This window comes from Ruditapes philippinarum, unplaced genomic scaffold, assembly GCF_026571515.1.
Source record: "Ruditapes philippinarum isolate M1 unplaced genomic scaffold, ASM2657151v2 ctg980_1_1_1_1, whole genome shotgun sequence".
Classification (NCBI taxonomy): Eukaryota; Metazoa; Mollusca; class Bivalvia; order Venerida; family Veneridae; genus Ruditapes; species Ruditapes philippinarum.
Window position 1 is genome coordinate 80,961 of NW_026859330.1, and position 72,089 is coordinate 153,049.

At 31.8% G+C, this 72,089-nt stretch overlaps 3 protein-coding genes across 3 annotated transcripts; all 3 read right to left on the reverse strand.

Annotated features, from left to right (window-relative positions):
- Window positions 1–4,839: 4,839 nt before the first annotated feature.
- Window positions 4,840–13,235, reverse strand: LOC132756108 (glutamate receptor ionotropic, kainate glr-3-like). The gene is made up of 13 exons (XM_060747098.1): window positions 13,093–13,235; window positions 12,396–12,586; window positions 11,328–11,510; window positions 10,348–10,473; window positions 9,816–10,010; window positions 9,003–9,103; window positions 8,643–8,733; window positions 8,118–8,341; window positions 7,255–7,367; window positions 6,536–6,756; window positions 5,966–6,098; window positions 5,344–5,476; window positions 4,840–5,080 (listed from the first exon to the last, which is right to left on the reverse strand). Exons 5-13 carry the CDS (start codon window positions 9,951–9,953, stop codon window positions 4,840–4,842), a joined length of 1,395 nt encoding a protein of 464 aa, XP_060603081.1. The 5' UTR covers window positions 9,954–10,010; window positions 10,348–10,473; window positions 11,328–11,510; window positions 12,396–12,586; window positions 13,093–13,235.
- An 11,902-nt stretch (window positions 13,236–25,137) lies between these two features.
- LOC132756106 (FK506-binding protein 5-like) lies at window positions 25,138–45,877 on the reverse strand. Its single transcript, XM_060747096.1, has 14 exons — window positions 45,621–45,877; window positions 37,565–37,700; window positions 36,960–37,335; window positions 36,323–36,440; window positions 35,699–35,883; window positions 35,249–35,465; window positions 34,578–34,715; window positions 33,732–33,926; window positions 32,921–33,077; window positions 32,489–32,627; window positions 32,077–32,285; window positions 30,838–30,935; window positions 28,179–28,378; window positions 25,138–25,279 (listed from the first exon to the last, which is right to left on the reverse strand). Exons 1-14 carry the CDS (start codon window positions 45,735–45,737, stop codon window positions 25,138–25,140), a joined length of 2,427 nt encoding a protein of 808 aa, XP_060603079.1. The 5' UTR covers window positions 45,738–45,877.
- An 8,137-nt stretch (window positions 45,878–54,014) lies between these two features.
- Window positions 54,015–70,694, reverse strand: LOC132756104 (death domain-containing protein 1-like). The gene is made up of 17 exons (XM_060747094.1): window positions 70,484–70,694; window positions 65,682–65,817; window positions 65,065–65,440; window positions 64,404–64,521; window positions 63,790–63,974; window positions 63,344–63,560; window positions 62,709–62,846; window positions 60,992–61,186; window positions 60,360–60,516; window positions 59,950–60,088; window positions 59,535–59,743; window positions 58,253–58,350; window positions 57,077–57,265; window positions 56,600–56,654; window positions 56,201–56,409; window positions 55,876–55,960; window positions 54,015–55,408 (listed from the first exon to the last, which is right to left on the reverse strand). The coding sequence occupies exons 1-17, from the start codon at window positions 70,598–70,600 to the stop codon at window positions 54,927–54,929; spliced, it is 3,105 nt and encodes a 1,034-aa protein (XP_060603077.1). The 5' UTR covers window positions 70,601–70,694; the 3' UTR covers window positions 54,015–54,926.
- Window positions 70,695–72,089: the final 1,395 nt, after the last annotated feature.

Below are 72,089 nucleotides of genomic sequence, written 5' to 3' on the forward strand. Positions count from 1 at the left end.
ATATCACAGAAGCCTGAAGTACAAGACTTTGTGGAATTCAACCTAAAATATACAAAATCAAATAATAATATACATGTATATCTATGGTTCAAAACAAATTGATTTTCACATGTAGATCTTGATCAAGATTTTACACCACTGAATATAGATAAATGAAAAAATCAACCTAGATCTACATTTTACAATATAACAATAAAATGGCACTTGATACTAATTAAAATGAATAAGACACTAATCCAAAATATGTAAACACTGAATAATTTTAACTGTTGAATGAATTTACACTGTTTGTTTACAAAAGTTCTAAGTCCACAAATATATTGTTGTCGTCTAAATGGTCCGAAGAAGTGAATGATCCAACGTTGATATGTAAATAAGAATAGGTACCTTTAATTAATTAAATGTAAGAGCTCTTGAAAATATAGAAAAATAACTAGCTAGTTGAACTTTTGTTTATATTCATGAAATTCCTCGGGAGTACCCGGTCACCGGAAGTAAATAAGAAATATATAAGCCGTTCTGATTGGCTGGAGTCGGGAATTCCCTACGTCACCGTTCTGTGTTCGAAGTTTCGTCACCAATATATTCGTACCATGAAAAACCAATTCAAACATAAAAATCCACACTGGCCACCAATGTCGTATGGTCCTTTTCAAATGTAGGAATGGTCTGTTTATGCCTGTAAGGACATAAACATACGCCTTGATAAATAAATAAATAAGATAAACAATTTCTGGCGCAAACCAAGAGAAATATTTATACCAAAGTGCATATAAATACAGATCCGAAATACATAAACGATCAATGGAAATATGCATGATAATGAAACATAATGAATAACAACAAATACCTGTAAGGACATAAACATACGCCTTGATAAATAAATAAATAAGATAAACAATTTCTGGCGCAAACCAAGAGAAATATTTATACCAAAGTGCGCATGCGTGAGGTGGATTTTCCGGGAAGTTTGTAAAAACTGAGGCCCGGCATGCAAATTATGTCAGAATGAAATATGAGAAATTAGTTGTTATAATGAGATGATGAAATGGAATGATATAGGAATAATATGGGATAATGGATTGTATATCGGACTGTAAACAGACAAATACAAGAGATATATATACAAATACAAGGACAAAATGATACATAAAAACGATATTCAAAAACACGAATATCGACCACATGACACGTGTCTTTCAGTTACTTTGTTCATTATAATAATTATTTTTAATTGATTTTCTTTAATTTTGCACAGCTTGTCCAAACGAAAAGAAGCAGGGATAGAAAAAATAGATGTTCACAATGTTCACGGACGTGCGACATAAAATGGAAATACAAGAACATGTTACCAATGAATGACAACGAATGATTGCTAACAACAACATTTTATTTCTTTATAGATTAATACAGCTTAAATTTTGTATATTAAGTGATTACATATATCGTGTTTGCGTACATTAAACATTTAATTTATATTTCTTATGTTCTGCTCATACATACACAGTTAAGTATACTGAAAAACTCATTACTGCAAAGCAAGTTATGCGGTAAGAAAGGGCAAATATTGAATTTATAACTATAACCACGTTTGGACAGACACTAGCATAACAATTCAAGCTAATCTGTGGCTGCTAAAGCAATTTCCATTAGCCAGCAGAACATTTTGGAAAGGACATTAATTGAGTAATAAGTATGCTCTAATCATATTTCAAACTAAAGTTTAAATCGATATATTGGTCATTATATCTATGATATAATCAATCAAATTATATTTTGTAGTGCTACTAACTACTATTTATATCAAACCAAAGCAGTTTATTGCTTCCCTCTATGTTTGATGCGATCCCGGATTCTGTGCTTTCACATGTGTAATTGTCCTATACCATCACGTGATACTAGAAATAACCCGGATGAAAAAATTTCGTGGTATAATAAAAGGGTTTCCCGTTGGCGGAAAAGCAACCTGTCTGTTGTCAGAGCACACATATTAAAGTATGACCATTTTAAAGTGTCATTTCGATTTCTGTCAACCATATTACGTTTTTGAAGCGAGATTTTGAAACTTTAGTAAGACGGTAGTTTTTCTATTACCTTCTGGCGGCATGCTGCTTTAACCTACTTGAAATGAAAGTGACAATAACTAGCTTTGCAAACGAACCAAGGTCAATAATGTTAGTAGCTAAGTAATTGTATTTGATGTTTCAATCTCTTTAAATATACTTTTCTAAATTAAAAATAGGGAAATCCTTTGCACAAATTGGACAAGATGAGGATTAAGAACATGTACAATCTGCAAAAGTTAAACATCTTACAGTTATTTTATCATCTTATCCAGTTGCATTTTGTTTTCTTATGTGTAAGAACAATTTTGATCCCATTCGTATCTGTTATATCCTTGTCAACAATTCTCCTATTCTTCTGTTTTACCGCACCTTATTTCCTCTACGCCATGACGATTCAATTCCTATTCTGTCTAATGATACACTACCTCCGACTTGATATCTTCTACTTAATATTGTAAAAATGGTATCTGTATTTACAATCGAAAAAAAAGAAAAACAAAAAGTTTTTTTCGACTACATAAATGTTGATATCCTGACGATGGCTGTAAATAACACAAAAATAATTTCCAGTATATTTCTGGGTATATTTCTTAATCATCTTTTGCAAATCTTTCCGTTTTTAGTTCCACACCTGATCTTTGCAAAAAATTCAAATTTTATGTTTTAAGGTTTATGGACCTCAGTGGAGTTCCTTAAACTTACAAAAGCTTCTTTAAATACTATTTGTGAAAACTGCGTCACATTCAAAAGTTTTAAAGTAAATAGTAACTGAATAAAATGGGAGATAATTATGTGTGTCGCGTTTTTTTTTCGGAAAAAAGATAAGGTGAATATTATCACTGATAAGCAAAAGTAATGTATTTCCATACATGCCATATAGTTATAAAAATTGAAATAAAACTTGTTTCGATGGAAATACATGTAATATTTTCACATAGATGCATATAGATCTACATTGGTTATTATCAAACAAACCGTACAATTTAATATTTCTCAAACACAACCATCAATTCATTCTATACCGGTTAATAAGACAATTTATATACTTATCATTATATTTCATATCTTACGTAGCGGGTTATATTATTAAAAATGTACCATGATTGTGATAGGTTATAAACAATTATAATTTACGAAACGTTTTTAAGGTATGCAATGTTATCAGCTTTCAGAAGAAATGAACAATTTTCAGATTATATAAGCTTGTCATTGTGGGACCCCGTTAGTATCATTAAATATTTTAATTGCATGTTTTGATAACGAAAAAAAAATATAATGTATTCAGGTAAGAATAGTGGAACCATGAAATAATTTGACAAGAATTAGATTTAATAATAAAAGCTGCCAAAACACAACAATTATGCCGTGCAAAATCTCTGATTTAGTGCAGTCTGCACGATTTTATCTATACTTTACGGTGGCACAAATGTGACGTATGTGTGTTTTTATTTATCTCGTTGCCACGAGTAACTAAGTCGTGGCCACGAGATAGCTAAGTCGTGGCCACGTGATACTATGTCGTGGCAACGAGTTACTATGTCGTGGCTACGAGTTACTAAGTCGTGGCCACGAGATAGCTAGTTGTGGCCACGAGATAAATAATCAATCAGATTACACCATTTATGCGAATTTCCCTAATTAACTAGACATGTGCTATAGTACAAGGATGCTCTACTTCATCTGCCTGTAAAAGTGCCATTTATACAACTTATTGACTGGTCAATAATTTTACATTTAGCGTCACTGTGACCCTGATTTTTGACCCAATGACCTCGAAATTATTAGATGTCATCTACTGATCAGGTGCAATGATCTTTCTGGGTTACATTAACCATGGCTTATCCTTTCTAAATTATTCATCAGACAAGGATTTTACCTTATAGGCTATTTACTGTCCATGGGCAATGTCCCTTACAAATAAAATAAACCAGGACTTATTCCTTCTCATGTTATCGTATAAACAAGGTTAACAGGCCGTAGTACGTACAAACTGACCAATTCGATCACAAACTTGCCCAACAAAGAGCTATAGTCAAAATTAATGTCTGATGGGCCTTGGAAGGTGACTTTCTAATATGATCTTAAAGACAAGTTCAAAGTGAATATCTTCAGTATTTTCAAAGATTAATGTTGCATGTAAAAGTAAGTTGTTAAGTTTAAAAAGTTCATAATATATTTAGTGTATTCTGATTGGTTAATTATCTCGTGGCCACGACTTAGCTATCTCGTGGCCACGACTTAGTAACTCGTGGCCACGACATAGTATCTCGTGGCCACGACTTAGTAACTCGTGGCCACGACTTAGCTACCTCGTAGGCACGACTTAGTAACTCATGGTCACGACATAGTATCTCGTGGCCACGACTTAGCTATCTCGTGGCCACGACTTAGTAACTCGTGGCCATGACACACATGTCACCTATGTGCCACCGTAATATTTTGCAAAAATGTGAATTCAAAATCATACTACTGTACATTTGTATTAACTTATTAGACTTAGTGTATAATTGAGTATGTTTAGTGAATAAGATAAATAAGAAAATACTTGGCTAAATTGAAGATTTAAGTGTAAAAAATCTTCTTACCAAACAAAGAAATTCAAAAGCAGTTTTGGGACAATAAAAATATAATATGATATTGATTTTCGAATGCAACAAATTAAAATCGATCAGATACTTGTATGTTCACATGGTAGGTACATGTAATCATTGTAATATGGTATGACAAACATTAACAATGTCACTGCACCGTTGTTGTTTTTTTTTCAATCAATTCAGCGAGATTTTCTTCTTTGTCTCCGACCACGACAATATTTTCCAATGATGACTTCAACAACAAAAATACAGAAACTAATCACCGCTCCACCGGCAGCTACATAAAATGCACTCTGTACATCTATTATTGAGATTGGCTTGGCTTCAGCTACTATTGAATCGGCACAAATAGCCTTTGACTTGGGCCACCATCGTCTTTTCCATACTTCAATTAATCCGGATTCCTGAATAACCAACATCCTGCAAAGATTAAAATCATTATGCATCACAAACATTTTTGACATATTTTTCTTTGGAAACAATTATCATTTTGGTATTATTCAAAACGCAGCACGTTGCTTTATATCCTTTACAATTTTTGTTTGGTTTGCCCACAATATGATACAATGAAAAAAGGTTTGATTATTTTCTCTTTATAAAGGTTTTTAGATATTAAATAAATCACAAAATTAAGAAGTATTGATCAATATATACATATAAATACAAATATAAAACACACTTACTGTTTTGTGAATATTTGCTCGTGTGGTGAATTATTGGTGAATCCAAACGCATATCTAAGAGGCAAAAACTTGTCTTTAATCATCATAAGATCGCAATCTTTAGCCATCTCAAGCTCCATTACAACAGCGTCACCTTAATCATAAAATATAATGCCTACTTTGTAAGTTCACTCTTGTACCAAATATAAAAAAGAGAAAAAAATAATCCCTTAAAAAGCTCAAAACGACAAAATTGAAAATGTGCCCTTTACAACCGGCCGAAGCAAAATTCAACATTTTGACATGAAGTAGTAAACCTTCAATGTGACACTTCCGTGCCATTTCATAAAAAGCGGCGTATGAGCATTGACCAGTTTTTTATAAAAAATAACTCCTTACATGTATTATAATAATAATAATAATAATTATTATTATTATTATTATTATTATTATTATTATTGTTATAATTATTATTTACACTCATTATCTATGTTTCAAACTTGTACTACATGTCATTCACGTGTTAAATGCAAATAACAGTGGGACCCTTCCTTACAATTTAAATGTACTATTACATTATTTCATCTTCTAACGATGAAAAAATAATGCATGTTTTAATAGTGATAAATGTTACCCTACTAACCTATCCAACCATACCACCCTTTTTTAACCTTTTCAAGTTGAACATCAAAATCAGTTGCTAATACTGCCGGGTCTTTCTTACTGAATTCAGCTATTGCATCCCCTACTCTTCTAAATTCTGGTCTTTTGGAGGTCTAATCATAAAATGATATTATGAAATAATATAAAATCTAACAAATTAATACCGACAACAAAAAACTATGATAGTTGCAGTTAATGTAAGTATACTAATTTTCACTCTTGACTCACACGACGTAACTGTAGAGATAAAAGATTAAAATCATAATATTACTTTTTTACTGTACAACATCTGCACTATATTTTTAATGTGTCTTTTGTTTTGAAATTATAGGTAATTTTTTATCGTGTGTTTTAGGAAGAATGTTTAGTTTGAATCACATTTAAATTAGTGTTCACATTCTTGAACTAACAGAACCTTTGACAATACAAGAAACGAATTCATGGTCATAATATGACTCGAACCCAACATTTCTTAATTTATAGGGAGTCGCCTTTGCTTCTCTGTCATCGAACCTTTGATAAAATTAACCGCCTTACTCCAAGCTTTTACCTCAAAAACAAATTCTCGGTTTGTACCTCCTTGTAAGCCCCACTGATATGTTCCCTTAAGGTCGGCCATTTCATCAAGAGTTTCAAACGGTGGTTTATCTTTTGTCACTGTAAGGAAAGCGATAAGGTTCCCACAATATGTTCCCACAATAACTATTGAAAATAACCACCAGGAACAAATCAGTGTCCGTCCCGCCACTGTTTGAGGTAAGATGACACTGCCTGTGGTAGAATGAAATATAAAAAATATATAATACTGTCAAACATTTCTTATTTTAGATGGTATTATACTGTAATAACATTTCGATGTCAGCGCTTATTAAAACAGTCACTGTGGCAGAATGTATATTAACAATTTAAACATGATTTTAATAATAGAAAAGAGGTTTTTATAAAGTATATAATTATTATAACAAGTTTTTAAAGCCAAATTGTTATTTACACATCACAAAAAAATCATTTATATATCTCCAAAATGTATAGTCAAATTACTGTAGTGTAAATCTTTTACGTTCAGTGCGAACTATTAAAAGCATTGTTTATAGGTCTGTAAAATAACAACATTTTACTTGAAAAAGTATGATTTTCTCTATTTGCTTAATATATCTTTTAAGTTAGTGTACGACATTTCATATGTTTAAAACAATAGAAATACAATGCATAATTGCATATCATTTATTATTTATAATAATTCATAGTTCGTTTTATATTTCTACATACCTTGTGCGAACAGGGTTCCGTACATGTACCATAGTGAATGAGTAAACGATTGGAAAACATTTAGCCAAGAATAGTCAACACCATCATCAGTCCGGGCGTAAAAAGGATTATATCTAAATACACAAAAATATCCCAAAACATATATGTACCAATTAAAAAGGACTATAAAAGAAAACTATTTAATTGATACAAACAGTCGAATAACAACTAAACGTGTACAAGAAGATGATTAAGAAAAATAGTACCAACTATAATATATTCTTAGTAAAGGCCAAGTATGCGTAAGAAATGCTTTAAGTTTTAACAAATTTATTTTAGTTCGATTGTGTTGGAAGTTATGAACGTATTGAAACACTCTCGAATCCGTTTCTGGAACCAGCCAGTACTAAGCATTGAATGTATAATTTCTTGCTCAAGGAAACAACGGCTTGCTGCTGACGGAGTTTGAACTTACGCGGTCAACAATATTTTAATGGTCACCAACCGGCCACGCCGCCACTCAAACAGAACTATCTTCTCTTATTATTTAGTATTTCGTTATTTTTTCAAAAAGTAAATCATTGGCCAATTACTGGAACCTTATATTCCATGTGTTGCTTTTTGCAATTATTACTGTTAAAATAGTATTTTGTTTTCATTTTGATACTTATCAGACAAATCATATCAAATTCAGTGCTAATAATTTCTTCAGGTGATATACATGTACATAACATGCGCGTTAACCATTATCTGGACGAAATAAAGTCAATGAAGAAGAAGGAAAAGTGTATTTGTTTCTGAAGCATAAAACATTGCAATAGCATAATTATTCGTGTGTTTTCATATGATGAAAGCATTGATTTAAAAAAAAAATTATCGCATACCTTTCCAAAAGAGATAAAATGAACGACATTATCGGCAGACAAATCCCTATGGTCATAAGCACTTTCCAATGCAATGGATCAACGAGCGTCCTCCATTTTCTAGCGTTTGGGTCCGGTTTCTTAACCATAACAGACGTATAGCCATAGTAAAATGGAAACATAAAATCCATAACAAGTTCCCGCTCTTTTTGAATCGTTGTATCTGCTGCAACTATGTCAACTTCCTATAGTACAAAAAAGGAATGAGGTTATAAGATGTGTAGGAAGTGTGTGATTATAAAGATTATGAATATTGTGTATACCAACATTTATATAGTATATTAATATCTTAAAGTTTTGTGTTTTATAACTAAACCTTTTTTTTAAATAGCCCCGTGTTTTCTATTTTTTAAGAGTCTGTATAAGACAACAACATCTAAAACAGTGAGCATTTGCAAATGGAACAATAAAAAACTGATAAAACATATCTAAGCACATATCTTATTCCCGTAGTGAACAAAGGGGACGGAAAATGAATAGTCTCACTTCTCTTTGCAGTTGTCCTATCATTCCGTTAAACGTATTGTTTGGACCTGGACGTCCCCACGTTTGATCTGGAGGTTCCGTTAACGTGTACCTAAAAATAAAAAAACATGACACTCCCATTCTAGCTTATAATCAGTATCATGTGATATTTTTGAAGAACCAAAATAACAATGGCTTAAATCAATTTAGGTTGTATATCTAATGGTCCATACAGTCAATGCATTCTACAAAAATGAAAAACGAATGTGTAATAAAATATCTTATAAGGATTAAACAGACAAATTATCAAAATGTGACACTATGTTTTATTTGATTATGGGCAGTTTTGCATCATTTCTTAACTATTTTATAAATACATACGTAAAATTGAGTCTCCATGCTAAGTCTTTCAGAAGATCCATACAAATACCTCCATAATGTGCTGTTCCATTTACCTCCGTTTTAACAACAAAGGGGGCAAACTAAAATAGTTTTGAAACAAATCATGCAAACGATCAAAATTTGTCAAGATTGCAAGTCCATATCTTAAGAAGACATACAGTAACATTTAATTTATGTATTATACTATTTGAATAAAAAATGTTGTGCGATTAATAAATATCATCATTTTATATTGCGATGTTTTAACATTATTCATATCTTGCAGACATGATTTGCAAATAAATTGTTGGGGTTTTTTGTGTTTTTTTTTTTCTTGTTTAACTGAATCTTTTTTGTTTGTTTTTGTTTAACTGAATCTGTGAATTAAAACCGGTTTGCTTGGAGACATTTAATAGTTAATGTATGACCGTGTATATATGCCTGATCGTTTATAATGTCACTTTTCATGGGATAATTGTGACATTTATATTATTTAATTAGTATCTATATAATCTTTATGCAGCTGGTATCAAGTGAGTTGTGATGTATAATAAATTTGTTATTTACCTAGATTAAGTCTTACAAGTTTTATGGCCGTAAAATTCTTGCAATATATCAATTATTCTGAGTTATATAACCTGACAACTTGCTGGACAATATTACCTTTATAATAACTAAAATTAGAAACAACTTTTAAATTTAAGCTACCCGAGCTACCAGCTTTAAACTTTGTAATTATAAATCAAAATATAATATAACATTATAATATTACATATTAAGATATAAGTAAATATTAAAAATTTCAACATTTACATGTAATGTAGATATCAAAAACTCCCTTCCATTGTAACCAAACTTTGTATTTGGGAACATATCAGCATGTATGATAACTTCACCACGTTTCGAGACGTAGCCAACTCCGCTGAAAGCACGACCTTGCTTCGTCCACATCAATGTTTCTATTATAAGACCTTCACATTTATCCACTGACCTCCAATTGTTCGCCTTCTGTCGTTAAAATAAAAGTTAAAAGTACATGTAATGGATATTTAAATATAAATCTTTGGAACTGTAATAAATCGGTAAATGTCTGCTAACGTCGTGTTAAATCATCGCTCGTTCTTCATTACGATATGTTTTGTGTTGCCCATTTGTCATACGTACTTGCAGTGTGAAAGATGCTTTCAAGTGTGACTCATTATTTTACACACTAACTATGGTCCGTAATGCTTTAATGCATAAAACCTTAGGCTATTAATACATGTATTATGTGAATCTTAATAGATATTATAATTTATCTCTTTTACAATGTTCTTAAAAACGACACTAGTACAAGTTAGATTACCTGAGTCAAATCGTTAATTATTGCTCGTTTTGCTTCTGACACGTTTACAAAACTGTTGTTGAAGCTCCCAGCATCTTCTGCAATTACCTCATTGAAAAACGTTTTACGAAGAGCCTTTTGAAATTCCTGTAGATAAAAGTAGTAGTTATCGTTGATTATTACATAAGTATGCAACTTTCATTTGCTATAATGATAAAGCAACATGTATAAATGATAAAGCAACAAGTCTAGATGGTATGATGTTATCAATAGAAGAAATTGTTCCAGGCCTAATTTATTAAATTAAGTGACCGTAAACTTAATGAAAAAAAGAAAAAGTTTGATCTATATGTAATTTGAAATTTTATTTACTGTCGATATCAAAATAACCGTGTAGTTTACTAATTCAATTTTGCTGATTCGTTCAGGCATCGGACAAGCAAACTAAGGAGTGTAAGTCGCGTGGATGTTAACCCCTTCAGAGGTAGGCCGTTGTTTCCTTGAGCTAAAATACACTGGTTGCTCAATACTGGCTTGTTCCAGGAACTGATTATACGTATATGTATACGTATACGTATAAAAGCTTACAGCTTCTTACACACAAGACTTTTAAAAGTATAAACTGAAATTTGAGTTTCATATTCATTTTATTTTCGTAACAATGTTTATGTTTCTCATCGTGATTGATGTTGTTCTTAGCAAAGGGTTAATGAACTGTTCTTATAAAAAGATCGGCAAGTTGAGTAACTTTGTATCTAATTTCTCAATTTTTTCAGTACGAATATTGGGAACGTTGATAGAATCGAAGCGAGACGCTTAATAGCTTTATGTAATAAGTCAAAACTTTTGTTTTCGGTTTCGGCGAGGGAAATGTTTGCAAACTTGAAAATGTATCACCGTTGATATTTTAGTCTTTTTTCACCTGTTCTTCAGTCAGTTACATGAATAATAGTAACATGACAGGTATTGTATGTAAATAGGCTGCAAAAAAATGTCCCTACCGCAGCAGAATCTTCATCTTGAAGTCTTGGAAAGGATATAACTGCTACATTATCAAGATCATTTGCACATTCCGTGACGGTTGTGCCAACATTTCTGTCGTTGTCGAGACTTGCAATAAGCCATCTTGAGAACTGTTTTATCAGCGTTTTCGGCAGCTTGTTTTTACTGTCAAATGTATTCGCCTGTACAACATCACAACAATAATTATTATTTAATATTTACCACTGACAATTATGTTTTTGTTAGATGTAATCGCGATACATGCTACCGTCATATAAGCAAACTAATCAAACAAGAAGTAAAACCATATACTACAAGCATATGAAAAGAAACAGGCTAGAAACTAAATTATCATTTAAATAAAAAAAACAACCATTAACGTCATCCAGGATTCAGAATCGCTAATTCGGTGCACAGACACTTGGGGTGTGGAGCTTAAAACGCCTTTAAAATCCAAATAAATGTATATTTGTCAATCCCTGCACATGTACTGATCATATATATCAAAAAAACTTAATATAAGCCGTTTTGAAAAAAATTCATATTTCAACGTCTATAATAATACACAAGATAAAAATTGTTCGCCGGAAAAAATCCGCACACCTACCGTCAACATCACCATGTATTTTATTCCATTTCCAATATTTTCACATAATCGTTTGGTCCATCGACACAGAAGATATAATTCTTCACAATGATGGTCAATTTTAAACTTCAACGGTAATATAAACAACGCAACAGCCGAAATAAACATCAAAATTATCGCCGTTTTACTCCATTTACAAAATATTTCGATAAATTCAAACGTGGCCCCAGCTTTGCCGTGTGCAAAATGCGCTGCGCTTTGAAGGTGAAAACCAGTCGGCAATGACGTAACTTGTTGGTTCCCATACTGGGATTGACAAATATACATTTTATTTGGATTTTAAAGGCGTTTTAAGCTCCACACCCCAAGTGTCTGTGATTCGGTGTCTATATTCGCAGTAAATAACTTATATTAGTCTATATATATGTAACTACAATCTTTGTGTTTTATTTAATCATTCAAGTTTACTCTGTTTACTTACCGTATGTAAAAGTCGCCGCAGACAGTCGAATTTACAAAGAACCACGAAGTTGATATTACCTGTAGTCGGTACAATGCGAAGATATGCATCTAATAAAAGTTTATGAAGATCTATCACTTTGTCAATATTGTATAAAATTGCCTTGACATTTTCTTTTGAAACACTGTAAATTAGCCGAGAGCTTTCGTGTTCTGTAGATGAGAAGAGAACATTAATTAAACATGACTAGCAGGTGGTAGGGAGCGTGCACTAAACACTGCGGTCAATGATCAGATACAATCAAGCCGAACCTGCAATATCTAAATATTAACGCGTTGGACTAATTTCAATATCATTTTTTCTCTAACTCGTTATGGCAAATTTTAATTCTGTACTTGACGATACAATGTTAAACACTTTTTCATGTATTTGGGCTGCACAATTATCTATCTATATTCAATGAATGTCAAACCCCTCGCCGGGAGATAGACTTTATGTACAATTATATAGCATTTTCATTCATTTGAATCTTTTATGATATCAAACTACTATAACGCAATTAAATGATAGTGTACAGTTAAATCAATATTTTTACATTCTAATGGGAAATGCTTGCTCAATAGAAATTGATAATTTGCTATTAATTCCTCTTTCGAGAAAATCATTAGGTTTAATACAACCAATTAAAGACGCAAATTGATATGATAGTAAGTAGTACCAGTGTCGTTTTCATAAAATATAAACACTTCTGTCCACTTCAACAACCCGGCAATGATTGTAGATAAAATATTTGATACGTGTAACTCTACCTGTAATATCAACAAATTTCAGGTTAATTTTAATCGTGTATAACACATAAATATTTCCTTTTATGTCGTGTTATATTATTTAAGAGAACGTTTGGCAAGCTTTGAGTTTTTTGGAAAAAATTTAAGGAAATCCACATTCAATGACACCATATGGACGATTTTTTAATGTAGCATTTAAAACTGGAACATCGAAAAGCGGCAAAAATGCCGTTTTACTGATCGCGTTTTTTTAACAGGTCATATTTTGTAATGAACATGTGTGAGGTGACTATACTATGCTAATCCCCGAGTACAATATATATATCACTTAAACATTATTGAAGTATATAAAATTCTTGTTGGATATGTCTAATTTGAATAAAATATTGATTGACATATGCATTGCATATAACATGTCAAGGCAAGTTGGCCTTACTTTAAAACAAAGCTGCCAACTTTTTAATGACACAATATATTCATATTGTGACCGCCTATAGTTTGTAGAATCTTAAATGTAACACATATTCTTTGTGTGAAGTCAAAACATGATTGTTTTATATAAAAAGAGACTGTGTAACATTTATCAATATTTTCTAATATCAAATTTCAGCATAATATATCTTTAACGGAAAATACAATAAAAAGATAAAACGAAATGATGACACAAGTTATAATTTCCCCAATTCGACTAATTAACTAAATGTGGTACATTACTAATTTGATTTCATTCACTGTAGTACCTAATCAATATCAAATGTGTCTAAGTATCTGAGTATTTATTTTAGATTGTATTATATTTAATGTGCTAAAAGGTTGTCAACTTTGATGTACATAAATGTTTGCGGATGATTTACATGAATAAACAAAACCTGTTTGTCTGTTAACACGGTTTATATTGAGTTTTGATATTAACAAGGTACTTTAGTATCAGACGTATCGGTGACTAAGCTAAGTCTGAGGCATGAATTTTTTTCTTTTCAGGTTAATTCAACTTATAACTCTAGATGCCTGTCATTTTTTAAGATCATTTACCTGCTTTCGGAATCGGGTTACTGCATTCATAGACGTATGGATTTCAAATACTTCCGTGTTGTTCAGACAATATGGCTCTTTTATATATGTAGACTTGACTACACCACAAAATTCCTTACTGGTGAAATCTGAATTGGTGGTATGTTTGTATCCTAGAGATCCCTTACAAATAAAATGAAAAAGAAAAGATACTAAATCCACAATTTTGTTTGTTCTTATAATCTTTACTTACAACTAGTGTTGCGTGTACATAATTAGTCCGACGATAATAAATTTCAAGGTTTGACAATGAAATGTTTCTTTAGACAATTTGATTCAAGTCTCTAAATTCCCGGAAGGTTCATAAACGATACATGATTATCAACCCAAAACAAAGAAGCAATTTTTGCATTTTTTCATTAAAAACACTTGATAGATAGAACATGTCTTTATTTTTTGTATTAGAAAATGTTATTTTTATAACTTTGGAACAATGCGTAATAAGATTTTGTATCGGAATGTTTCTTAAATCCTTATTTCACGGTGTTCAAGCACAATTATGTTCGGCTTTAGAGTAGACAAAATAGTGTCCGTACTACTACCGTAATTGCATTTGCTCGGACAAACCAAACCTTTAAAATTTTCAGTTTTGTAGACTACGCTTTCTTTAAGGACTCTCGTTTCTTTTTTCAACATAGCATTTTAATGAGAGGAAGTGATCTTTCTACGACTAATAAATTATGACAATAAATATTTGCGAACTTTTTTATCGTCAAGAAATCTGATAATAATTCACTTTGATCAAATATATCTGATTAATTGCAGACAATTCATTATTTTCATAGGTTATGACAATATACACGCACTCGTTATCAATAATTATGATTAATTGCATTACATTAAAATGATGTATTGTTTACAAATCAAATGAATATAATGTTGCGTTAAATGTTTAACGCGATTGTATCTATATAGTTACTGATTTTTATCTCATTAGCAAATTGACACAGTGCATGATCAATAGTGCCCTGTGGCGAGTCAACTTATCAATATGTTATTGGAGACAAACAAATAAAAATTTTTTTAAGCTAACGACTTTGTTTTAAAAAATTTCTCGTTTAGAAAAATAAACAAATCTTGGGTTTTAAAAATATCAATAAAAAAACAGAAAAGGTCCCTATTTTACTTTTGGGGCACCAAACTGTCCTTTCTAGATAAAATTTAAAAGGCAAAAATTTTAAATTTTTTTTTAACAATCGAAAAGAAGTACATTTTTCCATAACAAACCCTTTAAAAGGATTTTACTTTTTTTCAAAGAAATGTAAAACTATTAATTTTTTTTGCTCTTTCCCGGGCCCTACCAGTATTTTTAAACCCAAAAAACTTTTTCAGGTACTTAAAACCCTTTACCTTATTTATATATTTTTGGTGTACGCCCCCAATGTACAGTGGTGCAAAAGGGGCCTAAAACCGGGAAAAGGTTTCAAACTTTTCCTTCTCCCAATTTACTATTACCCACATAACCCCGTGCTTCTTGCCCTAATTCATATATTTGAAACCCCATCTCACATTCACCAAGCGAAATTTGATTTTTTTGAAAATTTTGCAGAAATCTTCAAAAAAAAATTTTTTTTTATTTTGGTCAAAGCTTCATTTGCGTCATACCTATATAGCTATTGTACTTGTAAATAATAACATAAAGATTATTGAAGTGTCGACTCAACGTTATGATTGCCAAATATTGAGCTATTTTTTATTGCATAATCAGTTTGTTAATATTATAAGAACATATGTCTGTTTGTTAATTTCAGAAGAACATAAGACTTAGTATATAATGAAATTAATCTATGGATTTTAAAAGAGAATATTTCAGATAAATTAGCTAAACATATTCAGGTAAAAAATGAAATATAACTTAATACTCAACCTTAAATGAAACTGGTTCTGTTGTAGTCCGTTAAATCATAAAATAGGTTGTAGGCGAATGTATACAACTTTTAATGTCTTTTTGTTATAATATAGCCGGTACGAGTTCGTGGTTCAACATTAACGAAACAAAATCTATCATGAGCTGTTGCTGCTCGAGTAATTGAGTAGAATTATTGCTGGCTTAGTTATAACTGTTATTGAAGTTATGTTTGAATCTTGCAAGTTTTAATTGGCAGGTTTCTGTAAAATATTGCCAATATAAACAACCTCTGTAATTATATACAAAACAAATGTCAAATTTGATGTTCTAAAGATTTAATTGATAATATTTATGGTTTGTTTATTTGAATAACTTTATTGTTCTACCCATTTACTCGAACAAAATTTAAACAGTAATATTCCAGACATTGTTAACGACAAAACGTCTTTTTTCAAGGACCATGTTCTGTCGCAATGATATAAATAAATGATCAGTAACGTCCTATCTCGCAGAGATGTATCAAGAACTGGTCCATACTGAAGTCGCATGTTTTTTTTTTATTTCAAGTGAAGCTTCAATAACAAATTACACTTAAACACGCGAAGGTTATAACTGAGGTGAAAAAAGAACTGTATCAATAAAAAATGCATTAATTACAAAACCAATACTGAAAGTAAGATCTAGCGATAAACATAGAAGAAAGAAACCTGTTTTAAAAACAGCTCTCTCAAAAACTGAAGGTAATTTAACACTTATTGCCTTCCGAGTGTTTTGTTAAGGTCGTACTCTTCATATAGAACAGTTACTATTGCAAACTTTTGAAACAAGTTATTAAAGATGAACAAACCTGCCTTGAACGTTTGATAGTGTTCGTTTATATCAACAACGTATCTGTTAAATGTGAGATTATACGAATAAAACATTTCTGTGCTCCTGTAAAACCCAGTCGTGCCTTCTTCAACAATGCCTGTCAAAATATATAATATAGCAATACGATTTAAAATGTATGTTCACCTCCCGCGTTTATCACTATGAAACAAATTACCCCCGACAACTGCGTCTGTGAATCTCTGTTGTCCTTAGACGAAGTGAATTTAATTGTATTACTACCTTTCAAACATTTTCGAAAGAGTAAAATATATCATATAATAATGACACCACTACAACAAAGTTTGTAAATCATTTTATCAAAGAAATTTTCATATTCCTGTACAATAGATATAGCAATGCCCTTTTATATATGTATTTTGATTTAACTTTTATAAATTAAATGAAAAAAAGTTTTATCTATAAAATAGTTATAGCAAACACTTATTTGGGTTAAAAAATAATTAAAATCTCATTATAAAGTTTTAATAATTTACTGTGACCATTTATCATGCTGTAATATTCCATAAATGTATCTCATTTGCTCTTAAAGCATCGGCGCTTGACTTTTTCCGTTTTATAATAATTCCATCACAGACGGAAATGACATTCTAAATTCGCAGTTTATTCTCATAATGTTCAATCAATTTCAATAAATACGCTCGCTAGATATTAAAATAAATATAAAGTAACTGAGCCTTGAAACATTGAATTATTGTAGTATCCGCTATGTATGTTTTTTCTTATTTAACGACTTTAAAGGTAATATTTACCTAAATTTAGAAAAGATGCGTCAATGCACATAATTGACGACTTCCATAAAAGCAGAACAACTAGTACTAATCCATTCATGTTTCCTATTCGTATATTAACCACAGGTATACGATTGTAACGAGAAGTTATTTTCAATGAGACGCAAATTTAAATAGAATAAGTAGACCTAGCGCCTCAGAGAGTTAGTTATCAGTTATCAATGAAATATATCATAAACGCCGTTGATTCATTTCCCCCACTGGAATTACCAATTGAACTTATACTTATTTCATTAAATATCAATTATTCGATAAAATGGTCTTAATTTGAAACTAAACCATATGAACTTAGAATGAACTTTACGCTAACAACAACAAATGCACTGATTATCTCAAATTATACATTTCATATAAATACAGACAATGTTCTATTTCTTACAATGATATATTAAACGATTTTTAAAACATAACGTTCGAAAGGTGATATTAAGTAAGAAAACAAAAGTTTTTTATCCGTGGACGAAATCTTTGATTAATAATTATTAATTGTATAAAATTTCTATTAGAAAATACAAAATGACTGACAAAATGACATGTCTTTAATTATTAGTCAACAGTATATCCATATGCCTCCGAGCTGCACTATTTGTTATTAACACTGTGAATTAATGCGTTATTCTTTTTAAAAAATATTAGCACGGTTTTTTCAAAAATGCTGTAAACTTTTCGTCAGAGTTAAATCCAATCAAACAGGTAATTATTCGTGAAAATGTGACCCCCAAGCTGATTTTTGCCGGGGTTTTCATAATTGTGAGCAGCAGGGACGGTGTTTTTTTATGTTTTGAACTATGATACAAAAGAGAAAGAACAAACCAAAACACTCGGCAATCTGATTTATACTCGGGGGCTACGCCCCCTCGTACAAATCAGATAGCCTCGTGTTTCGGTGCTCTTTCTATTACGAAAAGTATTTCATATATTGTTTACTGAGCTTCGTACATGAAGATACATGTAATTCTATATCATTATAGGTATACCATCAAAACTGATCATTTGTTCAAATAGCAATCGCAGCTTCGCAGCCCTTTTCGTGAGTCTTCGGATAAGGGTCTCGATCACAAAAGAAAGAATTCGGTCTAATTTACGCTATGAAACTAAAAATGTAAACAAATTGTAAATGCTATATAACAGATATCTGTTTCCACTTTTCATGCCCACTTTGCGATGGTTTTTCACTGATAGGGTTTGTTTTGAATATATTCTGTATAATACTTGATTATAAATCAAAACCTTACTGCCCAATTGTTGATTAGTTTTCTCTGTTAGAATTATAAATAAAAAAACATTTTGCTCAACTGGTGATTGATTCTCTCCCTTCTTTGTTCTGTCAGAAATAATTGAGCATTCGACCGCTTCACTTTTACCTACTTGAATGTCTCTCTGAGCAGGTGATATTTATTTATTTATTTTTTTATTTATTCTTTAATTTATTTTTTTTTTGTTTGTTTGTCTGTTTGTTTGTTTGTTGTATGTTTGTTTGTTTGTTTGTTTGTTTGTTTGTTCATTCGTTCGTCAATTCATTCATTCATTCTTTCTTTATTCATTTATTTATTTATTTATTAAATAAGTTTTAACTTCAATAACTTCACTTACGATTGAGCATGCTGTTACAGAGGAGAAGGTCTAGTCAACATTTGTGCCAAGTATTGAAGCATTTTTCATAGTTTCATAGCAGTTTGAACCTGTTACAGGAGGCTTTTCAATGAAAACAGCCATTTTTCGCAATATGCTTATGGGGTAAAAGTTTAAGTAACTAGATGATAAATGCATATCCTGTCCGACGACAAAAAACATATTTATTTAGTGTTTTGTTTGTTTTTTGTTGGTTTTTTCGCAATAATACTGTATTTCTTAACACTGGCAACGTTTTATTTTGTAAATAATAAACATTCCCGTTAACAGGTGCCAGTAGATACGTTGGTTGCGGGTAGAACAATCGTGCTCTTGGTAACTTTTTATACCCCCACAAAGTGGGGAGCATATAGCGTTGCACTTGTCCGTCCGTCCGTACGTCCGTCCGTACGTCCCGAAATCTTGTGAACGCAACTCCTCTTAAACCGGGTGGCAGATTTTGCTTAAACTTCCAGGGATGAACAACCTTAATGTGTAAATTGAAATAAAGGAGGGAATTTTTGCTGCGACCAAATTTAACAGAATTATGGCCCTTTGTTGATTTTTTCACTGTAAACAATATAGAAATTTTGTGAACGCAACTTCTCTTAAACCGGTGCACATCTGCACAGTGGGGGCATCCGTGTCCTTTAAACACAGTTCTAGTTTATTCTGCACAATATGTCCTAGGAAATAATGACTATAAAAAGACAAAAAGAAGAACATATATCGAGAAATTGCCATATTTGTAGTAAGTTTTACCTGCATCAAGCTGTCCCCCTAATTCAGGGGAGGGCCGATCGCTAATGTTGTAAGAACTTGGGCCCAACCCTTTTGCTATTTGTTATTTCGAAATTAATCTGCTTCTCTGTATATTTACAAGAATATACATGTATTAGCAATAAAATATGATTAAACTAAAACAAGCTGTCCTACTCGCTACATGTTTATGAGTGTGATAACGGGATTGTTTATGAAATAGAACAAAGCTTAGCTCACAATTATGTCGTGAAAAATGCAAATTTTGCTTCTATGAATAATCAATAACTGTAAACAAATATGTTGATGTATTTAGACCAGTTTTGTGTGGGAGAATTGCTTTAAACGTTGAAATAATTGAATCTTTTTAACTAATGTTTTGAGAATCCACAGTTCATCATAAAGTATAATTTATACTTATTTCAATTAACGTCGTCGATTAGGGGGCGTTCGTGGCCGAGTGGTTAAGGTCGTTGACTTCAAATCACTTGCCCCTCACCGCTGTGGGTTCGAATCGCGACAGGGACTTTGAATTCTCTTATGTGAGGAAGCTATCCAGCTAGCTTACGGAACGTCGGTGGATCTACTCAGGTGCCCGTTCGTGCCTGAAATAATGCACGGAAGGGCACCTGAGGTCTTCCTCCACCAGTAAAGCTGGAACGTCGCGATATGACCTATACTGTGTCGATGTGAAGAAAACCCAAAACAAACGTAAATATTAAATAACCAAGAAATCTTAAATAAAAAAGCGTTTAGAGGTCAAAATTTAAAAGAAGTAAAACGTAGGTTTATTTATAGTCAGTGGAATATAATACTTCTAGAATAAACATTTTTTTTAAAATGAATTTTATAGTTAAACCATAACTAAAACGCCGTTTAGATTCCTTACCATACCTCATTTAGCATTAAGATGATCATGAATAACTGATTCAATAGATATCCTTTTGCTTACTTTCCATGACACACACAGTTATTAAAATAATAAAAAATATTTATTCATTACAATCGGGCACAAAAAGTGATCTATTTTGTGTGTATTTATAAGTCTGAGTAGAACATCTGTTTCGGCAAAAGCCAGTAATAGCCAAACATTCCCTAAACGTGCTGTTGTTTTGTCATATCGACAAAGTGGCTTTTGTATCAGCGTCATTAGCCTTTTTATTGAGATATCGACTGTTAAAGGGACGTAATCACCATTTACGTTAGGTTCTGAATGACCGTGGTCAACGGGATATAAGCCAATTTGTTTTCACTTTCTTTCTTGTGTGAATGTATAAAACTTAGGCAAAATGTTCAACGTTGATCCTTTTGGTGATTTGTCTGAGATATACTTCCTAACGTATCCATTATGACAGAATATTATTATGTTAGCAGTGAATAAAAATGTATAATTTTATATTATTGATTATGACACGTTATGGGGATGAATCATATGTATTATGATGATGATGGTGATGATGACGATGATGATGATGGTGATGATGATGAAGATGATGAAGATGATGATGATCAATTTACACAACTTATTATGAGTAATCTCTGTCTAATGATAAAATGTATGATAATAAAACAGATAAGAAAAAATATATGTAACTGGTTCGATAACACTACCAAATAATTGCTTTGGCGAATTCATATATGGCAAAATTTTGTCGTCTGCATTTTTTTTTTTTTTTTTTTTTTTGTTCTGACACAAATACATATGAGTTTTGCCTTGCCAAACTAAACTTGTTTCTATTACTTTGACAACTCCATTTTCTGCATAAATGTAACGGAAATTTAGATGACTGTGCACATGTTTGAAAGGAACAGCTGCAACTGGTTGTGAAGCAATAGTCACAGTGACGGCAATAATTCACCGATTATTATATGTAATGTCTTGTAAGAAAGCTAATACCCCTGCGTTAAGAATATATGCAATTTATTGCAATCGAGCGTAAATGGCTGTCACAAAAAGTATGTTGTAAATGTTTATGTTTTCGTGTATTTCAATGTAAATTTAGAGGCGAAAATTTTTGGAAGGAACGGCTGCTAATGGTTGTGAAACAATGATCGCTGTGGCAGAAATGGTTAGCCGAAAATTATATGTTGTGTCTTGTATAACAACTAAGAGCTTCTGCTTTAAGACTGACTGCAATTCATTGCAATCGGGCACAAATCATTGTCACAAAAAGTGAGCTATTTCGTGTGTATTTATTAGTCTGAGTAGAACATCTGTTTCGGCAAAAAGCCAGTAATAGCCAAATATTAAATATGGCATTGCAATGTAAGTCCAGTGGCATCAATAAGAAAATCAGTTCATCGTAAAGTTTGTGGCCTCATGCACACGTCACGTTGTAAGAGATGTTGTCCGGGAGGGAATCTTGATCTCTGTGGTGCTGGCATGCGTTTAGTTTAAACAATATTTTATTTATAAACATTACATTTACATGATAATTGACAAATAATAAATAGTACGGATTGAGTAGGAAGCTTGAAAAGCTTTTTTAAAAACTCTTTCCGTTTGCAAACTACAGAGAACCGTTATGCACGAATGTTCTCTAACTTCAAGAATAGGTTAAGTTCTAAGCATTTTCGGTAGGAGATATGTATTTTACTTTGATATTGCATACAAACCAACTTGCGGATCAAACTAGAATGTAAGAGGATATGACATGCCAAAACTGTTGCGAACGTTTTGAAGCAAACATGAATATCAAAATTAGTAAATTTCATAACGAAATGTGCACGAAACGAGTAGTTTTCTACCCTAATTCATTAGGTTGATATGGAAAAAAATAAAAAGGAAAAAACATGAATAAAAAAAATCTGTTTCTTACCAAGAAATCAGAAAAGTACTATACTGTTTCATTTCGTAAAATAAGAGCCCTGTTAGATTAACAGGGAATTGTCTCTAGAAAAAGGTCCAGTATATTCACCACGTAAGCCCTTTAGTATTAGATATATATAAATGTTATAGATATAGATAAATAGATATTACAGCATTACGGTTACCGGTGGTCATTTCTTCTAAGAAAGTAAATCCCCCAAACGAGGTGCTGTTTTGTCATATCGAAAGACATTTTGCAGAATCGGAGCACATTCAGAACGCGTTATTAGCCTATTTAGCATTTAGAGAGCGACTTTTAAAGGGGCGTAATCGCCATTTACGTTAGGTATATAATGACCGTGGTCAACGGGAGATAAGCCAATTTGTTTTCACTCTGTCTGAATTGTTATACTTATGTGAATGTATTTAAGTTGGGGAACACTTTGTTCTACAAAGCATCAGAAAGCAAGAATCGAACAATAAATACAGGGTAATTTTAATGTGTGAGTTTTGCAGTGCCGACAATGCTAAGTGGTTACATTTATCTGTCATGTTTTATTGCATCTGGTTCCTCAACATCATTGACCATTGAATAATGGTCAAGATTCAACCATTTCGATACTGCAAATTTCATTTTCTTTACAATAAACATCTTAAACCCGTGTCCGCTACTTCGATATATTTATTTTGGCTTTCTATGCTGAGCTTAACCTGAAAAGTGGTCTTATCCCGGTTCGGAATTAGACCCAGCCCATTGAAGCACAGAATAAAGACTGTTGAATGGCTTCGTCACCATATGAGGAATAAAATGATTTAAAGTGCGGAATTTAAAAATACGCGTATATGAAAAGATGAACTTTAATTTCATTAACCGATTACAGAATGATATAAAAAGGTTCTTCCTCTATTTTATCGACTGAAGTTGGTGATTTGTTAATCAAATGTTAATCTATTTGTAGAAGAAAACAGGGTTGTAAAAGTTTACCGGCACATTCATTTTCTAGCACCAACCATTAATGCCAATATGTTTTGAAATACGGACGTATTGCAATATATTGCAATACGCATTTAATCGTATTGTTACAGCCTCAAAATTAATGTAGTTCATACAGTATCAGTGATCTATTATCAGTGATCGGGGATTTCCTTTTTATAAGTTTTTAAATGCAAAACAGCTGTAAACAAATAAGTCTATATTGCCATAGAATGTTATATATGGACATATCAATATAGGTAATATCATCAACTGTATAATACAAAAACATCACAAAAATATATAACTGGTTATATATCATTTATTATGTATAAAATATGTGTATAAATAAGAAATATAAAAATCACATATAAATTGTAACGACGAAAATTGATGCTTTTGATAATAAAAAAATGTTACTGTACATTTGACAATATATATGATTCAAAAGTAACACTCAATAATTGCAGTTAGTAATGTTATTTCGTAAACAATAGATTAACGAAGAAATAAACAAGAGATTCATGAATAATTAAACAATGAATTAATTCTTAAAGAATACGAGTAATTAAACATAATTTGATTGATAAAACATTTTCCAAAACTCCCGTCTAATGTTACAACATTTTATAAAGCAATTTTTATTTCTTTAAAGATTTTAGGATTATTAATAAACTAAATTCTTCACCCAAAATATATCATTTGAACAAGAAGTGGTAGATTTTAGATCGAATGGAGATCGCTGTATTCCTACTAAAATAAGTTACTTAAAAAAATACTTTGAAAACATGTTTTTATGGCAAAATATTTTTATGCTTATGTGTAGAAAAAAAAAGGGCAAAAAATAGATTTTAAAATTGTTGTACAGTTCCCAAATTTGCGTGAAATGAAAGAAAATTTGTTAAAAATGTTAAATTTAATTTTTTAAAAAGATATATCTTTATTTATTAAAAATATTATTGCAAGATATTTAGCAGTAACTGCCCGTTTCTCGATGAAATAGTTTTCCATTATTTTTTAATGCCTTTAATTATTTTTAAATAGTTTTTTTCCCCCTAAAAATTTAAAAATTGTTTTGTGTTTTTTTTTTTCCCCTAATCGAAAACCCAGTTATTTTTTTTCGGTATTTTGCATTGTCTTTTTGTAGAGTGCCCATATGTTAAGTATGGGGGTTTCCATATTTGTTTTTAGATTCTTTAGGATTGCTTTTTATTTAACATTGAATCATTGAAGCCTGTCTCCTTGTTCTTCGTGAAGTCTATCTTTGTGTTCTACGTGAAGTTTATCTCCTTGTTCTTCGTGAAGTCTATATCCTTGTTCTTCTTGATCTTTCTGATCAGCTTCATCGTCGACATGAGGTTCGTCGCTTTTTAAGCAATCATCGTCACTATCATTTGTGATAATGTTTTATTGACTCGAACTACTCGAACTACATACGGTTCTCAAGTATTCCTGTGCATGTTCGCCGTGCTTGATTACACCATCTGTCTCCCTCCACTCCATTAACACGGCGGAACATTGACCTTTTGCGTCGTTGGGATGCTGATTGATACAGTTTGTGATCACCTTGCTGTCTAGATCAAGATGTTGTCCTAACGTACGTGGATCCATTGTTGCACTATTTGCTATCTCTGTCATCACGGTATCCGAAAGATGTTCTGTTCATACATACAATATTACACTATCAATATTAATATGAACAGAGGCTTATTCTTTTTAATATTCGATTTCATTTCAGACAGTACATGGTCAAATAAATACATGTATATAAATCTAAAGACATGAACAGATTGTTAAGTTTGACGTTCTCTTACAAGAGTCATTTAGTTAATTGTAGTAATTTGTTATCATACATTCGTACATGAAAATATATACTTATAGTGAGATTAAAATTTAAACATTAGACCAAACATTTCCGTAGGAAGACGCGTGATTGACAAATTTACAGACTGACAATCACTGCATCAGTATAACAAGAGCACCGCTAGGCGGAGCATTATATGCCCGAAAGTGATTTTTTTTTCTTTTTAGTAAAGATGAAGCATTTGTAAGACTGGAATTAAATAAAGTATTAACTCCTTCAAATAACAATCCTCCTATGAAGTTTGAATACTGTGGTCCAAATGGAACATAAATTATGCCCCGAAAACTGTTTTCAGTTTTAAGGTAATAGTGACCTTAACCTTTGACCTTGTGACCCCAAATCAATTGGGGTCTTCCCCCTAATATGGAAAATAACCTATAAATTTGAATATTTGGCCAAATGGAATTTAAAGTTTGCAAAAAATTTTTTCAATTTAATAATATGCCTTTGACTTTGACCTTTTGCCCCCAAACAAGGGTATTTCCCCATTGAAAAATCATCCTATGATTTTAAAACCTGGGGGCCTAATGAATTAAAATTATGCTCCGGAACTTTTTTCTTTTAAGGTAATGGGCCCCTTGCCATTGCCCTTGTGCCCTAAAAAATAAAGGGGGTTTTACCATATAAAAATTCATGAAACGAACACTGGGGCCCAAAGGGAATTAAAGTTTTTCCCCGGAAACGTTTTCAGTTATAAGGTATGTGCCTTACTTTGCCCTTTGTGCCCAATTTCAAGGGGGTTTTAAAATAGGGGAAAACATTTATGAAGTTGAATTTGGGGACAATGGAACTTATTATGCTCCGGAAACCAAATTGCTAACGGACGGACGGACGCCAGGGGGTATAACATAATATGCCCGAAATTTTTTCGGGCATATAAAAAGGAATGCGGTCAACATTGTGGTATATTATCTTTATCTAAATTAACTGAAGAGTAACAATAAAACCGCATCATTTTATAAGAAATATAACAAAAAGTCAGAATACAACACGTTATTGACCTGTTAATTACCTTTCTGATAATTGACAAATTGCATAAAAAGTAAAATATCGTTGTGTATTTACTTAAAGATTGAATGGGTGAAACTTTTAAAATTTAAAATGTAAATTTTGATGCTAATTAAATTTTAAAATTTTAACCTTTGGGTGTGGGCCCCAACATATTTTTTTTTGTTGAAAAATTAGTTATTTTGATTATATCTTTTTTGACTTATAAATATGTATTGTAAAGTTTTACTTTGTTTTTATTGGTGACTATTGCAAAAAAAAATGCATACTAGGGATTCTGACTGGCGTAGCTATTCAATTTGTTCCCTTATTTGGTAAACGGCTTTCCCTTCATCCGCCCAAAAAGCATTGTTTTTGCAAATATCCCTTTTGTTATTGTTACAAATTTTTCTTTTGGCATTCTGTCCCCGAACTAAATTTGGGATTCCCCAAGAAATGCTTAAGACGGCCCCCAAATAGTTTGTCATTTTAAGAACTATGAGAAAGATATGATCCCAAATATGTCACTGAAAAAAGGGGGAAAAAGATTTAAAAAGTATAGAAAATTGCGGGAAAAAGTTTTTTCTTTTTTTAAATCAAGCAAGTTGTTGTTAAATGTTAAAGGGAAAAAAGGAAGGGTTTTATTTTTCCCGTACTTTAATAAAATAAATGATTAAATTATATCTTTAAAAAGAAAAAAACAGAGTTAACGAAGAAGCATTAACTTCAGTAAAAAAGGGAACGACTTTGAGTGCCTTTGTGTCGCGGTTTATGGCTAAAAAGTTTAAAAAATGGAATTTCTGAAAAAAGAATCGTTTATCGTTCTTTTCATTTACTAAAATGGCTTTTAGTTTTAAATTTTAAAGTGAAAAATTGAGAAAATAAAAATTAAAAAAGGGATCTTAAAACCCAAAAAAAAAGTCAATTAAATTAATTTTTAAAAACTCGGTTGGGTTTAAAGAAGTTCTTTTGTAAAAAAATTTTAAAGTTGTACTTCAAAAACAAATGGGGGTCCTGACCCAAAGGTAAGGTCGTTGATTAAACCCCCTGCCCTACCGAAGTGGGGTTTGAAACCGAAGGTTGGTTCTTTCATGTGAGGAAATTTCCCGCTGTACGGAAACCCGTGGTTTTACCCGGGTGACCCTTCGTGTGTAATATTTAAAGGAGGGCAATGAGGGCTTCCCTTTACCGTATAGCTTACCGTCGCAATATTTTTTTATATACTGTGTCGGTGTGAGTAAAAACCAAACAAACAAAAAAAATCAAAAATTCTTAAAAATAAACGTATTAGCTTTGTTATATTAAAAAAGATATAAAAAGCTATTTTCTTTGGGGTAATCTCTTTCTCAAAAAAATTTGCCCCAAATTGGGTTTTTCAATCTGCTATATAAATGAAAGCACAAAACAGGCAAACGAGAAACAAACCTTTGGTAAGGATATTGTTAACTCTACTGAACGTGACAACGACGAGTCATGAGACGCTGTATTTTTAAATATTGTACATCTTAGTGTACCAACATACGCTGGTAGATCTTTCTGTTTCCAGGTATCCTTAATTCGTAGTGACCGTGCTCCCGTTATTCCACCAATGTAAGACAAATACGTTAATCTCACCTGCAGAATCAAAGACATACTATTTCAGGATACATGTCATTTTAACAAATAAAAAGTATAGACATTTTTAGAAAGATCAGCAATATGAGAGTAAACTTTTTATTCTTCTTCTGTCTGCGTATATTGTTTCTTTGATATCCTGTCATTTTATAACCAAAATATACAAGATGCAAGCCAAAACAAAATGATACGGATAAGACATTTTTCAGAAAGATTTACATCCTTTGTGTGTCCACTTGGTCATTATTGGTTTCACCCCGGTACGGAATTAGACCCAATCCGTTATTTCTAGAAAGTAGTTTTTTTAATTTTTCAAGTGACCCAATTTAAGTTTTCTCTAGTTTGATTGGTCATAATTAAAGTGCATTTATTGCATGTGTGTACTTTTTGTGTGTTACAGGATGATTTTAAAAATTGTTTTTGTGTATTTGTTGGTGGAATGATAACACCCCGGTTAGGGCCCAGTTACACAGACGGTCGGTCCCCAATCGGTCATTTAATTTTAAATTTACTCGCTGTTATGATCGGTTGTCATGCGTGATTTTATTTCTGGTTTTCTGTGTAAACGGCCATCGGTGACAGAAAGTAAACTCAAACGGGAATGGGTCGATGATTACATGCTGAAATACGTTTGATTTTATCGTTTGTAAATCGGAGCTAAATCGGGCGTAACGCTGATTAATCGGTGGTTGATAGCTAGTCATCAGTGGTTAAACACTTTCTGTCAGATATGGCCGGTGATTCATATTTGGTTATCTTTGTCCGATCGGCGATATCGGTGATTAAGAGCTTGCATATCTCATGATATAGGTTGCCGTCGGTTATTTTTGAAATATTTTCACCGATCGAGAATTTTAAACGTGTTTAAAAATCCCAATCGGTAATTTTTCACCGATGAAACTTATCTTTCCCCAATAGCAGTTGATAGGTGGAAAACAGGTGACCAATAGGTGATATCGGTGTTAAATACGCTGTCATCGGTTCACTCCATAATTTGGCTAAAAAAACTACCGATCAATCACCGATGGCTCTGTGTAACACCCCAGATGGCTCTGTGTAACACCCCAGTTACACAGAGCCATCGGTGATTGATCGGTAGTTTTTTTAGCCAAATTATGGAGTGAACCGATGACAACGTATTTAACACCGATATCACCCATTGGTCACCTGTTTTCCACCTATCAACTGCTATTGGGGAAAGATAAGTTTTATCGGTGAAAAATTACCGATGGGGATTTTTAAACATGTTTAAAATTCTCGATCGGTGAAAGTATTTTACAAATAACCGACAGCAACCTATATCACGAGATATGCAAGCTCTTAATCACGGACAAAGATAACCAAATATGAATTACCGGCCATACCTGACGGAAAGTGTTAAACCACTGATGACTAGCTATCAAACACCGATTAATCATTGTTACGCCCGATTTAGCTCCGATTCACAAACGATAAAAACCGATCATAGTATTTAAGCATTTTTATCACCGATTCAACCCTGTTTGAGTTTGTTTTCTATCACGCATGGCCGTTTACACAGAAAACCAGAAATAAAATCACGCATGACAACCGATTATAACAGCGAGTCAATTTAAAATTAAATGACCGATTGGGGACCGACTGTCTGTGAAACTGGCCCCTAATAACAGCTGTACTACCCACCAGCAATCAGGAGTTTTTTAAGTGGTTAATTTAAACAGTGTTACAACAGAATGAAGATTTCTAAAAAAATTGGATGGCTAACGTATTATATTTTGGGCCTCATTTGACATAGATAGTGTTGATGTTTAGAGATGAAGACAGTATATAATTCATCAAGAACAATGGAATCGAGAATTAAGCCTCAAATGACTATTTACTATGGAACAAAAAGTACGAAAACGAAGTCATTATATTATATTAGAAGGAAATTATATATGAATCACGAACAAAGAAAGGAACACCAGTTAAATGTCAATTAATATTCTGCATCTATAGGTATTTGATTATTATCGTGTTTCATTACAAAATTGTTTTAAGCAAGAATGATTTGTTTGTACATTTTAGTTATGGTTTTTGTATTTGTGAAAAGATATAGGTATTATATAGATTCTACTGCAGTATCAATGTTTTTTATTATATATTAATTTATTTATTATATTTATAATATGATTATTTTCATATTTATTATTATTATTATTATTTATTTTATGAGATTTTGCTTAACCAATAACTTGTTTACACAATTTCATCCCCTCACCCCGTTTTTCCAGAACTAGCATTTATTTTCTGTAAAAAGACTTCAAAAGTGTTTAGTCCTCCTGATTGATAAATATGTTTGTAATAATTTCAAATTCTATGTTTATCATCTTCATTTGTATTCATAATGAACTGAACAAGCCATGTAAGAAAACTTTTGGCCTTAATGTTACGTCATATTTCTTAAACAAATAAATATGAAAAGATAAATAAAATGTTACATTAGTATCTGTTTTTAACTCATCGTCTATATTGCCAGTGCAGATAATCTCTAGTTGCTGACCTTCTTGTAAATTGAACTCGGCGCATGGTTCAGGCCCTGAAAGGTTCAGAGATGAATAATACAATGCGCCTCATATGAAATGCATAAATTTATTATATTGTTTTAAATCAAAAGACTCGTATATTTAAATGTGAGCATGATTAATTAAATGTAGCTGAATCTTATGTTGAACGAGGTTTTAATCAATGCCTTATAATTAATATATTTAATGTATCTTTTGTAAGAAATGTTTCAACTACTTTTCAACGGCAAAAATGAAATTTAGATGAATAAGCTTTAGATGTAAAGCCTTCATCATAGGATATGTATAAAATTTTCGTTCAAATGTTTCCATATAATCAACATATTAACAATATTTAAAAATAATCTTTGCATCCTTAATTTCATCTTTTTATGAATGTCATTTCAAAATTTAAAATATCTGTTCATATTTCAGTATTACACGGACGATGCGCGATACTTCCCGGTCCCAATAACGTTAATGAAGGGGTAACCAATAAAGGTCACCCAATAACTGGGTGTCCGAAGTGTAACAAAAACTGTGCATGTTTAAAGCTTATGGTGTTGGTTTAAACAGTCAAATATTCCCTTCTTAAGTAAATATTAAAATTGATAATGATACATAGCCAATCGCCTCGTTATCATCAGTGCTATATGTATTCAAATTAGAATTGTAAATACAACGGATACAAAATGCACCATGCCCATTTATCACAAATCAGTGTAATTACTTTACCGTTATATTCTTGATCATTTAGTATATGTGGTGTTTATGTCAGTATTTATGAAAATTAATAAGTCTAAACATGAAGTTGTCAAAAAAAATATTACATGAAATACACAATGGTAGTCTTTCAAAGGTGCGAGTATGAATATATGCCAATTATATCAACATCTCTTAACGAATGATTGAGTTCTGGACTTGACGTAAAGTGTGACGGACAGACAGACGAAAGGAACAAATCGCTGATATCCCCCTTTTTCCTCTGAGTTTGTCTTTACACAGTGCGAAGATGATATGGTGATTTAAAGGGATAATATATAGTCTGAGGTGCCGATTAAATAAAACAATATATTATATACTTAATCATGATAACAACAGAATAATCTCAAAAGAGAAAATATAATTTCAACAACTTTTTCAACAAATGTTCAAAATGCTTTCATTTATTTTTACCTTCAGTGTATCCATTTTCAGAGAGATATATCATTGTTTCTTTCAAAATATCCCGTCTAATGATTCTCACTTCACATTTCTTCAAATCATTCTCGTGCTGTTTTGCCACCATTACAACCGCTGTCTTGTTGATACACACGTGCAAAGCTTCTGCTATTTGTGGAACGTTTTCCTCAGGAAAACTTGATGGCATGTCTAACTCCATGACGCTGTAAAAAGATAGAATTCTGATAGGATTGAGATTGAGAAACAAAATAATGTGTATGACGTGTACGGGTATCTGTAATTGTAATGAAATATATTATCTCGACATACTTAGCAATATAATTTGCTGAAAATAAAAACATAAAATATAAAAAGCCTTCATATATGCTTTTAGTTATTTAAGTCGACATTTATCAAGTTAACGTACGTATATTTTTCTCTGCCAGGCGGAAGCATCATTGTCAGATCGTCTTGGTGACCTTTATACTCCACATCAGCGAATTTCCATACCTTATCCTTCGATGTATACATTTGATACGTCTTTCCACGTTGAAATTGTCCATTGCCTGAAATATTGGTAAAGTGTATTTTCATAATGGCACAAAATATAGTTGGGGGGGGGGGAGTGGGTTTTTTTTTTTTTGTTTTTTTTTTTTTTTTGTTTTTTTTTTTTCATTTTAGTAGGCAATGAAATAAATAAATGGATGTGCAATTATAACTGTTTTGTACATCTAACAAACGTGTTATGAAAAATATCATGTTTTATATACATGATATAATTACTACCAAATAAATAATAGAAGAAGCTGTATCTATATATCATAGGCATTATAATTCTAGTCATTATATACAAACTCACTTTGTTTCTGAGATGATTTTATCAGGTCTACTTCGATTGCCTTTTTCGGGTGTCTTCCACATATCAGAGTTAACACCGGACTGACAGCAAGAATATTTTCTAACTCTGAGTTATCTTTCCCAAAAGATGAAAGGGAATTGTCAGAAACCGATTGTACCTTTAAAAATAATAATGTAAGTTTAATTATGATCATTTTAATCTCATGACAAATTACATAATCTTAGCACTATTGTCTTAATGTAATCTAAAATTGATTAACCGAATGAAAATATTTTCAACTTTGAAACAGTGCTGCAGGAAAGACAAAAAAGAGGAAATTGATCAGTTGAACATAAACATGAAAGTAACATCAACATTTAACTTCAACTTTCAGTAAATATGAAATCTTAAAGTAATTTTATCCGTAACTGTGTACTCAAAAGGGCCAATTAAGCCACACATATGATATCATTTTCATTTGTCAAATTAAAGCTTTTCATCTTTAGTGTTTAATTATGGATTCCAGAATGATCCTCATTGTACATATTACTGAGCCATCTTTTGCTTCTCTGGTGTTTATGCAATACACGCACTCAAAGTAATTAATTATTTATATGAGAGTCAAAAAACCACTTTGTATATATATTGCTACTTTTATTACTAACAGTTTTCATCCAGAACCATTTTCTTCCGGTGATTTATATGTCACAGCATTTAACCACATTGTTAAACAAATGATTGTTCTCTTTACAGCAGGAAATCTTTATTCATATCATAGGCTTAATGTGCCTTGAAATTCCAAATCTTATATTAAAATCAACGCAGTACAAACCATTAGTTTTAGTTCTGTTTTTGTCTCGAAAGCATTTCTAGGAACAAAGAGTTTAACATTCTTATCCATTGTAGAGTATACTGAAATTCCGGGTCTATCAACTATGATAGTTTGACACCTCGGCCGAGTTACAACAATGGCTTTGAGAGATGAGAAGTCATTAACGTCAATACCTGCAAGCTTCTTTACCAGTTTCTGAAAATATTGAAATTGGTATAAAGTATAATATATAACATGAAAGAAACTTTTTAAGAAATGAACAATTATGCATGACAAATGTCATGAAACTTACATCACCTTTCGCGCCTTATTGCCCGCCTTTTGCACACTATTACCACTAGGTAACATCTTTGAAATATTAGAACCAATGTTGTTATATCATTTAAATATTTAAAATTGACATTTAACTTTTAAGAAAAAACTGGGTAAGGGGAGATCCTTCGGAAGCAATTACATGTAAAATGTAGACTCGGTTTGATTGAATCTTTTCATGAGGAATCGGCAACATCCCTCATGTCCCCTAGCACTGGCTTAAGCTGTATTTGATCCTCAACACTTCATGTGACGGAATCAATCGTCCCTAACAATCAGAAATCGACAACAATTGATACAAACATCTTATGTTTAGCAGTATCGTCAAGCTGTAATTTTGGAGGATGGTAAAGCCTCTCTTGGCATTTCATAAAGGTTATGTCTGCTTTTTACTATCATACATCTTTAGATATTTATCATCAATAGAACATTCGATTTCTGGTAACATAATGACGATATAATAATATAATTAATGAGAAAATGTAACACGTATCAGACCAAATGTATATTGAATATTTTCTTAATGGAGCATACTTCTTGTTCTTCCATTTTAGATGTCGTTGGCAATGGTGTGACAATTATCCAGTCTGCCCCATTCAGAGAAACTTTAACCACAGTTTCGTCACTTGAACTATACAGAGAGTAATGCGGAATGCAAAGTCTGGTAGGTACCTTTGACAAAAGTTTAGAGTATATGTTATTAAACGTTATCTTCAAAACAGAATTATGTCAATGGAAAGCAAATTCATTTGCAAACACAACACGTATTATTATGCATGTATATGTATACGTAACCTTTAGAAACGTAAATAAACTATAATAGAATTTGAATATTTGTAAAAAGAGCTAATGTAAATGTAATACTTGGTTTAAAGCATAAAAGCAGTTTCCCTTTTGTACAGTAATGCGACTTGACTCTCAATTATTTTAGTTGACGTTTGGTCTCGTAACTATCGTGTCTAGTTTTAAGGGAACCAAGAGAAAATGGATCCCAAGTTTAAGTCATTATTTGACTATGACTTATACTAATTAGTGTTATTCTAGTGAAAGAGAGAGAAACATAATCTCAAAACAGAAACGTATCAAACGAAAAACTGAAAATGTTGCAGATTTTGTTTTATTGAGTTAGTTTATGTTAGTAGTAATTTATTTGTTTATCTTAGACGTGATTTATTTGTTTATATTATACTGTTTAAGAAACATACCTCGGTTTTAAGCGTCCCCTTTGTAGACTTTATTTCGATTAAAGAGCTCACTGGTTTCTCATCGGTTTCAAGGACTTCTATAATTGAATCAACTTCATCACTTGCACTGCATTCAATGTCATCTTTGCCGATACCACCTGGTGCGGAGGCCATGACACACGATATACCATTATGGTATGCATGTTTTCCATCTACTTCACCACAGTCTCTGTTGTATCTATAAATGTAATAAAGCTTGAACAAGTGTTTTGTCTCTCAATTTGACAACATCTTGCAGCATGGTTTGTATTTTAGATGCAACGTTATACAATAGAGGGTTTTCGATGCATTTATATTAGCAGAAATACAAGGACGCATTCAAAGCCCAAGCCCGCAGGGGGAAACCTAAATGTGGCAAACTACATTGTTTATTTGTATATGTATTTCACAAAATTAAAAGATTTTATTTACGTTACAGGATCCCAATTATTTGGGTCTCTTCTCCATGTCCTTTCTTCTGCTTCTTTCCTTAAACGTTCTTTTTCTCTTTTCTCAGCCTCTAAACGCTGTCTTTCTTCCTCTTTCTTCCTGACAGCTTCTTCTTCCCTTCGTTTTCGTTCTTCCTCTAATCGTCTTTTCTTTTCTTCCTCTTCCCTCTGTCAAAAAATATAGAATGGTGATATACCGTTACAGTGAAAACACAAATGTATTAGTCTAATATAACTGTATAATTCCATTTAATAAAATGATGTGGTAACCGTGCAAGTTACATAATTAACTTAGATCATCACTTATAAACTTGCAGCGTACCAGTCCACTTGTGTATTAATATTTACATGTATTATAAACAGAATAAATTATTGCCCGAGTTCTGGAAATGAATTTATTTCGGAGCACAATGGCTGGCTCATCTCTCTTTGATAAACAACAATCACTAGTTATTGAGCTTTAAATACTTGCATGACATTAACTTTTCAAAGGATTTAGCTCATTTAGTATTGAAATATCCACAAGAGGCAACCGTTTGCTTCGCGTCTCCATATTTCCTACATCGATTGGAAAACATTGACACACGTAAAGCTATAGTAAACCTACCCTGATGCGTTCCTCTTCCTCTCGTTTCTTCCTCTCCTCCTCCTCTTTCCTCATTCTTTCTTCTTCTTCTTTTCGTTTCCGTTCTTCTTCAGCCTTTCGCTCGGCTTCCTCTCTTTCCCTATTAAATGAAATCACTTTTGTACTTCTTTGGAGATGGTGGAGGGCTACCTCGCACCAACATTGTCTAAGGTCAATGACATCTTAACTGAGATGGGAAGACTTAAAAATTTTTTACTTATAATCCATTTTGGAAACTGTTTTCGTTTCGATGGATATATCAAACCTTATAACTAATATCACATGCGTTATACTTCGGATACCATTTAAATGTCCTTCATGACATTTCACTTCTTATAATTATATTAAAACCTTATTTTGACACAACAAACCGGAACATAATTATAAAAAATGTTTGACTTAAAAAATATTTATAAATGCACATGCATACTAATAAACTTTTTTTAAATATTTATGTTTAACTTTAATGAAAAACCATGCTTACATGTACGACCTAGTCTCGCAAAAAATTGTGAAATAGTGTGTAAACAAATAGAAGAATGTCCAGATAAATGTCCGAAGTATACCGAAGTACCTATAAAGCATTTAAATATAAAATTATTTATAATTGTAAATATACCTTCTCTCCCGCTCTTCCTTCTCTTTTCTTTCCTGTTCTTCTCTTTCTTTTCGTTTTCTTTCTTCTTCTTCACGCCTTTTCTGTTGTTCCTCGGCTTTTCTCCGCTCTTCCTCCGATCGCTCTTTTTCTTCATCTTCGAAACTTTTTGCTTTTGCATCTCTCAGACTTTGGAGGCAACCTTTCAGATTATCTATGTCATCATACCAAACATCTGTGCCATCTTTTAACTTCGAGCAGACAATTTCTGTTTCTTGTATCAATTCCTTAAGACGATCATTTGTTATATCTTTTGACAAATTCTGTAATTTATGAGCCATCTCAAGTTTAACAAGCGCAGATTTTCTAATCGCTCCGCCTTCACCGGGTACAAAAGTTCCTGTAAAATAAACAGTCTCTTCTAGAAAATGAAGGGAAAAATACGGATTTTTTTTAAAAAACTGATGAAAAAATAAAAGCTATATAGATTAGATAAGAGTATATTGAAACATACAAAATATTGATTTTGATGGTAGAAATGTGTACAACTGTGTTAATTTATACCATAAATTCAGACATATTGACGTTATTAGACATCAGCTTAACTAAATTTTCGATGATGACATTACCAAATATTTTTTCAATGGCATCTTGGTTCTTCTTCACTAATGTTTGTGGACAATTCCTCAATTCGTCAAGTTTCGCTTCAACTTGTTCAACATAAGCCTTAACTTTTGCAACCGCATTAGAAGCTCCGCCCAATACCTACATCATAATAGTACGAAAATGAAAACATTTTAATAAGTTAATGTTAAATGTTACTGAAAGCATAACTGTGAGATAAATCGGGGAAAAAACTTGCAAAAAGGGAGTTATACGAAAGTGTAGCGTATAACCATATCATATGAACAAGAATATTTAAATTAACTGACGATAAATTTTGTAAATTGGCTTATCATTAGATTTGTAATAATACATTCCAGTTCTGTTAATTTAGTAAATATATAACAAACAGGCAGAGTATGCCTCGGAAACGAATAAATATGTCCCTCGTTAGAAAAGGTAAACTAGAGTTTCATAACTTTTTTTTTTAAATAGAGCTTATCACATGATGGAGTAACGCTGAATGGGACATTATTTGTAAAAACTGATGAAAAATGTAACCAAAACAGTATTTTGACTTCCATATAAAATATTAAATCACATTTTCTTTATAAGCCGCAAACAAGCCGCAGAATCAAACGATTGTTCAGAGTAATGGTCAATAAGTAATATTTTGGCAACTATTAATATGACACCAACAATAAAAACGTTTGGAAAATGAAAATAATAGCATTTCTGAGGCATAATGGGCCTTTAAACGCTACTAAGATAATATTATAATTGTATGAAGCATTGCGCTCCCAGAATTATTATATGTATAAAACATCATATTTAAAGTAATCATAAAAGTGTATTATTTCAATAATGGTATGTTTTCACAGGGAGGGAATTATGTTTCTTAAGCTAGTAATGTGTTTTGTGTTTAATTTAAATCGAATTTCGAATCGTATGGAACAATATTAACCTTTTAGAAAGAAATCTTCCTAAAATTAAAGTGTATATAGTATTCCATAATCGCGTAAGGTCAACGTTTTTGTGTGTCACAGCAGGCTTGCTATTCCAGATCCGTGGTATAATATCATTATTATTATTTTCAATGTTTAAAGCTGCATTTTATTAATTTCATCAAAACACAATTAGCTACATTTCGTTTATTATAAATTAAGTTTCATATCGGCTACCGTTTTCATTTATTTATATGTATTTATTTATTTATTCATTTATTGATATTTATTTATTCATTCATTATTTTATTTATTTATTTTTATTTATTTATTTTTTGGGGGATGGGGGCTGTTCACACGACAAAAATTAATAATATAAGTGGAACTGCATGCAAACTCATGTACAATTTTTGTTTGCATTAGAAACTCCGGCGGCAAACTATTTTTACATATTTATAAAATGCAACTTTAACAATAACAAAAACACAAATTACGAACTTTGAATGGAAATTCTGCAGGTATGGACGAATACAAAACCATGAAGAATTGTAAAAATAAACCCGAACCATTTGAAATATTTATGACTGTCAGATGCTATCAGTTTTACCTTGATTACAAACAAAACACTCTAATTTATGTGTATACAATGTCAAATATTTATCTTTAGACCACAGCTGTTTTCTCTCGGCCAATCAGAGTAGTTTAAAAGTGTTTGATATATCCCACACATCACAGTAAAGTGTTTGATATAACTATCATGTTTGTATTCAACTGAAAGAAAAAAAACCGTTATGTGTACGCTTTATGCGAGGAAAATTTATATGTATATAGTAAAGTTCATAGTGTAATTCCCTTCTTAAAAATTAACAGATAGCAATAGTCATTTGACCAATTTATTTCGTCAGTTCATCATTTCACAAGAATAGTTACTGTATTTGTAAATAAAAAAAAAACAAGCAATAATGTTTACCAATCTATTTAAATCCATATATGTATCTACATTTTACGACCGCTTTTGGGCTAATATTTTTGGGCACTCGGCCTTGTGCATTATGCCCGACTCACTCTAAGTAGCAGACACTGTAGATGTACATTCATTTTCGGTTTGGGATGAGGGGATTCCACTTGTGGGCAGGGGGTGGAGTTTCCGAACGGTGACTGGAATGCTATGCCTTAAAGCTTTAGAGGGACGTTTGAAATATTTTTATAGTTCATGAATGAGGTAAAAAAGACAATACAGGATGTATATAAAGCATACAACAAAAACACGAATCTACATGTCAATTAAAATATTTTCAACTTCAGCCGGACAACCAATCAATATCATGAACCCTAGGGTTGTTTAAGCATTAAGGAAAACGTTAAATGAAAGTTACCTGCCCGTTTCTCCAAGAGCCCACTCTTGAGAAGCAGCCATCGCCCATGATTTCTGTCTAAGAGTATTTTTCGGTAAGCAGTTTTGCTTCATGATTTCATATTCAAGCGCTGTGTACGGTGAAATGTCATTTAATCATTTAAATGAAGAATCAACAGGAATAACAACAAAATCTCTCAACTTGCAAAATTGTAATAATATCACATTCAGAAATGTTAAATTTTTCCCAAATTTCTTCTTACTGCACCTTTGTGATGGAATGTGAACTCTATCATTCATAAGATTGTGTACACAGTAACTTATGAAAGAACATGAATAATGCCATTTTCTCGTGCTTTTTTTGTGCCTACAATAAGGCCAAATATATTTAGTAAGAAATATTTGGATGTCCCTATGTAATTTTGGGAGAAAAAAATCGTTTACGCATATTTAATCTTCACCTTAAACAGAGAAAACTACCTGTGGTCTAAGTCAGATAGATCGCTCGTACCAGTTGGATGTGAGATTTATCAACTCGCTTCGCTCGTTGATAAATCTCACATCCAACTGGTACTCATGATCTATCCTATACATAACAGACACTGTAGATGTTCATTCATTTACTGGTTTGGGAAGAGGGGATTCCACTGGTGGGGAAGGGGGTGGAGTTTCCGAACGGTGACTGGGCTGCGGTTACAATGCTAAGGAAATTCTATGCTTTAAGGCTTCAGAGGGACGTTTGCAATATTTTTTCCAGTTCAGGAATGAAGTAAAAAAGTCAATGCAGGGTGTATATAAAGCATACATGTCAATAAAAAAACGAATCTATACGTCAAGTAAAATATTTTCAACTTCAGCCGAACAACCAATAAATATCCTAAACCCTAGTGTTGTTTAAGCATTAAGGAAAACCTTTATAAAAATACCTGCCCGTTTCTCCAACGAGCCCACTCTTGATAAGTAGCCATCGCCCATGATTTCTGTCTAAGAGTATATTTCGGTAAGCAGTCTTGCTTCCAAGCGCTGTGTACGATGTTATGTCATTAAATCATTTAAATGAGGAACCAACAGGAATAACAACAAAACAAAAATATCCCAAGTTTCGAAATTATAATGTTTTCACATTCAAAAATGTTAAATTCTTCCCAATTTTTTTCTGACTGCACCTTTGCGATAGAATGTCAAATCTATCTATCATTCATTAGATTGTTTATTTAGTAACTTATGAAAGAACATGAATTATGCCATTTTCTCGTGCAATTTGTGCCTACAATAAGGCCATATTGATTGAATAAGAAATATTTGGATATCCCGTTGTAACTGTCGGAGAAAAAAAACCGTTTACGCATGTTTAATCTTCACCTTAAACAGAGAAAACAACCTGTGGTCTAAGTCAGATAGATTTCTCGTACCAGTTGGATGTGAGATTTATCAACTCGCTTCGCTCGTTGATAAATCTCACATCCAACTGGTACTCATGATCTATCCTATACATATATAATCTCTATTATGGCATACTTGTTGTAAATTGTTCTTATTGTAAATTTAAAAAACAACGCTCCTCAATTAAAATGCCCCAAACAGCTGAAGATTAAACTGTGGAGTGTTATGTGAAGTCTTAATTGAAGATGATATAAGATATTGCACGTGCCGACAAGTGTCATCCGAGATAACGGTGCGTTTTCAAAAACAAATAAGGCACTTTACACTGTTTATCTAAAACAGCCTACGCACTTTACTATAGAAAAGAAAATATTTTACTCACCCATTGCTACAAGTTTCCAATATCCAATTTCATTTAATTGGTTCGTGTTTTAATAATTTTACACAAAAAAATATGTAATTAGTTTTAAAGTTCTTTTGTCGAATTAAGTCATTTTCAACATATTTATGAAACCCATACAGACGACTTATACATGTTATATAGCCAAGATCAAGATTTTTTCTTTGATATGACGGTCGTACATGTAATATAGTTTATTTAATTTAATCTAATGTATCAAACAAAGCTACGTTGTTGGTATGTCACATTCGGGCGTAGTTCAAAAGTCTGTATTAAAAAACCGAAAACTCTCGTTTGGAGTTTCCATTAATTTTGTAAATTTGGAATACATGTATAACAAGTGCTGTCCGTAAGACATCTTGCTCGTCTATTCGCAGTGCATGACAGAAGGACAGGGGACATAACTCTGTAAAAAAGGTACCTAAGAGTTCTTGGACCTTTGCCAGTTATGCTAGAAAGTCACAGGAAACAATTGTTTGAAGTTTCATCCCGTTCCCTTCAGTTGTTTGGAGAACCCAACGTACAACAAAAAATTGTGACGGCTACGCCGACGCGGACTCCGGGGTGAGTGCAAATGCCCTTGTCGTTCCCTATTCTTCGAATAGTTAAACTAAAAAGTGGGAAATGAGCTATTTTGGTTATTCTGATTGTTCGTGTACGTCCTGTGGCCACAGTACTTATACCTTGTGTGCCACGTATCAATAGGCATCCCATTACAGTCAAAAAAGATTTCATCTGTTGCTAATGATTATATAGAGAAAAAGATCTGATTTTATAATCGACATTTTAATAGGAAGAAAGATGTGAATTTGAAAGGAAGAAAAATCTACCACTCCCATCCATCTTTGTCGTCACACCCCTACCCCATTCAACCTGGTTCTTTATTAACTCTCATACTGATCTTTAAAGAAATAGGGGCGATATTTTATTACAAGGTGCAATTAGAGGGAAATTAAATAAGTCAAACCCACCTATTATACAAATCAATAAAGTGTTTGTATTATACAGGCAGGTGTGCATGATTTATAGTTCTTTCTTCTTCTGAACGCTTTCTGTGTATATTGTCTTAATCTTTATATCTTTATTCTCTTCTGATATGCATTTTTGTCAAATTTGCCGCCCTACCTTTGAAGGCCGTATTGAATTAATACAATGAATAAAATTGAACAATCACGCACCTTTAACTTTTAATGTTTCTTATTGATCAAAGCATACTTATGATGTGCCTTACTTTTTCTTTTTTTTAATAAAAAGTTTAAAATAACTCTAAAAAAGATTGATATCAGTTTACAAAATCTCAGTTATTGATCTTATTCAGTCGTTCTTAAATTGCCTCTCAAAAGTAGCGGTGGTTTTGTGTTATAATACGAATGATTCAATTGATAAATTTACTCGCAATTTATCTTTTGTCACATAAAGGAGTATATACAGTATATTCATAGACAAAGCATTCAAAATTGGAGCGTGACAAGATAGCGTGACATGTTTACATATTGGACGTATCTTTAGATATTTATGACTAGAGTTTCTATATCATTTATACTCTAAATATTTACGTATGTGAATTACCATCGGATATGATAAATGTTGAATACATACACTGTTAAATAACTTAAATTATTACCATTTGTATGAAACGCAATATTAAACATAGATAACTTGAAACAAATCGCAATTCATACGCCATTTATGATACAATTTAGGTTAACCGAACACTGACCGTAACTTATACTCGACTCGGGGTATATTTTGTCCGTGTCATTAGCAAAATAATCATAGCCTATTTCAGTTATTTGAATAGACAGTCCGTATTTAATTGTTTTTATCATCTTGCATACTTTATATCGTATTAAGCCTTCGCCGTCTATAGTCAGTACCTTGACATGACACATACAGTCTAACCTGTGAGCACAGGCCACCAGTAATGGATATGAAACATGACCTCTGTAGACGAGTGGTCTTTATTTGTAGGCTACTTATTCCATTTTACAAATAAAGGGTTATCAAAAAGAGGCTTTATATACATCTTTATTTTTATACCGAGGTGATCATTAACACCGGTGTGACTGTATTTTGTAGAGCTCCTGATCCCTACCCTACCCAACTACTTCTGTTTATTAACATTCATGATCATTTATTTTTTAATAAATACTTATTTTGTTTTACTATTTTGAAAAAGAAATTAAAAGGGCAGCATTTAAAATACTAATGTAAGGTGTTTTTGGTATTCTTGATCCTTGAGAAATAATTGTGAATACCGGTTTTACATTATCTATTCTAAAAGTTAGTGTTATAGCATTATCAATTATTTATCAGAACAGAACAGAACAGAACATAATCTTTATTAGAGAGGCACAGATTACAAGGTGACATTTTGTAATTACATGTGTACAAATATATATATATCAATATTAAATGGGTATCATAATTTAAGTTTCATGTGGGGAAAGTGGATATTATCAACATACAAATTTCATAGGTAAATATTATAAGCTTTTAACACAAGTACTAAAATATATATATGTCTTTGAAAATTTTGACAATTTAATCTCAAGTTATCTAGAAATCAGGGAAAAATTAACACACTCGCACGCACAAACAGAAATAATACATTTGTTACGCACATACATAAACACACACACACACACGCGCGCGCACACACACATGCACGCACGCACGCACACTCATCTATACATACAAAAGTACTATTTGAAATTTACAGCAATAGGAAAACAGTTAAAACAAAAATACAGCATTAAAAAGATTTTGCTATCATGATGCGAAGTGAAATCATTTTGCCGTGGGAAAATTATTACTACAAATTTTACTATCCATTTCGTTCGAGCACGAGAATCGTGATTTTCATTCATAGCTAATTTTTAAGGCGTGGTTTAAAAATTACAATTACATTTACGACATGCGCTTATGGAAAGCGAAAAAATAATATATATTTGGATGAAAGATATTTAGTATTAGGTTACCGATTATAAAAATAATTTAAAGGAATGACCTAAATGGATTTCCCGATGTAATCGAATTTGATTGGTCATTTATTCACGCGTTCGTTAATCAATGTTTATTTCACTTGACCTGGATGATTACACAAAATAGAGCCGGAATTGTGCTTAATTTCGTTCGGATGGGATTTTAGCAATGGAATTTAATGTACTTGTTGAATCGTAAGAAGTGCGCGTATATGGAATTATATACCGGTGAGTGTAATAAGTTATACAAATTGCTTTTGTTGTTGTTGCTGTTTTTGTCTAAGTTTATGCATACTTTTTTTAACGCCTGGTATACATATATTACACAGCAAATCAAACTTGCAGTATTTATATTAATAAACAACATTGATCTATGATATTTCCAAAGTCTGATGCATAATCATATGAAAGTAAGATAATAAACTTTACGATCGCTTAAAAAACTTCATAGTGAATGCAACGTATTTTGCGAGATTTGTCATTAATGGCAAAAAAGTTCGACTGTGGACCAAGCTTATTATAAAACTTATTTACTTAAGTTATACAAATTTGTTGTAGTTCGATTGTGTGCTAATGAAATAATTTAGAAACTGTTCCTGGATCCAATTACTACCAAGCAATCGGTGTAAAGTTTCTTGCTCACGGTAACAACGGCTTGCCCCTGACGGAGTTTGAACCCAGCCCGCCAGAAATCCTTAGATTACTAGTTAAACCATTTGGCCACGCCGCAATTTGGCGTCGTTTTCTAGCCAGTATTGGTATTAATGAGGAAACACGGCTGTGACTCAAGAATAAATTTATTCGGCCTCGAACCCATGACAGACATTCATCGTAAAATCATCTAATCACCGCTCCCCAGAAAAAGTTTTTTGAGCGATACATGTTAATATTTTCGAAAAATGACCAAATTTTAAACACACACCAAATGTAATAAAGATATAAAAGTGTTCAGTGACGAGATACATATATGCATGGATAGTAAAAAATAACTAAAATAGAAGAAAAATATATACATACCTGTTTAATGCTGGTTTCGTAAGTTTCAAACCTGTCGTAATTTGAGGGAGGGTCCGATAATTTTTTAAATAACTTAATTTGTTCAGATAATATAAAAAGTGCCTTTATGTCATTCATATTTAAACTTTAAAAACTGACGAAAGAAATACAAGCATCCCTTAGTGACCTTTCTTTTACACGGCTTGAAATTCCATAGAGTATTGGATAATACGTATGTTTAAAACAAATATATATATCATTAATTATTAAAGCTATCCCCTCGCAGGTTAAGCATGTTTTTTAAAAATGGTTTTAACTTTACCAATAAGGTAGATCGATTTTTAAGTACGTTATTTTAACACTCTATACTCGGGTGAATCTTAGAGAAATTTATTATTTAGAGCTGAAAATGCATCGTCAATTTTTTAGGCTGATAACTCAAATAGTATACGCGTCAAATACTAGAGTTCTAAAATATGTATTCAACTCAATTTAAACTGCTTTCTTTCAGTTTTAACGATCAATATCTCTTTCTCTCCTTCTCTATTGTATAATCTTATTCTAGAAAGAAAATGAATACAAGTCAATTTATAACTTGATAGAAGAATGTTGTAAGCATTCTGACTATCGGGATTTAAGTTCTCTACCGTCTTTTCTGGTGCAAGTGTTTCAATATTACAATTCAAAATGAAGCATCATATACGGGGACGTCTTTCATGTGTCGTTTAGTACTGGTAAAAAACGCTAGAGAGTGTAGTCTAGAAAGAAAGGTCTAATTGTGCATGTATCATTACAAAATGCCATATGAAGTAACATGGGCACATATAATCTATGGTGGTTATTGTTGTTAGTTTTAATTGATTTTTAAACCGACAAGGTGACCATTTAAAAATGACTATTAGCATATTTGCGTTTTCATTATTTGTTTGTTGTTGTTTAGTGTTGTTGTTGTTGATTTTGTTTACTTAGTATTTTTCCTTTAGTTTTTTTTCTCCTCAATATTATTTATAATTAGATTTTGTAGTTTATACCATTTAATTAAAATTTCATTTTATTGATATTATTGAAATACGTAAAGATATTTATTGTTTGTGAAAAAATGTCATTTTTATCTGCTATAAATAAAGTCTTTCGATTAAGTCAAACTACTTAATTGTTGTCAACGCTGAAAACCGGAAAATCGAACCCTTAACCTACCGAATTTCTATAATGGATTTTCCCAGATTTATATTTAAGTCCGTTTAAAGTTTAAAGGAAATTTTCAATCGAAATTTAAAATTTATAAAACTTTTAAAAAGCCGGGAAAGGAATCCCCAAGGGAAAAGGGGGAAGGAATGTGAAGGTTTTGATTTTGGGGGAAAGGGTATCATTTTTGGGTTTTCAGTAGGCCGGGGGTTGGGCCCCATTAATAGTTTTTTTGAATTTTGTTTAACTTTTTTTGTATTTTTTTACCATTTACACATCCCCCCCAATATATATAAAAAGGTTGTTTTTAAACCCGTAAAAGGTCCGTTTACGTCATAGGGGCCCAAACCAAGGGAAAAATTAAATTTTAATTTCCAAAAGAGTTTAAAATTGATTTTTGGCCCATTTTTTTAATAAGATTTAAAACCCAGGGAATCTTTAAAAATTTCAATAATTTTTGTATGCCTACATCTTTTTAAAAAGAAAAGTGGGGGTTTTAGTGTTATCCAGTTTATCGAAACATGAAATATAATAAATTCAACTCACACTGTAGAAAATTTGAAACGGGTCCCTAAGGGTTCATAAACGTACATTAATATCAACCCAAAACAAATACGGAATTTATGCATATGACTTTAAAAGATAGAACATTTTTTTATCTTTTTTATGTCGGCAAATGTGATTTTTTATAACTTTGGGACAATGCGTTATAAGATTTTATATCAGAATGTTTTGTTTTTTAATGATCCCTAGTCCACAGTGTTCAAGCATAAATAGTGGTTCTGCTTCAGGTGGTGCTAGGGGGAGTAGAGAAAGATTGCATGTACTACTGCCGTCATTGCATATGATTAGACAAACCGAACCTACAACATTTTCATCTGTCCAGTCTACGCTTTTTTTAAGGCCTCTCGTTCTTTTTTTTCTTTTTTTTTCTTTTCTCTTTTTATAACATAACATTTTAATGAGGGAAAGTGATCTTTCTACGACTAATAAATTATGACAATAAATATTTGCGAACTTTCTTTATCGTCAAGCAATCTGATAATAATTCACTTTGCTCAGATATATCTGATTAATTGCGGACAATTCATTATTTTCATAGGTTATGACAATATACACGCACTCGTTATCAATAATTATGATTAATTGCCATTACATTAAAATGATTGTATTGTTTACAAATCAAATGAATATAATGTTGCGTTAAATGTTTAACGCGATTGTATCTATATAGTTACTGATTTTTATCTCATTAGCAAATTGACGCAGTACATGACCAATAGTGCCCTGTGGCGAGTCAACTTATCAATATGTTATTGGAGACAAACGTATGAAATATTTGGTTTAGCTAAACGTACATGTGTGAAAACTCTCGTTTAGAACAATCCATCAAATCTTCGGTTGAAATATCAATAAAAAAACAGCAGGTCCCTATTTTACATTTGTGCATCATACTGTTCCTTTCTAGATAATAATTAAGGCAAAAATATTCTAATTTTTTTTAACAATCGTAAAGAAGTACATGCTTCCATAACAAATTCATTAATTATGATAGTTTACTTGTTTCTAGAAATGTATAACTATTTAATTATTGCTCTGTTCCAGGCTACCAGTATATTAAACGATAAACGTTTCAGGATACTTGAAACTTTACCTTATTTATATACTTTGGTGTACGTCCCCAGTGTATCAGTGGTGCAGATGGCCTCATACCGGAAGTTTCAACGTTTCCTTCGTGCAATACTACTATCACATCAACACCGTGCTTCTTGTCTAATTCATATACTGAAAAGCATCTCACATTTCATCCAGCGTATTTGATTTATTGAAAATATGCAGATATATCATCAAATAAATATTTTTTAGTTTGTCAAGCGTTCATTTGCGTCATACCTATATAGCTATTGTACTTGTAAATAATAACATAAAGATTATTGAAGTGTCGACTCAACGTTATGATTGCCAAATATTGAGCTATTTTTTATTGCATAATCAGTTTGTTAATATTATAAGAACATATGTCTGTTTTTAATTTTAGAAAAACATAAGGGCTTAGTATATAATGGGAAATTTAAACTATGGATTTTTAAAAAAGAATATTTTCCCGATAAATTTGCCCAACATATTAGGTAAAAAAAAGAAATATTTAAATAATTAAAAGGGAAAAAAGGGTTCCCGTTGTTTCCCTTTAATTTAAATTAAAAAAGGTTGTGGCGAAAGTATTTCAAAATTTTTTAAATTTTTTTTTTTAAAATGCGGTACGGTTCGTGGTTTAAATTAAAAAAAATTTCATGAGCTGTTTCTGTCGGGGGTAAAATTAGTATTTTTTAAATTATTTAAGTTATGTTTGATCTTGCAATTTTTTTAGGGTTTTTGTAAAATATTGCCAATATAACAAATTTTAAATTTTATACAAAACAAATGTTTAAATTTGAAAGTTCTTTAAAGATTTAATTGGGTAATATTTATGGTTTGTTTATTTGAATAACTTTATTGTTCTACCCATTTACTCGAACAAAATTTAAACAGTAATATTCCAGACATTGTTAACGACAAAACGTCTTTTTTCAAGGACCATGTTCTGTCGCAATGATATAAATAAATGATCAGTAACGTCCTATCTCGCAGAGATGTATCAAAGAACTGGTCCATACTGAAGGTCGCATGTTTTTTTTTTTATTTCAAGTGAAGCTTCAAATAACAAATTACACTTAAACACGCGAAGGTTATAACTGAGGTGAAAAAAGAACTGTATCAATAAAAAATGCATTAATTACAAAACCAAATACTGAAAGTAAGATCTAGCGATAAACATAGAAGAAAGAAACCTGTTTTAAAAAACAGCTCTCTCAAAAACTGAAGGTAATTTAACACTTATTGCCTTCCGAGTGTTTTGTTAAGGTCGTACTCTTCATAGTAGAAACAGTTACTATTGCAAACATTTTGAAACAAGTTAAATTAAAGATGACAAACTGCCTTGAACGTTGATAAGTGTTCGTATATATCAACAACGTATCTGTTAAATGTGAGATTATACGAATAAAACATTTCTGTGCTCCTGTAAAACCCAGTCGTGCCTTCTTCAACAATGCCTGTCAAAATATATAATATAGCAATACGATTTAAAATGTATGTTCACCTCCCCCGTTTATCACTATGAAACAAATTACCCCCGACAACTGCGTCTGTGAATCTCTGTTGTCCTTAGACGAAGTGAATTTAATTGTATTACTACCTTTCAAACATTTTTGAAAGAGTAAAATATATCATATAATAATGACACCACTACGACAAAGTTTGTAAATGATTTTATCAAAGAAACTTTCATATTCCTGTACAATAGATATAGCAATGCCCTTTTATATACACTTAACGAAACTTATAAGTACTCCGATTTCAAACTTGCAGGAAAACTCCTGTTTTCAAAATATTTACCAAATCAATGTTGAAAATGTGTACTGACTCTACTTTCCGACTGCATGAATGATTTTAAAACAAAATCAATCATCCGAAACGCAATATGGCGGTCACATGCAAAAACCCGAAAATGGGCACGTGCATTTCGTGCAAGATGCCAACATTGTGTAATTTGATGCAAATTGTTAGTTTATTGATCCCTTCCGCTCTAATTGTGTAGCCCTAACATAAAAAACACAAAATGGCCCGAATGTCGCTGCAACAAAGAGGAATTGCCATTGGGCTATTACAGGGCGGCGCAAACGGAGGACATACGAGGTATTGACTAAATTGGCTAAACTTGAAGGTTTTTGATTTTTTTTACAATGGTGATCTCAGTTACTGATTTTCTGTTAAGTTTGAGTAATTGTAAAATGCATTTACTATTATAAAATGATGATACTATAATTAAAATTTATACAGTATCGACTTAGACAAGTTATAGTTATTCTAACACAATATAATAAAAAAAATGGTCGGAGTACTTATAAGTTTCGTTGAGTGTATGTATTTTGATTTAACTTTTATAAATTAAATGAAAAAAAAGTTTTATCTATAAAATAGTTATAGCAAACACTTATTTGGGTTAAAAAATAATTAAAATCTCATTATAAAGTTTTAATAATTTACTGTGACCATTTATCATGCTGTAATATTCCATAAATGTATCTCATTTGCTCTTAAAGCATCGGCGCTTGACTTTTTCCGTTTATAATAATTCCATCACAGACGGAAATGACATTCTAAATTCGCAGTTTATTTTCATAATGTTCAATCAATTTCAATAAATACGCTCGCTAGATATTAAATAAATATAAAGTAACTGAGCCTTGAAACATTGAATTATTGTAGTATCCGCTATGTATGTTTTTTCTTATTTAACGACTTTAAAGGTAATATTTACCTAAATTTAGAAAAGATGCGTCAATGCACATAATTGACGACTTCCATAAAAGCAGAACAACTAGTACTAATCCATTCATGTTTCCTATTCGTATATTAACCACAGGTATACGATTGTAACGAGAAGTTATTTTCAATGAGACGCAAATTTAAATAGAATAAGTAGACCTAGCGCCTCAGAGAGTTAGTTATCAGTTATCAATGAAATATATCATAAACGCCGTTGATTCATTTCCCCCACTGGAATTACCAATTGAACTTATACTTATTTCATTAAATATCAATTATTCGATAAAATGGTCTTATTGAAACTAAACCATATGAACTTAGAATGAACTTTACGCTAACAACAACAAATGCACTGATTATCTCAAATTATACATTTCATATAAATACAGACAATGTTCTATTTCTTACAATGATATATTAAACGATTTAAACACATAACGTTCGAAAGGTGATATTAAGTAAGAAAACAAAAGTTTTTATCCGTGGACGAAATCTTTGATTAATAATTATTAATTGTATAAAATTTCTATTAGAAAATACAAAATGACTGACAAAATGACATGTCTTTAATTATTAGTCAACAGTATATCCATATGTCTCCGAGCTGCACTATTTGTTATAACACTGTGAATAATGCGTTATTCTTTTTAAAATATTAGCATTTTCAAAAATGCTGTAAATCGCCAATCAAACAGGTATTCGTGAAATAGACCCCCAAGCTGATGTTCTTTCTTTTCAGAAAAGTATTTCATATATTGTTTACAGAGCTTCGTCCATGAAGATGCATGTAATTCTATATCATTATAGGTATACCATCAAAACTGATCATTTGTTCAAATAGCAATCGCAGCTTCTCGGCCCTTTTCGTGAGTCTTCGGATAAGGGTCTCGATCACAATAGAAAGCATTCGGTCTAATTTACGTTATGAAACTAAAAATGTAAACAAATTGTAAATGCTATATAACAGATATCTGTTTCCACTTTTCATGCCCACTTTGCGATGGTCTTTCACTGATAGGGTCTGTTTTGAATATGTTCTGTATGATACTTGATTATAAATCAAAACCATACTTCTCAATTGTTGATTGGTTTTCTCTGTTAGAATTATAAATCAAAAACATTTTGCTCAACTGGTGATTGATTCTTTCCCTTCTTTGTTCTGTCAGAAATCATTGAGCATTCGACAACAATAGTCATAGTGACGGCAATAATTTACCGATTATTATATGTTATGTCTTGTGAAAATGCTAATACACCCTGCGTTTAGAATATATGCCATTTGTTGTAATCGAGCGTAAATGGCAGTCACAAAATGTATGTTATAAATGTTTGCGTTTTCGTGTGTATTTCTACGTAAATTTAGATGCAAACAGTTTTCCAAATGGTTGTGAAACAATGATCGCTGTCGCAGAAATGGTTCGCCGAAAATTGTATGATGTGTTTGCAAACTACAGTGAACCGTTATGCACGAATGTTCTCTAACTTCAAGAATTTGTCGAGTTCTAAGCATTTTCGGTAGTAGATATGTATTTTACTTTGATATTGCATACAAACCAATTTGCGGATCAAACGAGAATGTAAGAGGATATGACATGCCAAAATCGCTGCGAACGTTTTGAAGCAAACCTGAATAACAAAAGCAGTAAATTTCATAACGAAATGTGCACGAAACGAGTAGTTTTCTACCTTAATTCATACGGTAGATATGAAAAAATAAAAATGAAAAAAATGAATAAAAACCTCCGTCTCTTACGAAGAAATCAGAAACGTACAAAACTGTTTCAATGAATGAAATAAGAGCCCCGTTAGATGAACGGGAAATTGTTTCTAAAAAACGCCTAGTATATACACCACCTACGCCCATTTTGCAGAAGGTAGAAATAGAATCAGAGCGCATTCAGAACGCGTCATTAGCCTTTTCATTGAGAGAGAGAGACTGTTAAAGGAACGTAATCGCCTTTTACGTTAAGTTTATAATGACCGTGGTCAACGGGAGATAAACCTTTTTGTTTTCACTCTATTTCTGAATTGTTATTCTTATGTGAATGTATTTAAGTTGGGGAAGACGTCGTTCTACAAAGCATCAGAAAGCAAGAATAGAACAATAAATACAGGATAATTTTATTGTGTGAGCTTTGCAGTGCCAACAATGCTAAGTTGTTACATTAATCTGTCATGCTTTATTACATCTGGATCCTCAACATCATTGACTATTGAATAATGGTCAAGCTTAAACCATAGCGATACTGAAATTTTCATTTTCTTTAAACTAAACCTAATAAACCCGTGTCCGCAACTTCGATATATTTATATTGGCTTTCTATGCTGAGCAAAAACTGAAAAGTGGTCTCAACCTGGTTCGGAATTAGACCCAGTCCATTGAAGCATAGAATAAAGACTGTGGAATTGCTTCGTCACCATATGAGGCATAAAATTATTTTAAGTGCGGAATTTAAAAATACACGTATAGGAAAAGATGAATTTTAATTTCCTCAACCGATTACATATATAAAAGGTTCTTTTTCTATTCTATCAACTGAAGTTGGTGATTTGTTAATCAAATGTTAATCTTTTTGTAGAAGAAAACAGGGTTGTAAAAGTTTACCGGCACATTCATTTTCTAGCACCAACCATTAATGCCAATATGTTTTGCAATACGGACGTATACATACAGCATTTTACTGTACTGTATCAGTGATTTATTATAAAATCGGGGATTTCTTTTTATAAGTTTTTAAATGCAATACAGCTGTAAACAAAATAAGTCGATATTGCCATAGAATGTTATATATGGACATATCAATATAGGTAATATCATCAACTGTATAATACAAAAATATAAAAGAAAAATATAACTGGTTATATATCATTTATTATGTATAAAATATGTTTATAAATAAGAAATATAAAAATCACTTATAAATTGTACAGACGAAAATTGATGCTTTTGATAATAAAAAACAATGTTACTGTACATTTGACAATATATATGATTTAAAAGAAAGACTCAATAACAATGTGCAGTTAGTAATGTTATTTCGTAATCAATAGATTAATGAAAAAATAAGCAAGAGATTCATGAATAATTGAACCATGTATAAATAATTAATGAATAATGATCATTTGATTTATACAAATCTTTTCAAAATCACCCGACTAATGTTTCGCCGTTTTCGTTTTATAAAGCAATTTTCAGTTTTCTTTAGGATTATTACTGAGATGTTTAGATTTTAGATCGAAAGGAGATATTCCGTATGCCTTATTCCTTTTAAACTAACGTTACTGAAAATAATTCAATGTTATACAAAAATTAATGCTTTTATGGCTAAATATGTTTATAGATTTATGTATCCGTTGAACATAAATGGCATAAATTATTGTTAATACATGTGTATGATTATTGTTGTAAACGAACGATGACTTTTTAAAACGCAAAATGGAAACAGTTTTCAAGACAGTTCTTGCAATTGAAAGAAAATTGTGTTTAGTAATGTAAATGTTGTATCTTAAAAGATACTTTTTGTGAAATTTATCAGTTATTGACCCTTCCCCCGAAGATACATACATATAACATTGCTTTCAATGGCTCAGCCTTTGTATCACCTGGAAATTTAACATTGTTTCATATGTTGTGTTCCTCTTTTACCTAATCACAATCACGTTATCTTTCATCAGTAAAGTTTGGCATTGTCAATTTATTGATAGAGTTTCCAGTATGCGGGTTTCATATATTGTGTTTAGATTTTTGGGGATTGCTTTTTATTTAGCATTGAATCATTCAAGCCTTTCTCCTTGTTCTTCGTGATTTGTATCTTTGTGTTCTTCTTGAAGTCTATCTCCTGGTTCTTCGTGAAGTTTATCCCCTTGTTCTTCGTGAAGTCTATCTCCTTGTTCTTCGTGAAGTCCATCTCCTTGTTCTTCTTGTTCTTTCTGATCAGCTTCATCGTCGACATGAGGTTCGTCGCTTCTTAAGTCATCATCGTGACTATCATTGGTGATAATGTTTTGTTGACTCGAACTACTCGAACTACATACGGTTCTCAAGTATTCCTGTGCATCTTCGCCGTGTTTGATAACTCCATCTGTCTCCCTCCACTCCATTAACATGGCGGAACATTGACCTTTTGTGTCGTTTGGATGCTGCTTGATACAGTTTGCGATCACCTTGCTGTCTAGATCAAGTTGTTGTCCTAACGTACGGGGATCCATTGTTGCACTATTCGCTATCTCTGTCATTACGGCATCCGAAAGATGTTCTGTTCATACATATATATTACAGTATCAATATTAATATGGACGGAGGCTTATTCAATCTAATGTTCGAATTCATTTTAGACAGTGCAGGGTCAAATCAATATATGTATATAAATCTAAAGACGCGAACAGATTTGTTAAGTTTGACGTTCTCTTATACATTCTTGTAAAGAAGTCATTGAGTTATTGTAGTAATTCGTTATCACACATTCGAACTTGAAAATATATACTTGAAGTGAGATTAAAAGTTAAATATTAGACTAAACATTTCCGTGGGAAGACGCATGATTGGCAAATTTACAGACTGACAATCACTACATCAGTATAAAAAGAAATGCGGTTAACATTGAATTTGGTATTTTTTCTATATCTAAATGAACTGCCGAATAACAAACAAAAATACAACCGCATCATTTTATAAGAAATATAAAAAAGTCAAAATACAGCACTTTCTTGACCTGTTAATTACCTTTCTGGAAATTGACAAAATGCACACATAACTCAGCAATGTCTTTTTGTCCATTATACTTCAAGGCATGTGTTATCGGATGCAACTGTACAAAATAAATGAATGTGAATGTATAATTCCTCACTTCTTGGAGATTAGGTTTTAACGAAATACCTACATATTATTCTTTAGTATGACAGTCTAGTTATTTTGAATCATGTACCATTTTTACTAAAGTATGTATCGTAAGCTCTGTTACATTTGTATTATTGTTGACGGTATTGCAAACAAATATGCATACTATGGCATACTAGTATCTGGCGTAGCTATATCAATTATGTTATACCTTATCTTCGTGAACAACTTTTGCTTTCATCCAGTCCAAAAGCATTGCTTTGCAAATATGCTCTTCGTTATCGTCTACGAACTTTCTCTTAGCTATTCTGTGCCCAGAACTAAATTCGGATTCACCAAGTAATGACTTCAAGACGGATTCCCAAATATGTTTGTCATCTTTAAGCAACATATGAGAAAGATATGATGTCAATGATGTCACTGAAATAACACAGACATAGATTTACAAAGATATAAGACAACGCTGCAGAGTATTTCTTAAATCAAGCTAAGTGTGAATTTGTTTAAATGAATAAGAGAAAGGATAATGCTTATCTTTCCCGGTACAATAATGGTGACAATGATGTTTATTATTTCATTTTAAGACAGAAAGAGAGAGCTTTTAACTTACAGTAATAAGGGAATCTGACTCTTGCAACGCCTATTGCTGTTCGCGGCCTTACTGGCTGAAAGATTATTAGTAAAAAGATAGAACATTTCTGTTAAATAATATAAAATCGTATTATCATTTTTATTTCATTGACTAAATGCTCTATTAATATTAGTTATTTTGGAATGTGAATAAGTGAGTTAACACAAAAAGTTTAAAAAGAGGAGATATCAAAAGCAATAAAAAAGCAAACAACACAAATATTAAATTAATTTGAAGGATCGGTTGGTGTATTGAAGTCTCGTTCAAGTAAAGATAAATTATGTTTTGTACTTTAAAACCGAATCTTAAAACAAAAGGTATCTAGCTATTTTATATGATTAAAAAAGATATAAAATGCCATTGTTTGATGAGTAAGTCTCTCTCAAATAATTTGCCAATTGGTAAATCAATCTGCTATTTAAGTAAAAGCATAAAACAGGCAAACGAGACACAAACCTTTGGTAAGGATATTGTTAACTCTACTGAACGTGACAACGACGAGTCATAAGATGCTGTATTCTTAAATACTGTACATCTTAGTGTACCAACATACGCTGGAAGATCCTTCTGTTTCCAAGTATCCTTGATTCGTAGTGACAGTGCTCCCGTTATTCCACCCATGTAGGACAAATACGTTAATCTTTCCTGGAAAATCAAAGATAATTGTATGTAAATATACTATGCCAGGATACATATCATTTTAACAAAGAGAAAAGTATAGACATATTTTAGAAAGATGAGCAATACTCGTATTGACATTTAAGTGTCAAATTTGTATTGTTCTTCTGTCTTATTTGTTTCTTTGAATATCCTGTCATTTTATAACAACAAGATAAAGATGCAAAATGCGGATAAGATATTTTTCAGAAAGCTATTTTCCCTTTTGCGTCTACTTGGACATTATGATGTGTCATACGATGCCATTATATTATATCATATTAGAAAGAAATTATATATAATCACGAGGAAAGAAAGGAACACCAGTTCAACGTCAATTAATAGTCCGCTTCAATAGTTATTTGATTACTATCGTGTTCCATTACAAAATTGTTTTAAGAAAGAATGATTTGTTTGTGCATTTTAGTTACGTTGTTTTTGTTGTGTTTCTTTTTTACATTTGTGAATAGATGTAGGTATTATATAGACTACACTGAGGTATCGATGTTTTTTGCTGTTTTTATTGTTTTCTTTATTTTTCTTTTTGTATTAACTTATTTTATGAGATTTGTGCACAATCTAATTTAAGTCTAAACCAATAACTTGTGTACAAAATTTCATTCGCTCATTCCGTTTTTCCAAAAAATATCATTTACTTTTGACCATAAAGGAAACCATTTAAATGTTTAATCTCAAATTCGACTTAAAATCGCAGTAAAAATCGACTTTCAAGTTAATACTAAATATATCTCTTTATTATCGTTTGCATATTTTTCGTTTTAAGTGACCTGCTGGATATATGTGTTTGTAATAATTTCAAATTCTTATGTTTATAGGTTTCTGTACCTAAGTCGAGCTCCTTGATCGTCATTTGTATTTACAAAGACCATTACAAGCCATGTACGAAAATATTTGGCCTTAATTTTACAACAAAGTTGTTAAACAGATAATAAAGAAAAATAAATAAAATGTTACATTAGTATCAGTTTTTGACTCATCTTCTATATTGCCAGTACAGATAATCTCTAGTTGCTGACCTTCTTGTAAATTGAACTCGGCGCTTGGTTCAGGCCCTGAAAGGTTCAGAGATGAAACATATGAAAAGCATAAAATTATATATTCTTTTGAATCAACACAATTGTATATTTAAATGTGTGCATGATTAATTTAATGAAGCTGAATCCAATTCTTTGTTTAACAAGGTTTTAATCAATGTCTTATAATAATTATTATTCTATTTAATGTAGCTATTGTTAAAAATGTTTCAACTACTTTTCAACACAATTAAGGAAATTTAAGCTAAATAAGCTATAGATGTAATGCTTTCATTATAGGATATATACAAGATATTCGTCATAAGATATGTATAAGTAACTAATTTATATTTCCATATAATAAACATGTCAACAATATTTAAGATTAATCTTTGCATCCTTAAATCCATTTTTTAATGAATGTCATTTTGAAATTTTAAATATTTGCTCATATATCAGAATGAAAGGGTAATGGTCCCTATATCATCAATAAAGGGGTAACCAATAGTGTCACTCAAAAACTTGGAGACCGAAGTGTAACAAAACCTGTGCAGGTTTAAAAGCTTATGGTGTTGATTTGGGCATCAAAATGTTCCCTTCTTAAGTAAACTATTAAGATTGATAATAAAGCACTGCCAATCGTCTCGTTTTGGCCATTGGTAAATGTATTTGAATCAGAAAATTATAAATACAACGAATACAAAATACAACATGTCCATTTATCACAAATCAGTATAATTACTTTACCATGATCTTCTTGATTAGTTAGTAAAGGTGGTGTTATATCAGTACTGATAAAAATTAATCTGTGTAAACAAGAACTTGTAAAAAACAGTTACCAATAGTACCCCGCCTTCGGGAAATGTTACATGAAACACACAATTGCACTCTTTCAAAAGTGCGATGTATGAATGTATGCTAATTATTTCAAAATATCTAAATGAATGGTTGAGTTATGGATCTGACACCAAGTGTGACGGACGGACAGACGAACGGACCAAACACTGATATTCACCTATTTCCTCCTAATGTGTGTCTTTACACAGTGCGAGGGTGATACGCTGATTAAAAGGGATAATATATAATCTGAGGTGCCGATTAAATAAATAAGATATGCCAAATCATGGTAACTACAGGACAATCTCAAAAGGAAAAATATAATTTTAACAACTATTTCAACCAAATTTTGTTATTATGTTCAAAATGCTTTCAATTATTTTTACCTTCAGTGTATCCATTTTCAGAGAGATATATCATTGTGTCTTTCAAAATATCCCGTCTGATGATTCTCACTTCACATTTCTTCAAATCATTCTCGTGCTGTTTTGCGACCATTACAACCGCTGTCTTGTTAATACACATGTGCAAGGCCTCTGCTATTTGTGGAACGTTTTCCTTGGGAAAACTTGATGGCATATCTAACTCCATGACGCTGTATAAAAGATATAATTCTGATAGGAGTCATACAATGAGAAACAAAATAATGTGTATGATGTGTACGGGTGTCTGTAATTGTAATGAAATATAATATCTCGACAATCTTAGCAATATAATTTGCTGAAAATAAAAAAATAAACTATAAAAAGCCTTCATAAATGCTTTTAGTTATTTAAGTCGACATTAATCAAATAAACGTACGTATATTTTTCTCTGCCAGGCGGAAGCATCACTGTCAGATCGTCTTGGTGACCTTTATATTCAACATCAGCGAATTTCCATACCTTGTCCTTCGATGTATACATTTGATACGTCTTTCCACGTTGAAATTTTCCATTGCCTGAAATAGTGGTAAAGTGTATACATACGTGACGCAAAAATATTTTTTATTTTGATTTTAGAAGGCAATGACATAGATATATGGATGTGCAATTGTAACAGGTTTGCACGTATAATAAACGTGTTATAAAAATATCATGTTTTATAAAAATATCCTGTTTTATATAATTAGTAGCAAATATATAATAGAATAAGCTAATTCTACATGTATATGTCATAGGTATCATTATACATTGTAACTCTTGTTATCTTGTTATCATTTACAAACTCACTTTGTTTCTGAGATGATTTTATCAAGTCTACCTCGATCGCTTTTTTCGGGTGTCTTCCACATATCAGAGTTACAACCGAACTGACAGCAAGAATATTTTCTAACTCTGAGTTATCTTTCACAAAAGATGAAAGCGAATTGTCAGAAACCGATTGTACCTAATAATAATAATAATAAATAATAATAATAATGTTAGTTTAATTATGATCATTTTAACTTCATGACAAATTACTTAATCTAAGCACTATTGTCAAAATGTAATGTAAAGTTGCTTAACCGAATAAAATTATTTTAACAGTGAAACATTGCCGCAGGAAAAGAAAATTTATCAGTATAACATAAATATGGAAGTAACAAGTTTTTGCTTCAACATTCAGTGAATATGAAATCTTAAAGAAATTTAATCCGTAACTGTGTACTCAAAAGGCCCAATTAAGCCACACATATGCTATCATTTTTTGTCATTTTTAGTGTTTTCTTCCAGTGATTAGAATGTCACAGCATATAAATCCATTATTACAACAATGGAAAACAAATGTTGTTCTCTTTAAAGCGAGAAAACTTTATTCATATCTGGCGCTAAACGTGCCTTGAAGTTCCAGATCATTTTATTATAATCAGCGCAGTACAAACCATTAGTTTTAGCTCCGTTTTGGTCTCAAAAGCATTTCTAGGAACAAAGAGTTTAACATTCTTATCCATCGTAGAGTATACTGAAATTCCAGGTCTGTCAACTATGATATTTTGACATCTCGGCCGAGTTACAACAATTACTTTGAGAGACGAGAAGTCATTAACGTCAATACCTGCAAGCTTCTTCACCAGTTTCTGAAAATATTAAAATTGTCGTAAAGTATAATATATAGCATGAAAGAAACTGTTTAAGAAATGAACAATTATGCATTACAAATGCAATGAAACGTACATCACCTTTAGTGCCTTATTGCCCGCCCTTTGCATACTCCCACTACTAGTAAGTAACATCTTTGAAATATTGGAACCAATGTTGTTATATCATTCAAACATATAAAATTGACATTTAACTTTGGAGAACAAAAATCTGGATAAGGGGAGATCCTTAGGAAGTAATTACATAGAAAATGTAGACTCGGTTTGATTGAATCTTTTCATGAGGAATTGGCAACATCCCTCATGTCTCCTAGCACCGGCTTAAGCTGTATTTGATCCTTAACATTTAGTGTGACGGAATCAATCATCCCTTACAATCAGAAATCGACAACAATTGATACAAACATCTTATGTTTAGGAGTATCGTCAAGCTATAATTTTGGAGGATGGTAAAGCCTCTCTTGGCATTTCATAAAGGTTATTTCTGCCTTTTATTATCATAACTCTTATTTATTATCATCATAAAATTCTATTTCTGGTTGTAAAGTTTATAACAATATAAAATATAATTACACTGAGATAATTCTAAAAGGACCAAATAGTATATTGATATTTTCAAATATAACTTACAGATTCATTTAGAATTAGTTCGCAACGTGCGACCAAATTTATGCCAGCATACTGCCCCTATTCTAGGAAACTCTATTTAGATACGAAAGATTTGCTGTAATTGCAAATTCCAACTATACAAGAGCTTATTCGGAATCTAATCTGGATTTTAATACCTTATATGTTACCGGATTTTCTGATAGCGAGGCTTTCAGGAAATGTGGTGGTCTATAAGTAGCCGAAGTCAGAAATTACAATTTCACAATAAACTATAACGAACTATATCCATGAAGCTAGGCTTAAATTTGGGATAAACAAGGTATTTAGTTTTGCCAATTCTTCTTTTCTACCTATGAAGCTAGGCTTCAGTTAGGTAGACGAAGTTATCCTCTATGTATGAAGCGAGGCTTCAATTACATAAAGTAACCTGGTCCCGGTGAATTCCTCTGCAGACTGATTAATTTTGCTCTAATCGTCGTATTTATACCTGCTGAGATGATCGCTCAAGCATGACTTATTTTCATTGGCTGATTAAAGTAATCCTGATCACTGAGACGTTTATTACATTATATGATATCAAACGTTCATTGAAAATACGTATACCAAACGTATATTGTAAAGTACCGTAAACTAAAATACATTGTCGTAATATAAACAATTAATATAATAGTCAAGTAACACTAAAATCATTTCAGTAAACGACAATCTTTAATAAAACCTAGCTTAGTAAAAACGTTAAAACGTTACACTATCATAACTCTTTAGATATTTATCATCAATAGAACATTCTATTTCTGGTATCGTGAGATAATAACGATATAATAATATAATTAATGAGAAAATGTAACACGCAGACCAAATGTATATTGAATATTTTCTAAATGAAGCATACTTCTTGCTCTTCCATTTTAGATGTCGTCGGCAATGGTGCGACAATTATCCAGTCTGCCCCATTCAGAGAAACTTTAACCACAGTTTCGTCACTTGAACTATACAGAGAGTAATTCGGAATATAGAGTCTGGATGGTACCTATAACAAAAGTTTAGAGTACATGTTATTAAACATTATCTGCCAAGTAAAACTATGTCAATAGTAAGCACATTCATTTGGTAGTAAAACACGTATTATTATGCATGTATATGTATACCTAACCTTAAGAAACATAAATAAACTATAATAATAGAATTGAATATTTGTGAATAAGAGCTAATGTAAATGTGAGCATAAACACAGTTTCCCGTTCGTACAATAATGCGGCTAGGCTCTCAATTATTATAGTTAACGTGGTCTTGTAGCTATTGTGCATAGATTCAAGGGAACAATCCCAAGTTTAGGCCTATATAAGACTTTGAACAAGCCGAGCTCTTATACTAATAATTGCTATTTTATTGAAATAGAGAGAAACAAAATCTTAAAACAGAAACGTACGAAACGATACAGTGAAAATGTTGCATGTTCTGTGTCATTGAGTTTGTTCGTGTTTGTGGTAATTTATTTGTTTATATTATACTTTGAAAGAAAAATACCTCTGTTTTAAGCGTCCCTTTTGTAGACTTTATTTCGATTAAAGAGCTCACAGGTTTCTCGTCGGTTTCAAGGACTTCTATAATTGAATCAACTTCATCACTTGCACTGCATTCGAGGTCATCTTTGCCGATACCACCTGGTGGGGAGGCCATGACACACGATATACCATTATGGTATGCACGTTTTCCATCTACTTCGCCACAGTCTCTGTTATATCTATAAATGAAATAAAGCTTGAAAAAAGTGTTTAGTTTTTCAGTAAGGTAACATCTTGCAGCATCGTTTGTATTTCAGATACAACGTTACACAATAGAGGGTTGCATCTTTTTCCATGCGTTAAGATCTGCAGAAGCATAAAGACGTATTCAAAGCTCAAATCTGTAATGTTACAAACTGCATTGTTTATTTGTACATGTATTTCACAAATATAAAAGATATTATTTACGCTACAGGATCCCAATTATTTGGGTCTCTTCTCCATGCCTTTTCTTCTGCTTCTTTCTTTAATCGTTCTTTTTCTCTTCTCTCAGCCTCTAAACGCTGTCTTTCTTCCTCTTTCTTCCTGGCAGCTTCTTCTTCTCTTCGTTTTCGTTCTTCCTCTAATCGTCTTTTCTTTTCTTCCTCTTCCCTCTGTCAAAAAATATAGAATGGTGATATACAGTAACAGTAAAAACGCAATTGTATAAACTGATATAACTGTATAATTCCATTTTAAATTACAAAAATGATGTGATGACCGTGCAAGTTACACGATTCACTTATACCATCACTTATAAACTTGTAGCGTTACATTTACATGGATTATCTAAGTAGATTGAATTATTGCTAGAGTTCTGCAAATGGTTAAATATTTCGGAGCACAATTGCTGATTCATCTCTCTTTGACAAATTACCATCACAAGTTATTGATCTTTAAATGCGTGCCTGACATTAAATTTTCGAAAGGATTTTCACATTTAGTCTTAAACTATCCGCAAAAGGCAAACTTCTGTTTCGCGTCTGCATATCAAATAGACTTATTGGAAATTATGGCCACAAGTAACTCAATAGTAAACTTACCCTGATGCGTTCCTCTTCCTCTCGTTTCTTCCTTTCTTCTTCCTCTTTCCTCAGTCTTTCTTCTTCTTCTTTTCGTTTTCGTTCCTCTTCAGCCTTTCGCTCGGCTTCTTCTCTTTCCCTATTAAATAAAATCACTTTTGTACTTCTTTGGAGGACGGGGATGCTGTGGTGGAGGGCTACCTCGCACCAGCATTGTCTAAGGTCACTGACATCTTAACTGGGATGGGAAGACCTAACATTCTTTTACTTATAATCCATTTTGAAAACTGCTTTCGTTTCGATGGATATATCAAACCTTATACCTAATATCACATGCGTTATACTTCAGATACCATTTAAATGTCTTTCATTACATTTCAATTATTATAATTACATGTATATTAAAACTCAATATTGGCACAACAAACCGGAACATAATTTAAAAAAATGTTATGACTTAAAAATACGATTCATAAATGCACATGCATACTTATAAACTTTTTTAAATATTTATGTTTAACTTACATCAAATACCATGCTTACATGAACGACCTAGTCTCGCAATAAAAAGTGTGAAATAGTGTGTAACCAAATAGAAGAATGTCCGGACAAATGTCCGAAGTATACCGAAGTACGTATAAAGCATTTAAATAGAAAATTATATGTATAATTGTAAATAAACCTTCTCTCCCGCTCTTCCTTTTCTTTTCTTTCCTGTTCTTCTCTTTCTTTTCGTTTCCTTTCTTCTTCTTCACGCCTTTTTCTTTGTTCCTCAGCTTTTCTCCGCTCTTCCTCCAATCGCTCTTTTTCCTCTTCTTCGAAACTTTTTGCTTTTGCATCTCTCCAACTTTGGAGGCAACCTTTCAGATTGTCTATGTCATCATACCAAACATCTGTGCCATCTTTTAACTTCGCGCAGACAATTTCTGTTTCTTGTATCAATTCATTAAGACGATCATTTATTATATCTTTTGATAAATTCTGTAATTTATGAGCCATCTCAAGTTTAGCAAGCGCAGATTTTCTAATCGGTCCACCTTCACCGGGTACAAATGTTCCTGTAAAATAAACAGTCTAATCTAGAAAACGAAGAAGAAAAAACCGGAGAATACTTTGAAAAATTGATGAAAAATAAAAGCTTTATTGCTTAATAAGAGTATAATAAAAACATACAAAATATTGATATTTATTTTAAATGGTGTTTTTCATCCAGAGAAATGTGTCAATTTTATACATATAGACGTTATTAGACATTAGCTTAACTAAATGTTCGATGTTCACAATTAATTATGGCATTACCAAATATTTTTTCAATGGCATCTTGGTTCTTCTTCACTAATGTTTGTGGACAACTCCTCAGTTCGTCAAGTTTCGCTTCAACTTGTTCGACATAAGCCTTAACTTTTGCAACCGCATTCGAGGCTCCGCCCAATACCTAAATCATAATAGTACAAAAATGAATACATATGCAATAAGTTAATGTTAAATGTTACTGAAAGTATAATTATGAGATAAATCGAAAAAAAAAAACTTGCAAAAAGGGAGTTGTACGGAAGTGTAATGTGAAACCATATCATATGATAAAGAATATTTAAATTAAATGACGATAAATTGTGAAAAGTTGCTTATCGTTTGATTTGATTTCCAGTTCTGTTAGTTTAGTAAATATATAAATAACAGGCAGACTATGCCTCAGAAACGAACAAGTATTACCTTCGTTAGAAAAGGCAAACTAGAATTTTACAACTTTTAGATAATGGTTTAAGAGCTTATTACATGAAGGACGTAGTGCGTAATGTGACTTTGTTTTTTAAACAAAACGTAGAAAAATGTGAACAAAACAGTATTTTGACTTCAATACAAACTACTTATTTTTAAAATCCCTATAATAATTGCTGTCCTAGTTTCAAAAATAAAATCATCGAAGGCTGGTTCATGGAAATGGCCAATAAGTAATATTTTTATGCAACTATTAATATGGCACCAAAATAAAAAATAGAAACGTTTGGAAAATGATAATAATAGCATTTCTGAGGCATAATGGGCCTTTAAACGTTAATAAGATAATATTATAATTGTAGCCAGAATAATTAAATACATAAAATATTATATTAAAAGTAAACATAAATTTTTATTGTTACAATATTGTAATGTTGACACGTGGGGGGGATTATGTTTCTTAAGCTAATAATATGTTTTGTGTTTAATTTAAATCGAATTTTGAATCGTATGGAACAATATTATCCTGTAAGAAAGAAAACCTTAATCTATTGAGCAAACTTTTATTTCAATTAAATAAATGAAAAGGTCATTCATCTATGGTAAATGAAATGCTTATGAAAATTATAGTGTATATAGTATTCCATATTCGCTGAAGGTCAACGTTATCAGGTCTCAAAGCAGGCTTGCTATTCAAGATCCATGTTAAAATATCATTTTCATTTATTTATTTTCTTGTTTTTTATTTATTTATTTTATTTATTTTATTATTTTTTTTTATTATTATTTTTTTTCACACGACAAAAATTAGTAATATAAGTAGAACTGCATGTAAACTCCTCAATGTACAATTTATGTTTACATGAGAAACTCCGGCGGTAAACTATTTTTACACATTTCTAAAGTGCAACTTTAAGAATAACAAAAACACACATATCAAATTACGTACTTTAAATGGAAATTATGAAGGTATAGGCGAATACAAAAACCAAGAAAAATTTTTAAAAAAAAGGGAAAAACCTTTAAAATTTTTGATATTTGCCCAGAGGGTTATCATTTTCTAACTTAAGACAAAAAAAAACCCTTAATTTATGTGTAAAACCAATTTTAAAATTTTTATTTTTTAAAAAATTCAAATTTTTTATCATTTTTGTTTTAAATGTTCTTATTGTAAATTTAAAAAAAAACCTTTTCCTCATTTAAAATGCACCAAAAAGCTTGGTTTTAAATGTGGGGTTTTAAATTTTGTTTCCCTCCAAATTTTGCAAAAAGGGTTTTCCGGTTTTTTTTCAAAAAAAAATTTAAAGGTGGGTTTTAAAACAGCCTCCCGGCACTTTACATAGACAAAAAAAAATTTTTAACTACCCTTTTGCTCCCAAATTTTCCAATACCCAAATTTTTCATTTAATTTGTTCATGTTTTGATTATTTTACACACAAAAAAAATGAAATTAGTTTTAAAGTTAATTGTCGCATTAAGTCAGTTTCAACATTTTTATGATACCCATACAGACGAGTTATATACTTTTTTGTGATATGACGGTCGTACATGTATATAGTTTATTTAATTCAATTTAATTTAATTTATCAAACAAAGCTACGTTGCTCGTATATCACATTCGGGTGTAGTTCAGAAATCTGTATTAAAAACGGAAAACTCTCGTTTGAAGTTTCCATTTCCATTTTAAATTCGGAATATAACAAGAGCTCTCCGTAAGACATCTTGCTCGTCTAAATCGCAGTGCATGACGGAAGGAAAAAGGGGATAAACTTTGTAAAAAGGTTAACTCAGAGTTCTTTGGGCCTTTTTGGCCCCTTATGCTTTGAATTTACGGAAAAAATTTTTGGAAATTTTATCCCTTTTTCCCCCCCCAATTTTTTTTGGAAAAAAAAAAATTTTTCCCAAAATTTTGACGGGGGAAAAAACCAAAGCGGGGCCCGGGGTTGAGTGCAAATTTTTTTTTTGAGCTAAAAATGGGGGAAATTAAATTTTTTTGTTGCCCCACAGTTATTTATACCCGCGTGTCACGTTCAATTTGGGATCCCCCTTTTAAAAATTTAAAAAAAGGGTTTTTAAACTTTTTCTAAAAATTTATTAGAAAAAAGATCTGATTTTTAAAACGCCCTTTTTAAAAATGAAGAAAATTTATTTTTAAAGGAAGAAAAATCCCATTCCCCCCCTCTTTGCCATCATACCCCTACCCATATTCAACCTGGTTCTTTATTAATTATTACGCTGATCTTTGAAGAAACAGGGGCGACATTTTGAATTACAATGTGCAATTAAAAGGGAAATCTGATTAATCGATTCCACCTACTATACAAATCAATTAAGTTTTTGTATTAAACAGACATGTAGTTCTTTCTTCTTCTGGACGCTTTTTCTGTGTATATTTTCTTAATCTTTATATCTTTATTCTCTTCCGATATGCATTTTTGTCAAATTTGCCGCCCTACCTTTGAAGGCCGTTATTGAATAATTAATACAATGAATAAAATTGAACAATCACGCGCACCTTTAACTTTTAATGTTTTCTTATTGATCAAAGCAGCATACTTATGATGTGCCTTACTTTTTCTTTTTTTTAATAAAAAGTTTAAAATAACTCTAAAAAAGATTGATATCAGTTTACAAATCTCAGTTATTGATCTTATTCAGTCGTTCTTAAATTGCCTCTCAAAAGTAGCGGTGGTTTTATATTATAACACGAATGATTCAATTGATAAATTTACTCGCAATTTATCTTTTGTCACATAAAGGAGTATATATATTCATAGGCTTAGCATTCAAAATTGGAAAAGATAGCGTGACATGTTTACATATTGGACGTATCTTTAGATACTTGTGACTAGAGTTTCTATATCATTTCTACTCTAAATATTTACGTATGTGAATTATCATCGAATATGATAAATGTTGAATGCATACACTATATTCAATTGATACAATTTGCTTTGAAACGCCAATATCAACCATAGATAGCTTTAAACAAAAACACAATTTTATTTTCGCCCTTTATTAAAACAATTTTTGGTTTTAAACCCAACACTGACCGTTTAAATTACTCGACTCGGGGGGTTTTTTTTGTCCGGGCATTAAACAAAAAATCAAAGCCCATTTCAGTTATCTGGGAAAGAAAGTCAGGAAATTTTTATTTTTTCATCGCTTGCCTTTTTCCCTTTAAAGTCGGCCCTTTACAATTTCAGTCAAACCCTGAGGGAAAGGCCAACCAAAAAAAACGATATGAAAAAAGGTCACCCGAACGAGTGGTCTTTATTTGGAGGCTACTTATTCCATTTTACCAATAAAGGGTCATCAAAAAGTGGCTTTATATTACAAGTTTATCTTTATCCCGAGGTGATCATTAACACCGGTGTGACTGTACTTTGTAGACCTTCTGATCCCTACCCTACCCAACTACTTCTGTTTATTAACATTCATGATCATTTGAGCCGTGTCACGACAAAACCAACGTAATGCGATTGCGACCAGCATGGATCCAGACCAGCCTGCGCATCCGCGCAGTCTGATCAGGATCCATGCTGTTCGCTTACAAACCCTATTACAAGTAGAGAAACTGATAGCGAATAGCATGGATCCTGATCAGACTGCGCGGATGCGCAGGCTGGTCTGGATCAATGCTGGTCGCAAACGCATTACGTTGGTTTTGTCATGACGCGGCTCATTTATTTTTTAATAAATTTCTACTTTTTTGAAAAAAGAAATTGAAATTTCAGCATAATTATAAATACCGGTTTAACATTATGTATTCTAAAAATCATTGTTATAGCATTATTAATTATTTATCAAAGAAGTTCGACTGTGGACTAAGCTTATTATAAAACTTATTTACTTAAGTTTATACAAATTTGTTGTACACTAGTTCGATTGTGTTGGTAGATGGAAGCATTAGTCTTGATGAAATAATTTAGAAGCTGTTCCTGGAACCAATTAATACTGAGCAATCAGTGTAAAGTTTCTTGCTCACGGTAACAAAGGCTTGCCCCCTGACAGGGTTTGAACCCAGGCTTCCAAAATTCCTTAGATTACTAGTCCGACCACTTGGCCACCTCACCACTCGGCATCGTTTTCTAGCCAGGATTGGTATTTAATGATGAAACACGGTTGTGACTCAAGTATACATTTATCAGGGCTCGAACCCTTGCTAGATATCCACCGTAATCACCGAATAACCGCTCCCCATAAAAGTCTCTTTTGGCGATACATGTTAATATGTTTTCAAAATAAGACCAAAACTTACGACAACACTAAATGTATAATAATATTTATATAAACGTGTTGAAATGACGAGATACATAAAGACTGCTTTTATATGCATGAATAGTAGAAAATAAATAAATTAGAAGAAAATGAATAAATACCTGTTTAATGCTGGTCTCGTAAGTTTCAAACCCGTCATAATTTGAGGGAGGGTCCGCTAATTTTTTAAATAACTTAATTTGTTCAGATAATATAAAAAGTGCCTTAATGTCATTCATATTTAAACTTTAAAATACTGGTGAAAGAAATACAATCATCCTAGAGTGACCTTTCTTTCTTTTCCACGGTTTGAAATTCCATAGAGTATTGGATAATACGTATGTTTAAAGCAAATATATAGCATTAATCATTAAAGCTATCCCCTCGCAGGTTAAGTATGTTTCTTAAAAATGGTTTTAACTTTACCAATGAGGTAGATCGATATTTTAGAACGATATTTTAGAACTATTTCATTCTCGGGTAAATCTTAGAGAAATTTATTATTTAGAGTTAAAAATGCATCGCTGATTACTCAGATTGTACTAGAGTTTTAAAATATGTATTCGACTCTATTTTAACTGCTTTCCTTCAATTTTAACGATCGATATACTCTCTTTCCCTCCCTGTCTACTGTATGATCTTATTCTAGTAAGTCAGTTTATAACTTGAAAGAAGAATGTTGTAAGCATTATGACTATCGGGACTTAAGTTCTCTATCGTCTTTTCGGGTGCAAGTGTTTAAATATTACAATTCAAAATGAATCATCATATACGGGGACGTCTTTCATGTGTCTTTTAGTACTAGTAAAAAACGCTAGAGAGTGTAGTCTAGAAAGAAAGGTCTAATGGTATATATCATTACAAAATGCCATATGAAGTAACATGGGCACACATAATCTATGGTGGTTATTGTTGTTAGTTTTAATTGATTTTTAAACCGACAAGGTGACCATTTAAAAATGACTATTAGCATATTTGCGTTTTCGCTGTTTGTTTGTTTGTTGTTGTTGTTGTTGTTTTGTTAATATTTTTCCTTTAATTTTTTTTATCCTCTTATTATTTATAATTACATTTTTGTAGAATATACCCTTTAATTAAAAGTTCATTTTGTTGAAATCATTGCAAAACTTAAAAGATATTTGAGCCGCGTCATGACAAAACCAACATAATGGCTTTGCGACCAGCATGGATCCAGACCAGCCTGCGCATCCGCGCAGTCTGATCAGGATCCATGCTGTTCGCTTACAAACTCTATTACAAGTAGAGAAAGTGATAGCGAACAGCATGGATCCTGATCAGGCTGGTCTGGATCCATGCTGGTCGCAAACGCACTATGTTGGTTTTGTCGTGACACGTCTCATTTATTGTTTGTGAAATAATGTCAATTTAATCTGCTATAAACAATGTTAATCCATTCTACTTGAAAATAAATGGTTAGCAACGCTGAAAATTGGAAAATCGAACCCTTAACCTACAGAATTTCTATAATGGATTTTCCCAGCTTTGTATTTGGACCAGACCATTAAAAGATTAAGGGGTTTCGATACTAAAATACAAAATTTGAGCTACCAACAGTTTATAAAAACCTGATCAGAATGCCAACGGAAGTGCAGGTTGACCTTGTTCTATACTGACGGCAAGGGCGTACCACTTTTTGTTTTAGTAGACCAGGGGCTGGGGACACCTTAAATATTGATACACGTTTTTGTACTATACCTTCACATATTC

What these genes read in the sequence shown, in the direction of transcription:
- LOC132756106 (XM_060747096.1), bottom strand. Translation starts at nt 45,737, where the DNA reads ATGAATGACATAAAGGCACTTTTTATATTATCTGAACAAATTAAGTTA. An exon ending in CTAAAATGGAAGAACAAGAA is followed by an intron (nt 33,927 to 34,577) that starts GTATGCTCCATT and finishes CAATATTTTCAG; the next exon opens with AAACTGGTAAAGAAGCTTGC. An exon ending in CCTGGCAGAGAAAAATATAC is followed by an intron (nt 32,286 to 32,488) that starts GTACGTTAACTT and finishes ATCTTTTTACAG; the next exon opens with CGTCATGGAGTTAGACATGC.
- LOC132756104 (XM_060747094.1), bottom strand. Translation starts at nt 70,600, where the DNA reads ATGAATGACATTAAGGCACTTTTTATATTATCTGAACAAATTAAGTTA. An exon ending in AGGAAGAGGAACGCATCAGG is followed by an intron (nt 63,975 to 64,403) that starts GTAAGTTTACTA and finishes ATTTTTTGACAG; the next exon opens with AGGGAAGAGGAAGAAAAGAA. An exon ending in AAACGGAGCTAAAACTAATG is followed by an intron (nt 60,517 to 60,991) that starts GTTTGTACTGCG and finishes TATTATTATTAG; the next exon opens with GTACAATCGGTTTCTGACAA.
- LOC132756108 (XM_060747098.1), bottom strand. Translation starts at nt 9,953, where the DNA reads ATGTGGACGAAGCAAGGTCGTGCTTTCAGCGGAGTTGGCTACGTCTCG. An exon ending in TAGGACAACTGCAAAGAGAA is followed by an intron (nt 8,342 to 8,642) that starts GTGAGACTATTC and finishes TTTGTACTATAG; the next exon opens with GAAGTTGACATAGTTGCAGC. An exon ending in AGGGTGGTATGGTTGGATAG is followed by an intron (nt 5,477 to 5,965) that starts GTTAGTAGGGTA and finishes TTTATGATTAAG; the next exon opens with GTGACGCTGTTGTAATGGAG.